Raw genomic sequence first — 72,089 nt, forward strand, 5'->3', positions numbered from 1 at the left:
TCCCCTCTTCTTTCATTTAACCTCAGCACTGTGTATCTGTCTCTTATGTCACTGCATACAAACAACTGGTTCCAAACCCTGCTGGTACTGAATTCATGCTGGGAATTTCTCACTATTTGAAGTTACTGAAGAGCTTCCAAAAAGACATGGCCCCTATGGAATTATAGAATTCCAGAGCTGTAAGGATCTTAAAAATCATGCAGGCAAAATATTCCCAACATTTTTTGCGCCCTGAAGATCTTTGGCATTCTGGTGAAGACTATAGATCTCTTTTCAGAATAATACTTTTCATTTCATAAAATATATAAAATCACATTATTTCAAATTATATTGAAATATAGTTTTATAAACTATGAATTTATCTTAAGTTAAGAAACCTTGCTACTTTAACCCTTGCTTGTATGATTTTTGTTGTTCAATTGTTTTTCAGTCACATCTGACTATTGGTGAGCCTTTTTGGAGTTTTCTTGAGATGTTGAAGTGGTTTTCTATTTCTTTTTTCAGTTCATATTACAATGAGGAAACTGAGGCAAGCAGGATTAAGGTACTTGCCCAGGATCACAAAGACAGTAAGATCAGATTTCAATTTGGGTCTTCCTGTCTCCAGATCCAGTGCTCTAACTACTGCACAACCTAGTTACCTGTACTTTATATAGCTCAGAAAGATTTTCAAAATATGAACTAGAGATACCCTTTCAGAGGGTCTATGAGATCAAAATCATTTTTATAAGTATGATAACTTAATTTTAATGTATTAAACATTTCTAGATATAGCTCAGATAAAACTTCTTGGTAAAGGTTTCAATAATTGTTTAAGGGGTCTTGAAGGTAAAAATGTTTGAGAAGCACTGGTATATTGATTGAATAAAATTGAGGCCCACGCAGGTTACATGATTTGTCCAAGGACATACAGCTAAGCTAACAATAGTACAGGTAGAACAAGAATCAACAGGTCTTACTCTTAAGACTTTTTTTTGGCTGGACACAAAAAGGATAATTAATTTTTAAACATAGGTTTCACTGAAGGATATGTGAACATAGAGAGAAATAAATTGCTTCTACATATCCCAAAATATTCATATCTTCTTTCAAGTAATTGTTCTTTCCCAACCCGTATCTAACTCAGAGAGGTATGGAATAGACACTAGGAATATACCTAAATCTCTTTTCGTGACTTAAGATTAATAGAGACAAGGGCCTTAGCTAGGTTTGTGCCTTTATAAACAATCTTTAGGAAAGGGATAACATGTGAAAGACATTTGCTTCAAGTTCAGTGCAAATCATATATTGCTAATGCCACAGAATCTTTCCTCTTCTCTGGGATCAAATACTGACTGTATTCCCAGGTCCAGAAAATTTTAGTATTGCCATGTAGTCTTGTACCTAATATCCCATCATCTATTCCAAGGTCTTTTTCAGGAATTATTAATCTTTCTTGTCGTGGACCCCCTTGGCAGCCTGGTGAAGTGTATGGATCTCATTTTTTTTCTAAATTCATAATTGACATAAATTATATATTTCATTTAGAGGTTAATAAAATAAAGGTATAATTTTTTCCCAAATCTCATTCATGGAACCCCCACTTTGAAATCTAACCTCCACTCTCCATTTTAAAAAACTCCTGTCCTACAGCATTAATAGTCAGTTACCTGGTATCTGTAAAGTACCCACAAACTGCTGGGAGTAACTATTTACCACCTCTCCTCTACCCAGTGAATTTCCCTAAACTGGAAAAATAAGGAGAAAATCCTTTTTTTAATATGCCATTTCAAAGTTTATCGTCTCAAGCAAGGGAAAGTGTTGATTTCAGTGGGAGCAAGTCGGGCAGGGGTAGTAAGAACACATGAGTATTTTTTTTATTTGAGGGGTTTAAAAAAATCAGCCTCCTCAAAGAACAGGTCACCTGTATTTCTTTTCTGTTCCTGACCCAAAGGTGATGTAATTTCTTTGGAGTTTTCCATGACTATTTGGCCTGTGGCTCCTGCCCCAGGCACTGCCCAAGCAGTCAAGTGTGAAATTCACTTCGAAATCTCTTCCTTCTGGGCTCCCCCTTCCTCTTGGAAAGTGCCTAAGAGAGGCCCTCTCTATGAGACACTCTGAGATGAGATTGGGAGCTGAGTAGACTCCTTCTAATTGCTTTGAAAGCAATTTGTGAATGTCCAGCCGCTTTTCCTAGCCTCTCAAATGGTCTGTTCGTTTCGCGTCTGAGTTCACTCATCTCCTTGCAGTGCCTGCAGAAGGAATTGAGAGCAAGCAGCAATGTCAGACTCAGTGCCCCTTAAAGAAATTCACTGTTTCTTACCCTATTCACGGCTCTAGAAGCATTCAAGAATCATTAGTGTTTGATGATCTTGTGTTTCAAGACTTCAATCTCTTGTACTTTGAAATTGAAATTCCTTAGCCTGCAAGGGACCCAGCCTCTGACAGCTGACTTATCGAACTTTCTTAAGCTGCAACAGCAAAGAAAGGAAATCTATCAGCTTTACCTCTTGCAGCAACAGTATCTGTGAGGGAACCACTAAACGCCCGCCAAATCCTGCTGAAACATCACCACCCCCTGCAGAGGTACTTTATCTTTAGTGGGAGAGGTAGAGTGTGGGGTTGTCCCAGGAGACAAGGAGGGAAGGTGCTAAGTGAAAAGGAATTGTTTGGGGTGAATAGTCCTATATAGCCATAAGGATGTGTTAAAATAATGGTGAGTCAGTCCTACAGTCCATTCATCCATTCCAGGAAACTGTCTCTACGTGGGATTATGAACCTCAAGAATTTAGGAATGTTCTTAAAACATGACTAATTTCCCTTAATATTGCATTTTTTTACCATGAATGATACTATAATAATAATTGAATAATTATAATAATGATAACACTTTATATTCACATAGTGAGTAGGGTTAGAAAGTACTTTTATATATAGCTTTATCTTGTTGGCCCTTACAAAATATACTGAATCGTACAGTGCAAGTATTATTGGAATCCTGCCTCAGGTATTTATTAGTTGTGTGATCCTGGACATGTCAATTAACCTCCCTTGGTCTCATTTTCCTCATCTGTAAAATGAAAATAATACTAGTAGCTGCTTCACAAAGTTGCTGTAAAGATCAAATAAGATAACATGAAATGAATTTTGTAAACATTAAAGTTCTGTGTAATTAATTATCATTATCATTGTTCTTTTGCAAAAGAAAACACCAAAGATGAATGGATATGAAGTCACATGGATCGTGGCAGAAGAGGAATCTTAAAATTGCAATTTCAGGTTGGGTAGGAACTCAACTATAATTTTTAATATTGATGATTCTAATAACCAATATTTATACAGTATTTATTAAACTTACATAGCCATACATACATTTAGTGAGAAAGTTGAAGCTAAGATAGGATAAGTGAATTTCCCAGCACCATATACTTATTAAATATTTAAGGTGGGATTTTGATTGCCAGGCCTCTGTACTCCAAGTCCAGCCCCCTACATAATAGACTACCTTCTCCAATCCATAGATGAAGAATTCCCTTGATATCGCACTTGAGCAGAGGCCATCTGTGCCATTGCCTAAAGACCTACAATAAGAAACCTCCTCCCTTTTTATGTGGTTCAACACACTCATGCTTTGCTCTAATTGTTAGGAGGTTTTTCCTTACCTCATTATGCAGACTTTTTTTTTTTTTCTTCTGAAACTCTATTTCCTTCTTAGCATCACAGAAGTGGAAGAGGTGGGCAGAAAGTAGTTGGGAAAGTTTATAGGCATCATACTTCAGTTGAAACTTGTAGTAAGGGTCAAACTGGCAGAGTGCTCCCTGTAGGGAATACAATAGGTTACACTGGGAAGAAGTCAAGTGTCAAGTAGGGGTTTAGTAAGAATAATCTACAGTAAGTGTTCCTGATATTTTTTTGTGTCATGGAGTTTTTGGGTAGTCTGGAAAAGCCTATGTACTCTTCTCAGAATAATACTTTAAATGCACAAAATACAATACATCCAATTTAAAAAGGAAATGAAATATTTTGCGTTTATCTATCTGTCTGTCTATCTAAATTCATAGACTTTATATTAAGAACCCTTGATAAGGGAAGCTACTGAATTTGTCTGTTTATAACCCATTATTCCTGATTCTGTCCTCTGGGACTAAGCAAAACCAGTCTAATCACTTTTCTATAAGAAAAAAAAGCATAATACAAATGGCTTTGGACAGTCCTGCCAATATTTGAAGACAGCTACCTTTGTCATTATCCCTGCCCACTCTCTCTTCCCACCCTATTAGTTTCTCTTCTCCAGGCTAAACATCCCTACTTCCTTCATCTAATTTCTTTGTGACATGGACCTTGACCATTGTTATTGTCCTCCTCAGGAAGCCCAGGAAATGCTTTATCTTATCTTCTTCCTTTCTTTTTTAAGAATTGGGGTTGATTAAGTGAATCAATCAAATCACTCCATCCTATTTAAAGTATGGGGCAACTAAGTGGAATAGTGGATAGAGTACTGGGCTTAGATACAGAAAACTCATCTTCCTGAGTTTCAAATCTGACTTCAGACACTTACTGTGTGGCCCTGAGCAAATCACTTAAGCTTATTTGCCTCAGTTTCCTCATCTGTAAAATGAGTTTAGAAAAAAATGGCAAGCCACTTAATTACCTTTGCCAAGAAAACTCCAAATAGAGTCACAGAGAATCAGTCATGATTAAAATGACTCAACAATATTTAAGTCAAGATGCTAACACCTTAATAAGATGAGAATCAACCATAATGTTTTAGGTCAAGTTGATAAAGTCTTTGTTGAAAACTATATTACTTCCTCTAGCACCAAAAATATACTTCAATTCATTGAGGAGACTTGTTATGCCAGTGGGAGCTTTTCAGCTAAGTCCCTAAGAAAGAATTTGAGGGGGGCAAATATAGAGGAGGTTATACCAAAGGTCTTCTATTTGCATGACAAGTCTCCTCACCCATTTTGAACATACTTATTGTATTATATTAACTCTATAGTCATCCAATGACTTTTGGGGACTTTTTGACATCTATTCTAAAGCCTAAACTCAACAGATTCAACTGATAAGTGGGATGGGGTAATCTGATCAGTTGATTCATATATCCTACACCTTTATACTATACTGTGGTAGTCAGAATCAAACACAATACTTCAAATGTGATTTAATCCTATGCTGTTGTTATTTTTTGTTTTTAAAGGAGGGACAAATTAGACCCATGATTTCATTCATTCATATCTCAATGAAAAAACTCCCTCTATCAATACAGATAGAGTTCTGGTTCTATAAACATATATATATGACTATAGTCTTAGTGATTTTCCAGCAGTTTGAGGGCAGACCTTGAACCTTGATATTCCTATCTCTGAGGCAGGCATTCTGCCTACCATATTGCTTCTATGTAAAATTATCACCTCCTCATTCCTGAAAGTTGGGTCCCCATTAATAAAGCTTTTTTTGGGAAGGGGGCTGTCCTATTATACTGTTGATACAGATTGAGTTTAAGAATCTGCTAAAAACCCCACATCTCCTTTTCCTTTCTCCCCAGACATGCTTCCTCATATTGAATCTGAAGTCTCTTTTTTCTAGTTCCATTTTTTTGTACCTCCTGTCTCAATGCTAAAAAAAATAAAATAAAATTGTTTCAGCGTAATGAAAGGAATGCATAGCCCTTCTTTACAGAAGGTAATAAAAACAAAACAAAATAAATAAAACAAAACAAAAAGGAACTTGCTCATCTGAGATGTGGTAAGGCAATAATTAATAGTAATAATAAACAGGATCTAAAGGTGTTAAATTATTGGTCTGTAATGAAATATAGGAATTTGAGGATTTTCAGGTCTCGTCCCTAAATCTGTGAGATTGATGAGTGAGCACAAAATAATAAATATCTGTGTCCTTAGAATTAATGTTTCTTGAAGATTCATCTCTGCATACAAGACAGTCTCTATTTTGTATTTTATGGATATTCAGCATGGACAGATATGACTTGCACAGTGCCTATTTTGCCATTGTCTCTAAGGAAAGGAAGAAGGGAGCTGTGGAGGTGGGAGGTATCCTTTCTGGACCCATGGGTCATTTTTATAAGAATAAAAAGACTATTTCTAGATAGCACATTTCTAGACCTATGTGGGGCACAAATTAAAGAGGCAAAGATAATGGAGAAAGACAGCTGAGCTTTATGATTTTATCCTGAAAGTATTGCTGCCTTGAAGTGTCTTCTTTCTCTAACCTCTCTGTAGTCTTGATAAAATGATAAAAATGATGAACGGGAGCTGGCCTCTGTATTACTTTTCTTTAATACTTGAACTTTCTCAGAGCTGGTTGGAGAATGGAGTACCTGACTTGCCTCCCTATGTGCAAAGCTCATCAAAGCTCCTACATCTGCAGGCTTTCCTAGTACTCACTGGCTTCCTGAACTTAGTAACCCCAGGGGATGGCCATTTTGGCACCTAACATTTTCTCCAGAGAATTTGGGCTTGAAAACACACATATCCACACAGAGGAAAGAATGCAAAGCCTTAAAAGAATACCCTGAGGACAAGTCTTTTCATTTTTATACAAACATTGACAGATTTGCCTCCTGAAATAAAATGAAGTTAGGATATTCTACTTTGGCTTGGTTGTAGAGAGGTAATGAAAGTAAAGCAGAAGAAACAAATGGAAGGGAGAAAAAGGGAAAGACACAGAGAGAGAAGAAAAAAAAGGAAGAGTGAGAAAGGCAAAAAGCAAGAGAGAGGGAGATAATAGAGAAGAGAGACAAGAGACAGACAATCAGAGAAAGACAGAGAGAGAAGAGAAAAAGGAGAGAGAGAGGAAAATTGAGACACAGAGACAGAGAGACACACATAGAGGCAGAGACAGAAAGGAAGAGAGACAGAGAAACAGAGACAGACAGAGCAGCAGACAGAAAGATATAGGAGAAGAGGAAGGAAAATGTTTAAGTGGAAAGGAGAGAAAAACAAAGAGAAGGGGGAGGAAGGGAATCAGAAAGAGAAAAGAATAGAAAAGGGAAGAAGGAAAAAGGAAATAATCAGTTGTGTAGAGAGTATGGGAAAAATAAAGTCAGTCAATTAATAAGTTACTTGTAAATTTAATATAGTCCAAGAACTAATCTAGGTGCTAAACTTAGGGAGAGAAAGGGATAGGTATTCTTGATTATTTTTTACAAATAAAAGTAGCAATAGACAAAATATCTGTCCCACTCCAGTCATTAATTAGAAGTGCTGATACTTTTCAACCATTGTCTTTGTAACTAGTCCTCCATTAATCTTTCTCCTTTGCTAGCTCCTTCCAAAGTCAGCAGGGATCCTGTGTTCTTTCCTAGTCACCTTATTCCCCCTAACCTTCTCCCCCTTTTCTCTATTTCAGTACCCTCTAATGACCTATTCTTTTTAGTCCATCCTGGCCTGAGCTAGCCACCATCCTATTTTGTAAAATAGGTTACACTCACATACCAGATTGAGAAGTGCTGAAAAGAATGAGATTGTAGGAATGTTAAATTGTTAAATTTTAAAGTATTAATGTAAAATACAAATTTGGAGATGGGGTTGTTACACTAGGCCCATTGTTATGAACACTGATCCTGGAAGGACTTCCCTAACCTTGAGGGAAAATAGAAGAGGGAGTACTTTGGCTTTTGGGAGAATGTCTAATACAATACAAATATATGTGCCTCTCAAAAATCTCGTTGATAAATTGAGAATATAATTTTTAAGAGAAGTAATATAACTACATACCACCTTTATAATTAGGGTGGAATTAGATAATAAATAGGTATCTTTTTAGTAAATCACTAAACTTACTTGATAGAAAGTATCTCTTGCAGTACCAGAGAAACTGAAGCAAGCAAGAGATTGATTTTTAATCTTTAATGTGCACTTTAAGCTAGCTGACTGCATGGGACTCATCCAAAGCATTCAGGGCAGATAAACTGAGACAGGGAATTTATGTAGAGTTTTAGCTAAGTAGGGTTTGCAAATAGAATACATAACTTGGGTATACAATCTTATAGGGGAAACAAAGATAGCTAAAGGGGGCAAGGAAACTGGAAGGATGGACAAGCCATAATTCCAGGAAAGAATCATAACTTAATTCTGACAGAATAGGGGTCAAGATAAGAAGGTCAAGGGTAAGAGACAGAGAGGCGAGGGGCAATGCTCAAATGGAGGGGAAATTATCCTAGCAAGGATCAAGATAATGCACCTGGAGTTTATGACACAATGGTATGTAAAAGTGATCTGAGCTCCAAGGTTTTTCCTGGGCTCTTTTTTAAAACTCAGTTTTCCAGTCCTAATGGCAGGGCTCAGCAGTCTCAAATAGGAGTCCCTCTTGGACTCCATTGGGCTTATTTTCTATTCTAGTCTACCAGGACTAACCCCCAAATACAAGGAAGAAATTGAGTGGGAAGAGGGAAATTGGAGATGTAATTTTTCACATAATTCTCATCCATTATATGTAAATTCTGTATTCTAAATCCCGGCTTCTTAAATTGTGATTCACATGGGGTCTCATAACTGAATGTGAGGGTTGTGAAATTATGGTTTATTATCAGTAAACATTTGTTCTATATATATATCTATATGCTGGAGATCATGTAAAAAATTTCTTGGGTGAAAAGGAGTCACAAGAGGAAAAAAATTTAAGAAGCTCTGCTTTAGATCATACTGTAACTCCCAGAATCCATCTTTCCTTGACACCTAAATGGGAGAAACTTTGACACTGATGATTCAAATATGTTTAGAAATAATCTGATCTTGCATTTTTAAAATTATCACTCACATACTACTGGTATATCATTGGGCAGAAGAAATATTAGGACTCAGGTCACTGAATTCTCCCCATATGTGGTCTCTCTTAGAGGTCCAAAACATAGTTAAAACTGCACCTTTATATTTCTTATTGAGTAAACTAACTCACTATTTTCCTCATTTTCTTGAAAGTGTTGGGTGAAATCATCCTCACAGTGACCTCATTTCATAAACTCATTAGAATTCTCTTACTTCAACACCCACTCTGTCTTTCTCAGCTTTCTGGATCACCACTTCCAGGTCATTGCTCAGCTTCTGCAGGACCACATCAGCCATGTGCTTATATCTTGGCACTCTCAAATACTGCTACAAATCTGCAAGTAGCTGTATGTTTGGCTTCTTATTTTCTCATTTTTGGTCAAGTGTCTCAAGCATCAAAGATGGTCATTCCACTGATATGGCAGAAAAAGAACAAGATAAATACACGGACTACCCTAATCATTGAAACAGCAAAGGAAAGAATAAGTTGGCTGAGACTCAGAGAAAGCTGTGTTTAAAAATATTTCTCTGAAAGAGAAAAAGAAAAAAGATGTTGGTGAATTGTTAACCTGATGACCACACAAAAAAGAAGAGCAGGAGTTCTGTAGGTGCCTTCCAAATATTTTTCCCGTTCTTTCCTTTTTTTAAAAAAAATAATTACATGTGAATTTTAAAAATAAACTTGTATCTTATTTCAATGAAAGAATATTTATTTATCTCTCAGCTCACCTATGGAAATTTTTTAAAAAGAAAAGTTAAAACAAATATGCTCATTTGATAAAAGTCTATAATCTTTCTTTATCTTCATCTAGTTCTGAAGGCCAAATTGTACCTCTTGAATTCCCAGCTTTAGGAATAATTGCTGGAAGGGCCACCTTTTTGTAATGGGGACAGTAAAAATGTTTCACTGACTACAGTATACCCCATAGAGCTTAGGGTTATATCTATTTTATATACCTATATATTTGAGATCATGTAAAAATTTCTTAGGTGAAAAGAGGTCACAAGTGGAAAATGTTTAAGAAGCCCTGCTCTAGATCATCCTGTGACTCCATTCCTTCTACCAGAATCATCTCTTCTTGAGACCTAATTAGGAGAAGCTTTCATATTAATGATTCAAATGTTTAGGAAAATCTGATTTTGAAAATCTGATTTTGCATTTTTACCCACATATTTGGCCCTCTGAAAGTGGCCAAGGGAGCTAAGCTCCATGAATGACCCATCAGGACCGCTCCAGCCAAAGCAAATGGATGGAGGGAAAGAAATAATTACTTCCATTTCACCTTTTTAAGGAATGGGCCAGACGTGAATCAAAGAGATCCAACCATGTTAATAATAGAAAGCTATTTCAATTTAGTAAGACAGGACACTGCTGCTCTCTATTCCAAGACCTATTGTTCTGTACCAAATGAAATGGCAATTAGCAATTATGCTTTAAGAATATTCTTTACAATCTGACCCCTAAAAAAGGGTAATTCATCACTTTCTTAAATAATTACTAATTATCTAATGGATATTGAGCCTACAAAGGAATTAAATAATAAATATGAAAATGCAGATACCTGGAACACTTTAGAGAGAAAAGTACCTAGAATAGAACTTCTGGGTATATCCATGTATATATGATATCTATATATGATGATATAGTAAAAGAAACTGAGGTCATACAGGTAGGAGGGAAAGAGAAAAGAATGTTATGAAATCTCAGAGAGGAGAGAGTTTTCAAAAGGAGAAATATATGACTGTGCCAAATATTTAACAATTTAGGTGAAATGAAATACTCACAGAAATGTAACTGCCTAGATTATTACAGAGAGGTTGAAGAGGTTGGGGATTAATAATAATTCACATTTACGCAGCAATCATTTGCAAAGCACTATACATATATTTTAACTATGTATTTAATGTAAATGTAGTCTCATTTCATCCTCAAAACCTAGTGAGGTAGATGTTCTTGCTATTCCCATTTTATAGATGAGGAAACTAAATCTAAGAAAAGTTAAGTGAGTTATCCAACATCACACAGAACAGGGTATTTTACTGGGGAGGCAAAATACAGGAACATTGAGGCAGGATCAAAATGAATGGCATGCAGGATGCACTTAGCTGCTTATTAGCTGATTGCACGTTAGATGACAAGAAAACTGGAAAGGTCTTCAGCATCGTCGTCTTATTTTACAAATTAGGAAACCAGAACCCAGGCAGTTATTTATCGAAAATCACAGAGGTTTCAGAGCATCAGAGACAGGACTTGAAACCATCATCTTATATAAAAAAACACAAAAAACAATACATGTCCCACTGTTTTTTCCCTAATTAGAGGTAGTCTTAGCTGAGTTCTTAAGATTAGCTGTAGAATCAGAGCTATTGAGATAGTTATAAATCAGGCTACTTGCATTCCTCCTCCCCCATTTCCATTTACTTCCTATAGTCCCCAAGCCCCTCATCCTCACTGGCTTCTAAAAGCTCCCTACCGAGGTGACTAATCTAAGCCAACTCTACTTCTAAATTTATCCATCCAATATCCTATTCCCTCAGGGCTTGACTCTAAACCAGACTTAATCTGAAAGACTAATCATGCTAAGGTGTTAGTGGCAGATACCAATTTAATGTGTTACCTTTCTCTGGTTAGATGTATGCAATAACTCACATTTCCACAGTGCTTTAAGAATAACAGAACAATTGCCTCATCATAACACTCGTAGTAGGAGCCTTTCATTTTATCCTTTGCTTCAATTATCACCTAGCACTGTGCCTGGCACACCATAGGCACATAATGATTGCTTTCTGATTAATTGATGAAAAGTATTATCATCTTCATTTTGTAGACCACAGAATCAGAGATGGAAAAGACTTTTCAGCTTCATTTTATCTAATCCCCTCTTTTTACAGTTGATGAAAGTGAGACTATGAGAAATGAAGTGAGTGTTGCTCATAATTCCATTAACAGTGAGACTGAAATAGATGCACATCCAACTCTCATTTTTCCAGTTTCTTTCACTTATACCATGGCTTTTTGTATCTTAGCAAATGGCTTTGAATTACTCAAATCAAAAAATGGAGGAATGGAGAAATTTCCATCATAGAGAGATAATACTTGACACAGAGATTTAACAGTGGGCAGGACCTTTGGTATTGTCAAACAAATTGACTGTGTCAAGATAAACAGAAAAAAAAGAAAAATTTAGATACCACATAGAAAACGACATCAACTATATACCTTGAAAGTCAGCAGAGGGGCACATGGATGGCATAATAAAGAGTGCTAGACATGGAATCATGAGGACCTGAGTTAAAATACAGCCTCAGACATTTGACATGTTCTAACTGTGTGACTCCGGACAAGTTATTTAATCCCAATTTTCTCACTCTCCACCACAAAAATGTTAGCAGAATTGTCAGAGCTAAAGGAAGATGATGGGCAAGCTGGAGCTCTATTAAAGTTGCATTGACTTTCATTCATCAAAATTCTCCCATTCTGGAATGCCAACACACGGTTTTCAAAGTAAAGTTATTCAAAGTTTGAGAAGTAAGGGGAATGAGGTGGCTCAGTGGATCCAGTGCAGGCATGGAGTCAAAAAGATTCATTTGTGTTCAGATCTTACCTCAGATTCTTACTGCAACTTAAGTTAGTCACTTAAGCCTGTTTGTCTCCATTCCTCATCATCAAGTGAGCTGGAGAAGGCAAGTCCAATATCTTTGCCAGGAAAACCTCAAATTGGTTCATGAAGAGTCATGAAGAGTTTGAAACAACTAAACAATAAAAAAGAATGAGAACTGAAGGACCTCTCCTAACTACATTTATCTGGAAATTCTGTCCTTGTCTGTCCATTTGTATGAATAATCCATCTGCAATTTCTAGCTGTTTAAGCTATAGTTCCCAACCCCATAAAGGGTCTTATAACTGAATGTGAGAGTCATGAAATTATGTTTATCATCAGTAAATGTTTGATTTGTATACTTATTTAATGTACCTATATACTCAGGATAACATAAAAACTATTTGGGCAAAAAGGGGTTGTGAGTGGAAAAGGTTTTAAGAAGCCCTGCTATAATTGATAGTTTTAGAAAGTTGGAGGGCAGCTAGCTGCACCATGGACAGAGGATAACCCTGGAGTCAGGGGGACCTGAGTTCAAATGTGGCCTCAAACACTTACTAGGAAAGAAAAGAAAAGAAGAAAAAAAAGAAGAAAATCACTCAAATCTTAGAAAAATTAATGAAGGGATTTGAAACTATGTTTTCTTGACTCCAGATCTAGTATTCTATCCACTATATATGTGGCCTCTTATTCCAAATAAAAGAAAAAACAAAACAAAAAACAAAGCATGTACCTCATAAAATCCTAAATCCTTACTCTAGAACTCTTACTCCCAATCTACCTCATTAACTTTATGGCAAATGCTTATCTTTTAAAAAATGGCATTGATATATTTAGATTTTGTATCAGACATTTAACAGTATACCCCTTCCATCTATCCTTTCCAGAAAGCTACCATTTATAAGAAAGAATTTTTAAAAGTATATGTGTGTGTGTGTGTGTGTGTGTGTGTGTGTGTGTGTGTGTGTAATGTGTATGGAGGGGGGGAGTTTAGCATTACTAATCAATGTATCAATTAAGTTTGATATATTTTTTTGGTTTCATTTCCATAATTTCCCACTTCTGTAAAGTAGGGAGGGAAATTCATTCTCAAATTTCTTTACTAGAGGCAAACAAGTCATACTGTTCCCTAAAAGTCTTAGTGCAATTTTAAGTTTTAATAACTTAAAGCTTCACTTAGACTTTGGGAACACCTTCTATAATGTTACAGAATTCAGTTTTGATTGCTTTGTTTCCTTATTGTCTTTGTTTTTTCTATATACCATATAGCCATGATTGTGCATATTGTTTTTCTGGTTTTACTCCTTTACTTTACACCAGTTCATATGAGTCTTCCGATGTTCCTCAGTATGCTTCATATTCAGTTTTTCTTATAGCTCAGTAATATTTCTTTACATTCATGCATTATAATTTGTTTATTCTCCAACTTATGGACAAACACATGCCATTCTTTTTAAAGTAAATTTTTAATGATATCTTTTGTTTTTTACATCGATTAGATTTCCCCTTCTCTTTTTTTCTCTACGGACTTATCCCTTATGATAAATTCTTTTAAAAAAGAGGATGAGCATGTATGAGACTGCCTGCCATCAAGGGGACGGGGTAGAGGGAGGAAAGGGAAAAGTTGGAACAAAAGTGAGTGCAAGAGACAATGTTGAAAAATTACCCATGCATATGTTCTGTCAATAAAAAAAACTATAAGAAAAAAAGAGGATGAGAAAAATATTCAGCATAAGCTATTAATGTATTGAAAAAAAAATCTGACATTTTGCCCAACATTCCATACTTGAAGATCCTATTTATCCAAAGAAATAGGTGGAGTTGTCTTCTCAACTTTGTTTCTCCTTCTTTGGGGACAAACCTTTTCTTTATAATTTCTATTGTTTTGTGGTTCTTTTCACTTACATTATTATGACGTTTTAGATAGTATGTAATCTTCCATACTTCTCCATATTCATCATTTTCATTATTTCTTACAGCATGATAATATGCCATGATATTCATAAAGCAAAATATTGTAGTCATTTCTCAATCATTTGGGTACCAAATACCTTTCTAAATAACATCACTGTATGTTTGTACTAGCCTATATGTTTATTGAACTGAACTGAAGCAACTCACAAAGAAATTTATCGATCACTTGCCAAAACAGTTTGATGAATATTGGTTTGGGATGTTCCTGGCTTCCTCAAAATTAATTCAAGACAAGTTGAAGATCTTTAACATTTTACATTCTCTTCAACACCAAAACCTGGAATGAGAATTTAAGTAGTGGTTAAAGATTCCAAATAAACTGATATCTTGTCCAGCAAAGGAAGAGTGAGGATTAATCAAAGTCCAGAGCATCATAAGGGAAGGTGATAGAATCTTTTTCACTGGAGACATATCAGAACACAGAAAATTCTAAGATGGGCCAAAGTGGTGGTAGTAAAAAGAGTGTTGGATGGGGTACAGGGAGCCCTATATTCTATTCTCACTTTCACTGCTAATCAGTTCTATGACGTTGGCCCTTTGCCATCAGCTGCTCTGCTTGATTTCAAACCATCATCTTCTTCATGTTCCCATCCCTACTCTAATTGGTACCCTCAGACCTCTCCTCTCACCTTTGCTGCCTTTTCAGTTTCTTTTCCCCATAGATTGTAAATTTTTGGAGAGCAGTGATTGTCTTTCCTCAGCCATCAGTGCAAAGCCTTAGTAACCCCTAAGCAATTGTGCATTGGCACATAGTAACCCCTGAGCAATTGTTTTTTTTTTTGTCCATTCTACAAAATGAGATAATTGGATAAGTTCCTGATTATAAATGAAGAGGTAACTTGCTTTACCAAGGTTTTTTATAAGTAGTTTAGCTATTTTATCAAGGTTTTTTCTAAGCTTTTGGAATAGTATCTACCATAGTAAATAGCTTCTTTTCCTGAACAATCTCACAGTTTCAATGTGAAGTATCATATAAGGGGGGAAATCATCAGAATCCTCAAGCCATTAAACTCAGACACAAATTCAATTTCTTCAAGGACTTATTATAGATCTATCTCCCAAATTCCTTACCCACTAATATGAAAGAAAAAAATTACTTCCACTGCTTACCTAATAAAATGGATAATATATTTGTAGTCTTTTATCAACAATGACTTGAAGGGAAGTATAGTTTTTCCCAGCTGGAAGGAAGAACTAAAAAATCATGGGAAGTAGAAGCTGTTCATTAAATAAGATATCAGGAAACTTTGGAGACTTAGAAGTCAATAAGTGCAAGACTGCTTTTGTTGTTGCTGCTGCTAAGTTGTTTAAGTTGTCTGACTCTTCATGATCCCATTTTGGGTTTTCTTGACAAAGATACTAGAGTGCTTTGCCTTTTCTTTTCCAGATCATTTTACAGATGAAGAAACTGAGGCAAATTGGATAAGTGACTTGCCCAGAATCACAAAGCTTAAGTGTCTAAGGCCAGATTTGAATTCATGAAAATGAGTCTTCCCCACTCCAGGTCCAGAATTCTATCCACTGCTTCATGTAATTGTCCATCTTGGTGGGAAAAGTATTGCTGCTCTCAAGTGAATGTCATCATGAGCAACTGAATGGTCTATCTAGTTAGAATTTTCTGTCATACTGCAACCAGGTAAATTTATCTCTTCTATACTTCCTCCCCTTACTCTGGTTTATCCCAGACCTAGCAAACTGACAACTTCTACCCTTAAGTCTTGTTGATCTGCTATCTGTATTGTTATAATAGGTTTTGTCTATACATAAAGATAACTTGATTTTCATTGCACTCTGAGATAGCATTTGCCATCAAGAAGCTGACCATAAAATTGGAGAACACAGGAAACCTGTGGCCGATTGCATTAGATCTAACAACCAACCTATATTGAAACTCTCTGTGATTATGTAAAGTAAATGTGTGTTGGGGTGTGGAGTGGCTTAGAAAGGATGATTCACATTTAATATTCAGAACTACAACTTCCACAAAATGAATTGTTTTCTGCTTCTTTCTTCTGACCTTTCTTTAGAAGTTTGAACAACAGGATTGTTTTGTTCTGTTGCTTTAGATAATGATTACTCCTGCCTCTAGCTTAAAATACCCATTTCCCATCAGAATATACTGATGTGGAGGCTTGATTCTTTTTCCCTATTGTGAATGTCTTCCTGAATCCATAGTCAATTTCTCTGAATTGGTTACCTTCATAGCACATATTCATAAGTGATCACAATACTGTTAACTTCTATATGAGTATTTCATTGAAAGACCATTCCCAACTTTATTCATTATAGTTCTTCTTGCCTGCTTCTTCTGAGTACTCACATTTTGCATTTTGTTACTGCTTTACTAATGGAGAGATTCATTCATAACCTTCTACAATGGCCAAAAACCTCCAACCAAACAAATTAACAAAAAACCTTCAGTCTGCAAGGAAGCACTCCCACTCACTTTCTCCAAGTTGCCAAAAGTCTTCCTGCCTCAAATGCTAATTTCTTTGAGAAATTGTTATTTAGAAGGAGAATGACCATTGGTGGAGATGTTTTAGGGGGACTTTTCATTTATAAGTTGACTGAATGGTCACTGAGGTTCCTTTGAATTCTAAAATTATGGGATTCTGTGATTATGATATAGTCTAATTTCACTGAACTGTTACCTCACAGAGAATGCTTGGAACTCAAAACAGAGGACTGAAATAGATAACAGTATTTGACAAGCTTATCCTTATTCAACAGGAGCTCGGGGAATTTATCCATTTTTCAGATCATTTCAAACCAGCTCTTTCCCTACTGAACTCCCTCTGCATAGAATATGTAAGTTTTTAGCTTTCTAAAACCAGAGTAGATAGACACTCTCTTATAATGCATCTCAGGGTTGAGCCTGACCCTCTATTGCAAGTGCTTGGATATTTCTCCCAGAATATAGCATTCTTCTGTGATGGCAGCTATTTACAATGCATGAGATAATTGGTTATTGATGAACAAATCATCTGGCAGTGGCCACTGGTGAATTAATGGCCAGTCATCAGACTGCCTTATTTAAGAAGTTATTGACAGATATCCTATGAGCAGACTGAATCTCATAGAAGCATATTTTAATGCCTGGCAGCTCTAAGTTTTCTTTTTTCCCCCTTCTCTCAAGGCCTATAATCTCTGCCTTAAAACATCACTATATAAGACTCTTGATATGGAAGGGTGCTTTGGGATGGGAGAAATGGCAATTTATTTAGTTCATAATCATTTGAGGACCCATCTATGGATACTTTTGCTTGCATATTTTTCTAGGGATTTTTATCAGTTCAATCAATTAAAATTTTAGGATCATAAAAAAGAAGGGAAAAAGAAAGAGAGAACGAGAGAGAGAGAGAGAGAGAGAGAGAGAGAGAGAGAGAGAAAGAGAGAGAAGAGAATATTTATATATCACTTTAAGGTTTGGGAAATTAATGGCAAAAATTATCTTATTTACCCTCAAAATAATTGCATCTACACTCTTTATAGGCTACAAAACTGAAAACTGTAAAAATTAAATGATTTAATGTTTTAAGTGGGAAAATCAAGATTTGAATTCATGTTCATTTCTTTTAAATCTGTGTAACATGCTAGTCTAGAGTTTATGGAGGATATAAAGATTTATTTACCAAGATATTCACTATCTTCAATTCCTACATAACCTGCAGGAATAGGCATTTTTGAAAAAAGCAACTAACAGGATAGGGGTTACCATACCAAATGACTGAAAGTGAATGCTGTAAATTAAAAGACAAAGTAGTCACTGTGAGCTAGAATGGTATGAGAGGACTTCTTCTTAAAGGAGGTGGAGTTTGATCTAGCCTTTGAAAAGTAGTAGATAGGTTTTCTGAGCAAAAGTTTAGAGCTGATTTGTGTGGAGAAATGCTTAAGCAACCCTGCCTCCTTTTGGAGGATTAAATATCCTGAAGGGTTTATCAGGAAATGTTTCTTTCCCTGTTCCTGTCCCATTCACAGTATAATCTGGCAAATTATAGAATTTAATATCAGATCTGGAGGAAGCTTTAAAGGTAATATTAGTTCTCTGAGGAAATAAGGTGAACTCTAAAGAGAGAAATAACTTTACTCAAGCTCCAACAGTTTCTGCCCCAGGTCTTCCAACATTGTGTGCCTTCCAACTTTACAGGCTCACATTACTTGCTTACCAGAGGAGAAGAAAGACTTTATATAGGACACAGGGCAAACAATGCAGAGGTAGAGAGTTGGAAAAACAGCAGCTATTGGAAAAATGAGAGCATTTTAGAAACTGGAGGTTGAGTGGGTTGAAGAAAAAAATTTCACTAAGTTGCCAATTTTGCCCAGGTCAGCAGCCAGGATGGTATTTGTCCAAAAGACTGTTTCCTAGGCTGTCAGCCATTGATGCAATGGTGACACGTTGCCTCCTTGGTGTTTCCAGATTTATTTCCTGGGGAGTAGGGGATGGCAGAGACACTTTGTTGGAGGAGTTATCATCTTGTCTCCCTGCAGGAATGCATTGCTGCCTCAGCCACAAGTCATGGGATGCATTTCAAGGTTGAGAATTTGACAGACCTGGAGCTAAAAACTCAAGGTTTCCTACAGACTATCAGCAAAAGTATGGCATGGGCTTCGTGCTTAGAATTGATAGATGGGAGTGGCTGAAATCTGAACACTAAATTCTTATGATTTTTTTCTACAATTGCACAGATATCAGGCATATATAAATAAGCTGTTCTCTCTGTACTTCATCAGACCAAGAAATTTGATTCTCATCTTTCTTAAAATCTTTTCTTGTTTTCTAAAAGACTGTTGTCTTCAGACTATGAGGACTAGCATTCAGGAGTGACTTGGTTTACAAAATAGAAAATGAATAACCATATTCCCTTTCATTTCTAGAGTGATTTATAGTTTACAAAGCATTTTCTTCCTCTCTCATATCTTATTTAAGTTGCACCACATTTTTGCATAACCAACAGGGCAGCAATGATCATGCTCATTTTACAGATGAAAAGATGAAGGATCAGAGAAATGATTTGCCCAGAGTCACATAGCTTATCACAGAATTGTGATCAAATCCGGGGCTTTTCACACAAGTCAGCTGAGCTATTGACTAAATTACACTGCATGAAATGGTGTGGGTCCTTTTGACACTGGAGAAACTAATTTAACAGTAATGGGATAATTACAAGACTTTATACTTAACCCATTTGAATTTTATCCTATTAGATACAGTCCAGTTCTCTGTCCTGTTTATATATTTTAGGATTCTGGTTCTATCATAGATTGTTTTTAAATTCCTCTTGGTTCCATAAGACTTTGTAAGCAACTAGGTAGCATAGTGGATAGTTTTAGGGCTAAAGTCAGGAAGACTTGAGTTCAAACGCAGCCTTGGATGGTTATTAGCTGTATGACTCTGGGTAAATCATTTAAATTTTACTTGCCTTAGTTTCCTAAATTGCAGAATGGGAGAATAACAATATCTATCTCACATTTCCTCAATTGTGAAATGAGAATAATGGTATCTATCTCATGTGGGTGTTGTGAGGATCAAATGAGACAATCTTTGTAAAATGCTTAACATAGTGCTTTTCATGATGTATGCTATGTAAATGCTTATTCCCTCCCTCTCTCCTTTACCTAAATTTTTTAACAAAGATGTGAAACAGTATAGGACAAAATATATGTGGTGTTTCGGAGCGGACCTCACACCATACTGACAATGAACCATTAACAACTGTTCTATGATTGCTGTTATCTGAGGTCTAAATCTGACTATATTATCATTAAATCCTATTTCTTCACCTTCCAACAAGAATAGAATGATGTACTTTAACTAAAGCATTCAACTAATTTCAAAAATATAGGTAAACTACACCAAGAACATTCTCTACATCTCCTACTTTAGTAATCCTATCTAAAAAGGAAATGAGGTTAGTCTGGCATGACCTGTTCTTGATGGAGTCATGCTGTCTCTTTGTAATTACTGCTTCCCTTTCTAGATGTTCACCATCTATTTAAGGAATTAAAGTGAAGGTTCACCCAAAGGGCAATGAAGAGGTAGACTCATGATAGGTATAAGCAGGCTACATCTTATTAACCAAAAAAAAAGAAAAAAAGTGGATGAGACAAGTGGTGTGAAGTATGTGATTGAAAAAGATATATGAAAAAGAGCAGATGGTGATCATCAGAAATAACTGATGTACTACTTTGGATTTTACTCCATTTTAAGAAATTTAAAGAAAAGCCCTTAACATATTGGTTTGACAGGAATAGCTAGGTGGCACAGTAGAGATAAACCAGTCCTGGAGTCACAAGGACTTGAGTTCAAATCTAGCGTTGATGTTTAATAACTGTGTAACCTTGGAAAAGTCATTTAATTCTAATTGCCTCAAAAAAAAAAAAACTAACATACTGGGTAATCTCTCTTTAGAGGGTTTATAAGAAGATATTGGTTTAAATAATAAAGGAAGAGAAGTGATAGCCAAGTTGTAATATACTACATTGGAAAGAGGAGCCACATAAATAAAATCACATCTTCATCAAAGAATGAAATTATTAGATTCTGGGAACATGAATGATAAACATCATGTACTTCCGATTTTTTTCTAAAGCTCTTCCCAATGTTCTCATCAATAGGATGTAAAATTGGAATTGTCTCCCTAGAACTGAGATTGTATTTATAGAATTCTATCCACACTCTTTATGATGGTGCTCTCTAATAAGTCACCTACACTTATTGGACTTGTGGCTGAAGTTAGGGTGCTATAACAAAGAAACAGATGAAAGATAACTGGCCTCTCTATCTCTGACATTGGCTCAGTAAGAGATGTGTTTTCTTCCACCAATCCAGAACATACATACAATTGGTCAACAAGCATTCATGAGGTACTTACTATATATTAAGCAATATGGAAATTTTGTTGCTTTAATCATTTCATACATGTCTGATTTTTCATGACCCCCTTTGGGGGTTTTCTTGGCAAAAATACTGGAATGGTTTGCTATTTTCTTCTCAAACTTATTTTACATATGAGGAAACTGAGGCAAACATTAAATACACAGGATCACACAACTAGGAAGTATCTGAGGTTGGATTTGCATTCAAGTCTTGATTCCAGCCCAGCACTCTAACCACTGAAACATCTAAAGTTGGAGATTTTTTAAAAAGGGAAAAATACTTTTCCCTCAAACAACTTCTATTCTAATAAGAGAGACATCATGTGAATTTTCACTTATATAAGAGCTATATATGTGTATATATATGCATATACACATGTGTATGTATTAGATTAAAGCAATCTGAAAGAGAGAGTGGGGAAAAGACCAGGAAAAGGGAGAAGGGAAAAAAGAACTTTCCAAGCTTGGAGGGACAGTTAGTATAGAGCCATGAAGACAAGTGATAGAGTGTCATGTTTGAGAAACTAGATGTTAAGCATTGTAGACAGATCATAAGATATGTGGAAAGAAACCCATACACAAATACATATACCCATACATCTACACCTATACTCACAGATAACACCTCCCTTATATACCACATACACACACACACACACACATACACACACACACAGAGTCTGGATGCCATTACAGGAAGTAAAAGAAGTTTTTGGAAGGAGTTAGGATACATAACATCTGCAGCATGTCCAAGGGCAAAAATGCTTATTCTTCATAAAAACCCAGCAGGCTGCATAATTTCATGGAGGAAAAAAAAACCAATAATATAATTATACACAATATGTAACCACAGGAAATAATGACTTTGTTGTGTTCATCCACTCATATAGATGGAAATGGAAATTGCTCTAACTAATCTTTCCCAGGCTTCCATAGCTCATACTTATACTACAGGGGATCTGATGCAGCAAAGTGTGAATATAATGGATGGGTCTCCTTGAAAGGTATGCTGGCTGTGTCATCATGTCTAAGTGTTCCAACGTGAAGGAGCAGCCAATCCTCTGACAACTTGCTAAACTGACCAGAAGGAAAAATGGAGAACTCACCATTCTGATAGTTACTTTACCACCTAATCTAATGCTCTCCCCCTTTAAATTGACAAATATTTATTAAGTTTCTACTATGTGCTAGTCACTGTGGAACATACTGGGATGAAAGAAAGAAAACATCAAGGAACTCACATTCTAACATGCCTCAGTTTCCCCATTTGTAAACTCAAGACCAATTCTCATCCTTCTTTTGGATTGGTCAGTGAGGATAAACTGAGAATCCACATAATTCAGGATTTTATCTAAGTATATACAAAGAAAATGCTATATAGCATTTTAATAAAGAATGTGACAGAGACCCTAGCAGGAGCAAAAAATGTTCAAGTAACTGCAGTATTAGTTTATATTAACAACCAACAGCAATAAAACAGAGATATATACTCAGGAATATTAGCTAATTATTGAGAGAAAAGGAGATAGTGTGGCCTGCTGCAAAGAGAATTGGGCTAGAAATTAAGAGACCTGGCTTCTCATCTCAGTTCTCTACTAAGTTGCCACCTTGGCACCATCTCTTTGTAAAATGAGGAAACTGGACCTAGTGATCTTTACAATCCCAAATCAAAAATATTATAAAATCTGTTGATACTAGTGGGGAAAGTTGAATAAAGGTAGATGTAACTTTAATCCAGAAAATCGTTGTGGAAGGGATTAATTTGGTATAAGGCATTCCTTAATTTGTAGAAATAAACCTAGCATGAGGGGGAATAAGTATGAGTATCTGTGATGGCTTAGCATAGGTTAAGTGTATGATGTCACTGAGGTGTCAATAGTCTGGTTCAGTATCTTTATGAAGCAATTACAATCATTATTTCTTCCATTCATTCTTCCTTCTCTCATTCCTTAACCATAACAAACTCTTTTGGAAATTTACCATAAAGGAAACCAACTAAGAAAATATAGATGGCTCAGAATAAATCTATTCCTACTATAAACACTTCAAAATATATGCCCAATTTGTAATAAGTCAATAAAGTCTTCTTGATAAAAGATAGACAAAAAATTAGTATCTGTTCTTATTATATATGCCTTCTCATGACTCAATTTTTTTTTAAGTTGGCAACATCCAGACATGAGCCATGATTCATGGCACCGCAAATAGCAAAGCATGAGAAGAGCTTCAGATATATTCAAAAGAAAGAAAAGCCACCTTAGTCTTTAGAAAGCAAACTAATTCCAGGAAGAATAGTGTACCACTCAAGAGTTCATTCTCTCTCCTGAGAGTCCCTTCACAATATTTTAACACAATGAATAGAAGCTCCTCTGGATTTCCAGGGAATCATTGCATAAGCAATGGAAGCAACTGACAAGTTGTTTCAATGGGACTCATTTCATATTTATATGGATTTCTCTTATCTCACATGATTACTCTGAGCCACTGATCTGCAGCTGAGTGAGTTCCAGAAACCTCTTTCTTAAAAAAGTTTTTTTTTTTTTAATAAAAATTGGGATTTAGGCCAGCTAACACTCAGAGGCTCTCTTGTAATTCAGTATTTTGCTCGCCCGGTACCATGTAGTCATTACCTTTTTACTTTTCTTACCCTTCAGATTCTGTGGAAATATCTGTGTCCTGGGGTTTTGCTAAAAGGATAGTAATTAAACCAAGTGGGATTCCTTTTCCCCTAAATCATTAGTTTAGATAAACATGAGAACAATGACTAAATGCTGCTTTTATATTTTGAACAGCATGTAACTCATACCAGCATACATAAAAACAAGCACAAGATGCTGTCTAAATTATAGTGCATAACGGTACTCAAACTCACAGTAAATCAATGAAAATACACAATGGAAAACAATGGAAGAACTTGAAATCCTACGGAAGACTTACCTGTGTTTTGGAGAGAAGGATCTTAATACTATAATAAGATGATTTTATGGTCCTATAACCTATTTATTTTAGACTTCTTCTGGATAGAGTAGAACAAAAGCCATTTCTTTCTGGCAGAACCATAACTAGAAAGGGCATGCACAACAAAATAGGCCTGGGTTCAACAGTGTGAAAGGCATATTTAACTAAGCTTTTAATGATAAATTCCAATGACAGAGTAGGGAAAGACTTCAGGGACTTCTAGACACAAGGCTCTGTGGATTTCTCCCCTCATTCAGATCACCATAAATCTCTTATGATATAGACTATCATGGCAGAAGGGAACTGAGCCCTGAGTCAGGGAGGAGCTCAATCTTAGTGCAGCCACAAAGAAGAAGTGCACCATTTGTAATTTCCAAGTTTAACTAATTACTCTAATTCACCAAGAGCTGAGTTTAATTGCATCTTATAAGCTGCAGAACAGGAAATGCTTACAGTGCTTTAATATTTATCTCAACATCCTGGGGCAATGCCCCAGTTAACCTTACCCTAGTTATTGTTCTGCTTAATAAAACAGTCTAGTTTGTGTATCAGGTTACATCATGGTCTAATGGAAAGAAGAGATATCTGGGTGACTGGAGAACCAGAATCTATTCTAGACTATAACTGGCTAGCCAAGTGACTTTGGGCAAGTCTCCTTAATAGGGCTGAGTTTTTCTACACTCTTAAAAAAAAAGAGGGTATTTAGATGCTAATGGATTCATCTTTAGAACTAAAGCTCTTTTATTTGATTACTTCCACAATAATATGTTGCTGAGTTGTAGCCATGACCAGAAACACAAACTCCATCATTTGAGATGACATACCCTACTGGAAACCAATTTGTCTTTTCATCATCATTCAGCTGATGAGTCCAGGCTCCCTGTTTACCTTGGCTAGCTCCCCAGCAATGTCCAAGAACACAGTCTCTTTGGCAACAACTAGTTAGGCTTCTGAATTTTCATTTTCTGTTTAACTGAGTAAGGACTTTGCTGATGGGGGCAGAGTTGAACAAAAAGTTAATACCTCAAAGAAGTCATCCTTGATCCCCCCTGAATGGACTGCCATTTGGCAGACTCTCAAAGCAAAAAAATGTGGACACAGTTATGATCCCTTACTCAGAGAGCATCTAATGACACAATCATGGACTCTCTACAGTCAATTATTGCAATTACCGGAAGCCACTGTCTTGTCATATTTCATTTAGCACAAAATGACAGCAGGGGAGGGGAGAACCACACAGGGGGCTCAGCTTATCATCTCTGTCCCTGAAATCAGGCATGTTTATAAAGAGGAGTCTGCCAGCCCCAATAAACTGCTCCTGGGTAAGTCATTAAACTTCGTGACATGTTAATTTAGGGTGATATATGTTGATGATGTAAAACACTGTAACTGTATAATATGATTAAATAAACTCAACAGGGTCCAAAGCAGACCAGTTGAACCAATGTGCATGTCTCCAACTGTGAGAGATAGGGCAAGAAAAAAAATATGTCAGCAGCTTTAATAGTTGATGCCTCAACAGAATATCCCAAATATTAGGGGGCTAATATTGGTGTAGTCTATTTGGAGGTATGCTTTCATTGCAGGTGAATTAGAATCTATCATTCTCAATTAAAAACAAAAAGAAAAAAGGCTTTCTGATTCTTTGATATTCTTGACCAATGAAAAGTACAAAGCAGTTTTAAAATATATTAATATCTTTAATTTTTTTATCACCTACATCTCCCAAAACATTCTTCCTCCTCCACGTTCCAGAAAGCCATTCATTATAACAAATAAAAAGGGGGGGGGGAATATGATCTGAGTTGCATTGTACCATACCCATAGAACCCTACTATTACAAAAAGTTAGAAATGGGGTAGTCTGACATTTTTTTCTTTAGGATGAAACTTGGTCATTATAATTTTGCAGTATTTAGGTTTCTTCATTTTTTAATTTTAAGAAAAATGGAAAAGGAATACAAAACAGAATAAAACAAAACAAAAGAGAACAGTGTCATGTGACCAGCAGAACACTAAGAGGAATGTAAAATCTATAATAACAAATTACCAGATCAAGAAAGTGTATGTGTGTATTAGTAGAAGAAATTATTCATGAATGTCCATTTTTCTTTATTTCCTTGTAAATTGTTCTTTTGTTCTCTGCTGCATACCTTACTTATTTTATACTTTTCCCTCTTTTATCCCCATCCTCAAGCAAGTTATGTTTAAGAAAAAATATATTTATATATAATATGTACATATATAGATACATACACATACACACACACATACCTCACACACAGAGAGACATATCTTTCATATCCTGCTAACTTTGCTTTAATTCTGCTCCTTAACTTTCTTTGCTATTATTTAACTTCTCCTCATTCATGGATCTTTGTCTTTTTTCCATACCTTTTCCCCATGCACCTATCCCTCTCCACTTATTTCTTTATAGATTTTGGAAAATCCTATACCCTTCATGGTATATATGTAGTGTTGCCTATTAAATCCATTCCTGATGAGGATAGGTTTTTTTAGAACATTGTCTTCTTTCTCCTTCTAATGCCTGTGTGTCTATTCTTCCTCTACACCTCATTTGTATAACATGATTAGTATTTTTACCTTAACTCTGCCAATCTTCCTTTTGAGCTATCCTATTGTGATATGAATCTTAAACATATAGTGTACATTTTCCATATAAAAAGAAAAACATAAACCATTTGTCCATGTTGAGTTCCTTGAAAGTGATTGTTGAAGTTGGTTCATATATTAAATTTTCTATTAAATTCAGGTTTGATTGATAAATAGTCCTGGAAATCTGTAAGTTCATTTAATGTCCATTTTTTCTCATTCAATAATATGGATAATTTTGCTGGATATCATATTTTTGGTCATAAGCCTAGTTCTTTTGATTGTTAATAGGTGTGATTCTAAGAACTTTGGTCTTTTATTGTAGCTGCTGCTAAGTCCTGTATTGTAGCTCCAAGATATCTGAACTGTTTTGTTCTTGTTTCTTGTAAAATTTTCTCTTGATTTGGCAATTCAGAAATTTGGCAATAATATTCCTGTGTGTTTTCCACAAAAATATCATTGAGGTGGTGATTAGTGGATTTTTTCTATTTCTACTTTCCCCTCGTGGTATAATATTCCAGGACAATTTTCTTGGATTGTTTCCATTGTGTCAAGATTCTTTCAGGCAGTTCAATTATTCTTATATTTTCTCTTCTTGATCTGTTTTCCAAATTTGTTATTTTTTATAAGACATTTCAAATTCTGTTCTAATTTCTCATTCTTTATAATCTGTTTTGTTATTTCTTGGTCTCTCATAACTTTGCTGGCTTCCCCTTGCCCAATTCTAATTTTCCAAGAATTGTTTTCATTGTTGAACCTGTATCTCCTTTTCTAGTTGGTTAACTTTTTTTTTTCACAATCTTCTTGTTTTTCTTGGATCACTTTTTTTATTTTATTTTAGTTTTTCCTCAATGTTTCTCATTTGATTTTTAAATTTTTTTTGAGTTCTTCTATAAATTCTCTCTGGGCAGAAAGCTATTTTATGGTATTCTTTTTTTTTTTTTTTTTTTTTTTTTTTGGTGGGGGGTAGCGGGTTACTGCAGTGTTTTCCTCTGAAGATGCATGCTGCTGTTCCCTGTTCTCACAGTATATTTCTATGATGTGGTTCTTTCCAATTCACTTTTTTTTAAAAAAAAATATGAGGTATTAAGTTAAGCACCTCTAATCCCGGGGTAGGACCAAGACAGACACAAGCTTCCTTGCTCTGCTATTTCTACACTCACCAGGCCCTGTTTCCTTCTCACCCAAGGCAACTTCCCTGTAGCTCAACTGGGCCTAGAATTCCTAATAAATCCAGATTCCCTCAATCTTCTGGGCCTCAAAAATAATCCACAAATTCCACAAACAGTGCAGGAAATGAAAAGTCTCTGTGGTTTTGCTGAGACTCCAATCACACCTAACTAGCCTGAGTGGTCCTTACTTGGTGTTTCAGTGGAGCTAGCTCAGAGGTATTTTCATTTCATTTGGGTTAATCTCACCTAAATTCTCCTCCCCTTCTCCTTCCTCCCCCTTTTCCCTCTTCCCACCCCCGTCTCCTTGAGTTGCACTGGAAGGACCCAGGGTAAAGCCCCAAATCTTGATTTTTTTCAACAGTCTATATTTGTCTTGAGGCACGAATTTTTTCTTTTCATGGGAGAAATCTAGAGAGCTCGAAATTTGCCAGCTTACTCCACCATCTTCCCAGAATACTTCCACAATATTTAGTTTTAATCATTTGAATTTTGTTCTTTCTAATTACTGTTGTACTTTCTGGGTATATTGTCTTCCTACTTCTACTTCCCTCACTCTGTATCAGTTCATATGAGTCCTCCTTCACTTCTCTATATTCATATTTATTTAAACATTCCCCAATCAATGGATATCAATTTTGTGTCCAGTTCTTTGCTACTACAACAAAAAAAAGTGCTGTTATAATTATCTTTTATATAAAATGGTGTAATCTGAGTCTAACTCATGCTAGTCATCTGGTAATTCTGGATGTAGTATTAGAGTAAAATGTGACAATGATAGATTAGTTAATAAAAGGAGATTTACTTAAACATAGCATAGAAAGGATATTCAACAAGATATAGAATCCAGGTCAGTAGACTTGTCCACCATCTTCTTTTTACTACATGAAAAATTTCTAGTCAGTAGAAAAGAGTATTGTGCCTCATGAGGCTTTGGGACAACCAACAAGTTTGAAGGATCTTATGGGGGCCTTTTACGTCCTTATGTGACTAGAAAGCTAGGTCAACATTGCCTATGGCCAAGAGAAAAAAAAAAGAAAAAAAGAAAAAGAAAAGAAAAGAAAAAAAAAACTAGCCTAATCCTAATACAATGGAATTTTTTTTCCTTCACTTATTTTCACTGGATATATGAATCACAGTGAGATTACTAACTTAGAGTGTATGGACAGTTTAGTCATCTTAAAGTAATTTCAAGCTGCTTTTGAAAATGGTTGAAGCAGTTCATTACTGAATTAGGAGTTCTTTGGCTCCAAACTTTTTGAGCTGTCCCTATAAAATCAGTTAATTGGGCTAAAGGTTATTTTAGGTCCCCTTTAGCTATTAGAGAATCTGTAATCAGTCACCTTCCTATTAGCATTAGTGAGAATGTGGTTCTTCAGTCATTGTATTACCCAATCAATCTCCTAATTAATTTAAGAGTTTGGGCAAATAAATTGACTTTTTTGGTTCTGAGTTTTCTCATCAGCAAAATGATGGATTTGGACTACAGAATCTTTAAAGTTCCTCCCAATTCTATGTGCTAGATTTCTATTTTCATTTTTTCTGGACCAAGAGGAATAATGAGTAAATAAAACATTTCCCATCATCTCTGTGCTATGTCTTTTTCTTCCTCTACTACTTTACTTGAAAATGTAAGAATTGAATTCTATGCAGATAATTTCCAGATCTATATTTTCAGTCCTAATTTTCTCTTAAGTTCTAGTCTCACATCACCAACTGCCCTTTAGACATTTCAAACTCCATGTCTCATAGATAAACTCAATATGTTCAAACTCATAACTCATCATCATAACTCATAACTTAAAACTCATCTTTCTGTTTTTTCTGGTCCTACTTTCCTGATGTTGAGAGCATCAGCATCCTTCTAATTATCCAGGCTTGCAAACTCTTGTCATCCTGGACTCCTTACTTGTATTCACTCCATATATCCTATCTTTTGTCAATTCTTGCTTCAGAAACTCTCTCCTTTATCTCTCTTCTGTTCATTTAACAATCACGACTCCATGAAAGGCTTCATTATCTCATACCTATTGCAATAACCTTGTAGCTGGTTTCTCTTCCTCAGGTCTTTGTCCTCAACAATCCACTTTTCACCTTCATTTAGCTGCCAAAATAATTTCCTAAAACAGACATCTGTGTCACCTCACTACTTAATAAACTCCATCTTTTGCTCACTGTTTAAAGCCCCTCACAACCTTCTGTTTACTACCTTTTTGGTCTTCTTAAACTTTGCTACTCTCTTCATATTTCAGAAATACAAGCTTTCTTGATGTTTCTCAGATGCATCATTCGGTCTCTCTGCTCCATAGCTTTTATTGACTAATTTTCCCCTGCTTGGAACTCTCTATTTCTCATGATCTCTTTCTCTTGTTTCCTTTAACACTCTGCTCAAATTCTATTACCTGTAGGGAGTCTTTCCTGTCTCCTTCATGCTTTCTTTCTGAGATTACATTTGAATATATTTGCACACATGCATATATACATATGCACACACATGTATGTATATCACATGTGCATATACACCACATGTTATTACTGTTATATATAAAAACATATATACAAATATTTCTATATGAAAATAGATTTACATACATGGACATGTTTTTTCATGTTCTATTGCATTAGAATGTGAACTCCCTGATGCCAAAGTCCATGTTTTGACTTTTTTTTATAAATGGTATTTAATAATTGCTTGTTTAATGATCATTTTGTTTTAAAAATAATCTAATGTTACACATATTATTCCCCTTAAAAAGTCACAAAAGACATTTCCTTATTAACATCTACTCTACAAACCTTTTGTTATTGACCTTGATCTTGGACTCCTACTATTAGATGGCAAGTTTCCTTTGAGTATCTTAAAGGGTGATTATTTTGCATGGCCTCTGCTAATATCCTTTCCATTGGCTTCAAATAATGGTGACTTTACTGGAATGGTGAGGTTCACTTTCAGATACTTAAGGGCAATCTATTTTTGATGGAGTCAAACCTATCACTGAGTCTTGTCTGCCTCCCAATGGCAATTTAATATATTACCGCCCCTTCCCCACTCCCCACCACTACCACCACATATGCACACCTGTGTGACAGGTTATCTCTTCCAGGAAACAATTACAAAAGAATATAAGGTCATGAGCCATACAGACATCTCAAATATTAATTCAGAATTCTTTTCCAATACCCAAAATCAGCATGCAGTCACCAAACAGTTGAATTTAAGCTTGATTATTTTTGGAGAGTCCAAGCAAGAATTTTCAGTATTTATATTCCCTGCTCAAATTTCATTGATCCAAAGAATCCTAGAACTAGACAGGACAGGACTTTGAAAAATCACTGAATCTATAGCCCTCTTTTCAGGTAAGTATACAAAAGCATCTTGCAGAAAAAGTTATTTGGCTACATTTTCAAATCAGCAAGGAGGAACTTTGAACTCTAAGTCATGTGTAGTTCATGAGAGATGTGCCACTATAATGTTACAGACTAGGGATAGAGATTCTAGAAAATTTATATATTCAGAGCTAGGAAACATCTTAGAGATCATGTAGCCCACTCTTCTAATTTTTGAGAGGAAGAAATTAAGGTTCATCGAAATTAATGGTCTAGCCCAAGAGCCCATAGGTAATAAGTGGCAGAGTTAGGATGAAAATTTAGGTCCTCTGAAAAGTACTGGCAGTACTTTTCCACTGAACCACACTGTATCCCCATGTGACATCACAAATGCAATTTCTCACACCAAGGCACACTTTCTTTCATTCTGCCTCCCAAGCAGATGGGACTTTCCAGTATCTCATTTTTTTTTGTTTGTTTGAGTTAAAACTCAAACATTTCAGTCATGTCTGAGCCTCTGTGGTTTCATTTGGGAGTTTTTCGGCAAGATACTGTAATGGTTTGCCATTTCTTTCTCCACCTCATTTTATAGATGAAGAAATTTAGGCAAACAGGGTTAAATGACTTGTCCAGGGTCTCACAGCTAGTTAATATCTGAGGCCAGATTTGAACTCACAGAGATAAGTCTTTCTGACTCCCAGAACTCTAATCTACTAAACCACCTATCTGCCCTATGTCCCCACACTCATCCCAAAGAGCTGAACTATGAAATACATTGCACATATTATTTTTTCCTAGTGCTTCTAATTACTCCTCATTGACATTCAAGGGCCTCCCCAACTCTGCTCCTGAGACATAGTTGAAACTCTGTGAGGATCTTACACATTAAGACCTTTTATGATCACCATTATGCAATAAAGAGCATCTGGAGCATGAGAAATGATTGCAAGCTTTTATATTTTTTAATGAGAACTACTATTTCCCCTTCTACCCCCCTTTTGATTAATAAAACAGTTGCAAACTCCCCTCACACTCTAAAGCTGGTGGAAACTAGCTTTGGAGGAGGGTATAAGTAGTAGTTGTCAATTTCCTGATCCCAAATGGTCACTGAAATTTCAAATGTGTACGTATCTTAAGAGTAATTTTTTTCTCCAGATTTCACAAAATGGGGTAAGGGCAGTGTTTTATGGATGTGAGATCCATTCTTTGATTATAGCTACTGATTTGATTTTATAAGATTTATAAATCTTCAATTTAGAATAGGTTCTAAAGTCATCTAGTCCAACTGTGTACCCAGTGAAAACATCCTGTCCTGAATGTCTATAAGCAATGACCATCCAATTTGCTTGAATACTTTCAGTAATGGGAGATGGGGCAGCTGCAACACATTACCAATAAAGGGTTATAAAAGAGAAGCAATATAAATGATGTTTTCAGAGAGATATATGACATGAAAAGATGATAGAATGAGCAAAAGTGAGATAAGATCAGTAGAAGTGTTCGGCAAACCATTGTTATCTATATAAAGTCCAGATCCTTAAAGGAAAGCTCCAAACAAGTTAGGTGAATGCCAAAGATTTACAAAAAGATGTAAAAAAGAATAATATGGGAAAAACAATAGATTCATAGATTTGGAACTAAAAGCAAGCCTAGAAAACATTTAGTTCAACTGTCTTCATTTAATGATAAGGAAACTGATGTTCAGAAAGATTAAGTGACCTGCTCAAAACCACAGAGGCATTAAATGGCAGAGCTGGGATTAAACCTAATCTCTGACTCCAAATTTAACATTTCCCCCCTCCATTCCAAGATGCCTCAAATCACAAACAGGTAGTGTTCTTTATCACTGGAAGGTGCATCAGTGAGATCACAGGGCTCTCAAAGTATTAAAGTACATGCATACCTTGTTTCTTTGCATCCTTCATAACACCTGGTACAACACTAGACTTAGTTTAGGATTTTTAAAGATCGGGTCAGTTGCTACAATGGCGCTGTCCTGGTACTGAAACCATCCATAGGATACTTCAGTGGGGACATGCCTTGTGAATGCTGAAATTTTTGAAATCTCTATCTTGCCTGGCTAATATGAATCCCTTCACACCTCCGAACCTCTTACTAGATTTCAAAACAATGTACAGTAGCTACAACCAAATCCTCAGTATGATTTTCCTCTGTTCTTATTCTTATTTTTTTTTTATTTTGTAATATTTGCTATAAAACCAACCCCCCAGTGCAAATGTCTGATATGAATAAGGCAAAGAAAGGACAGGTTAATGAGAAGATATGCCACAAAGCATAGCATCCTATAAAAAAGTTGGGTGCTTTAATATGCTGCAAAAGGATACAAATAGCCTCTCTGATGCATAAATCATAAACTGTAAATCAACCATTATTCTCCCTGCTCACATCTCCCATTAAAATACAGAAATAAGAAAGGTCAGAGAAGTGCTTCTGAATATTAAGGCATGGGATGGAACTTACAATAGGCAAAAAATTGCATCCTTATGTGACATTAGGCAAGTCATTTGACCTCCATGAACCTTAGGTTTCTCACCTACCAAATTAGGAGTTGAACTAGATGACCACTGACTTCCTTTCCAGTTATTTGTATTCAATCTTCTCACCTCATGAATTCAGTATCCCTGTAGTTCCTTGAACTGTTCATTGAGAACTCCTACTTCTCATCCCTTTGGGGTCTTATTTCAACTCAATTTCAACATTTTGAATGGTCCACTAGTATGTTTAAAAGGAGTTTGGGATCATTGTAGGGACTGTATTTTTAATATAAAAATCAAACATACACTGAACTAGATCTAAAGAACAAGTGAACTACTTATAGTCAGAGAGCAAGTATACCTAGTTAGCTGTGAAACTTACATTTCATAGATTTATACTCATAAAATGACTTTTTAAATTCTCTTCTATGCCTGAATCACTTCTGAGCATATTTGGAAGAATTACACCTTTTTCATGTATGTTTTCAGTAAAATACTAACATGTGCCTTAATGGTCTTAAGATTTAACATCATTCAACACCATTCTTAATGGAGATTAAATTTTTTCTAGAAAACATTTATTAATTCTTTATTGCATTTCAAGCACTATGCTAGATTCTAGAAAAGAAAGAGTAACAAGATAGTTAACTCTACTTAAAGAATTTCTATTCTACATGGAAGAATAGAGATGGGGATAAGACAGGTACATTGATTAGCATAATGCAAAATAGGTTATAATAGAGGCAAAGGAGAAAATCAAGATATTCCAGGAAAATATGAGAGGTAAAGGACAACTCTCAATTGGGGTTATCAGGAAAGATGGAAGTCACAGAAGAGAGATAGGATCAGAAGACAAACTACAAAGAAATAATTAATAGGGTGTTGATCAAATAGCAATTGATAATAGACTTTTCTTCTCAGAAGGTAGTTTACCTAGAGAGCTTCTAACAGAGACGGTTTGATTTAATCCTTCTCAGATTATTTGATTTAATCCTTCTCAGTCTCTTCTCAAATACCTTAGATAAACCCAATAATGTAATTCACATGCCAGTTAGTAAAAATTGGAAATCAGGCTCTCCTGTAGAAAGATCAGGGTCTACTATCTACCTGAATATGATTATCATGATGATCAAATTAAAAAAAATATTTGAAATTACTATGTAAATCGCAAAGTATAATAAAAATGTGAAGTATTTTCATATCATTTTAGTTTCCTTCCAATATGTCTGCACAACTTATGATTGTAGGAGTGTCAGAGGTTGGATTTGAATGCAAATCTTCCTGACTCCAAATCATTAAGCTATCTACTATGACATGGTCTCTCAAAATCATATGAGTCTTATTCCCCAAAGGGAACCCATTTGTGCTGGTGATTAAAGAATTGGTAGGCCTGTGGGGAGATTACTTCTGAAGAGAGAAGGGTAGGTTCCAAAGTATAAGCATAAATCATTTGTTGGTCAGAAAACCATTTTTCCATTTCTTCAAAACCAGTGGATTGAGATGGGAATGTAAGGGTTTCAAACTTAGAAGGTGTGCATGTGGCTCAGCAAGCAGTCAGATACTAGAAACAATAGTGAAACAATCTGCCTTCTTTCATACAGTGGTGAGGAGTTTACCATTTCCACCTTACTTGTATATGTGTGCCCAAAATATCACTAAAATTTTGGAGACAGAAAACACTATCTGAATAAAGTCACCAAATATAATGAATTTGTATCTCAATATCTTTGCCACCAAGAATGAGATAAATAAACAATACTTGAGATAGCTAGACCAGGTTTAGGAGGATAAAATGAAATAGAAAATTGAGGCAAAGCATATAAATCCAAAGAAGATCTTGGTTCTCTTTCATTGTCCAAATATTTTGGCATGAACTGATTCATGCATTCAGTGACTTTCATTCACCAATTTTAAAAAAACTTTTCTGTTTTGTTCTTTCTTCCTTCACAATATGACTAATATGGAAATATGTATCCCTAATATTGCACATGTACAACCTATGTTAGATTGATGTTAGATTGTTTGCTTTCTTGAGAGAGGTGAGGGAACAGAGGAAAGAAGAAAAATCTGGAATTCAAAATCTTATAAAAAAGAATGTTGAAAAATATCTCTACATGAAATTGAAAAAAATACTATTTACAAAAAAAGAAAGTCAATTTACTCTGCTAGTTTCACTTTGTCCTCTCTACCGTTTAAAAAAATTCATCTTTCCACCCTATTTCTTAACTTTGCACTTTCAGTGGGCCAAACTAAAAAGAAAGCCATTGGTGAATTAGCATCAATATTTAAATATGTTGAAGTTACAGGGTCATAAGCAGGTTAAGGGCCAGGCTGGTTTTATTTTCAATTAAAAACTCAGGCATGCTAGGATTTCATAAACCTCAAAGTTAGTTTTCTACTTCTTCTTTCACTATGGCTGATTTGTTTCATTAGACAAAGTGTTGCAGAAATTGCTTTGCATTAAATAGTTATGAAGGAAAGGACTGGAAGAGTAATTTTTTTTTTCAAAATAGGTGAAATGTCAAAATAACTCCTTGATTTTTTTTAAGTGGAGAGAAACATGTGATTACTTTTTTTGAGTAACGCATAAATTTCCCTGCTTAATAGCTTTTCCATGGTGACTCATTGCCACAATAATATTGTGTCTCTATAATAGAGGTAGTCAAAAAATTCTAATTATTTGACAGTATTTCCATCTTATGAGTATAATCTCATATTAGGATACATAGAATATTACTGAGTTGGAAGGTAGCCATAGTTAGAAAATGAAGCTGATGAAAATGAAAGCAATTCCATGTCCCCTATTTCCATCTCACTTCAGAATATCAATACTACTTTTTCTCTCCTTTTACAACACACCTCCACAAAATGCCACCACTACCACCACCCTTATTGTCCTCCTAAGTAGGAAGATCTTCATAGATATTTTCTGGAACTTATGGAATCTTGTCATTCCTAGACAACTCCAACATCACATTTATAAATTATTGACACTTTTAGTTTTTATGTCACATTCTTTAAAAAGAAATAATACATCCACCTTCCTTTCCCTTTTAAAAAAAAAAAACAGTCCCTTATAATAAACAATAAAAATGAAAGAGGAAAAAAAAAACTAATTTCAGCAAAATTAACCAACAAATCAATCAATTCCAGCAATACATAGAATTCCAATCCCAATGTCCCTCACTTCTAAAAAGAAGAAACTAAGGAAGGTACATTCTTGTAATTCTCATATCTTTTCAGGGCTGAGTTTGGTCAATGTAATTGTATAGCTTTTGGTTTTAATGTTTTGTTGGTTTCTTTAAATTCTTTTTATATACACTTATATTCATTATGCATATTTTAAAAATTTTACTTAACTTTGCATCAGTTTATATGTATCTTCCAATGCTTCTTTGTATTCTTCATTTCTGTATACATTATTTCCCACAATGTAAAAATATTCTATCATATTCATGTGCCACTATTTGTTTATCTATTCCTTAATCAATGGACATTTATTATTGTAGAGGGCCAAGTGTACTTGAAACAAGTAATCTTACAACAAGGTGTCAACTAAGTACTAAGTACATGTAAACTAGAGAATCATTATCTCAATTCCACCGAGTTAACACCTTGTAAGATTACTTGTTTCAAGTACACTTTGCTCTCTACATATTATGTTTTCAATTCTTTGGTACTCAATAAAAAAAGACATATTTTATTGTTCATGGGGGCCTTTCTTTTTATCTTTGTTTTCCTTGGGATACATTCAGTAAAATTTCTGCATCAAAGAAAATAGACATTTATACCACTTTCTTAGCATAATTACAAAATCCTTTATAGACTGTATGGACCAGTTCAGAGATCTTTTGGCAGTGAACGGTGCTGAACCATTTTGTCTGGATTATAAATAAAGATGTTTACATGCTTGCTTCTGGAAAGTAATAAATTGTCTTTCTGTTCAAGAGATTCAGCTATCAGCTTTTAGGCTTCTAAGCCTTTTCTATTTCTAGGAGATAGAGTCTTAAACTGGGGTCTATGAACATTTAAAAATATTTTGATAACTACTTTCAATATAATTGGTTCTTGTATGACACTATGTATTTTATTTTATGAATTAAAAAAATGTTATTCTGAGAAAGACTGCCAAAGACTGTCCATGACACATAAGAAAGTTAAGCAAACCTGCTCTAAAAGATGTTATCCCTTGCCGATAGATTAGGTTATTATTAGAACCTTTAACATATACCTATATCTGTCTAAAGAAATGATCTGTTCCTAGAATGTCTCCTCTCTGTCTTTTTGAATTAGTCATTTCATAGTAATAGTATATTGCATACCTTCCAGGTCCAGAAAGATGAGAATCCAAACAAGAGTGGTCTCATTGCCATATGTTCTCTCCCCTATAAACAAACTTCATTTATTCTCTGAAGCTTATGGGCTTATTCTAATATGCATTGTGCATTATGGATTGTACCTAGCAAAAAAATAGGTATGGACCTGGGTATAAAACAGAGCTGTAAAACAATCTTAGGAAAAATTTCTCATCCATCAGACATACAACTTTATTTCCAAAATAGAAAGATGGGCTCAGGGAATTGTCTGAATTTATAAACACAACATAAAATTGTCCAGTCTTCTGAAGTCTACCCATCACCAATCTCTAAGGACACTGCCAGCTGGCATGTCATTCACTGCCCAATTACAGAAACACACCAAATTCTTCTGAACAAAATTCAGGTTCTCTGCCACTTCCCACTCAGCCTTCCTTCTCCCCTTTCTGTGCTAAATTGATGTTGAAGCCATTGAGGCTTTCTAAGGAAGCACTGAGCTAAGAGAGAGTGCAATCTTCTGAAGAGCTGGCAAAGCACTGATGGCCTCTCCACACCTGTGGCTTCATCTGCATTGCAGCTAGGGAGTGCCAGTCACAACCATGACAAGACCTGCCAATCAGGCAGAGCACAAACACAGAGCCCAGAATGGGGAGGGGAGAAGCACCTTCTTATTAAATGCCAGCTCCACTTTGGAGGGAAGGAGGTGATACATTTAATCTTCCAATCCTTTACCAAAGGCGACCGCCAGGTTGTCACCATTTATAGCATATGCACAGAAGCTATGGTCATAAAGGGGACATTTTATGAGGACATATGCTGCATGCCCAAGAGCGCTGAAGGTGCTGAATGTCATTCTTGGGCTACATCGTGATTATATCTCCATTGAGTCAGGAGAAGCCTAGAGGTCCTACAAGTCTGCCATCTCTAAGCAGATTCACAGCTGTGAAATATCAGATGACCTAATTCGTCTTTTCCATCGCTATGTCCTCACTTCTATAACTATGGAAATCTGCATCCATTTCACTGCAATGGATTTCATAAAATATGCAACAGGATTTGCGATTTATTTTTCAGAGTAGCAAAATCATCAGGGAAAGAGCCAGTTTGAACCCGGGGGAGGACAGAAGAGAGAAGAGGGTTGGCAGTCACAGAGAAGATTCTGAATATATATTTATTTGCTCTCTTAGGACCCCAGCATCACAAAACAGACCCCCTTTTCCAAACAACATACTGCAGAGAAATCCAAAACTCTTTAGGCAAGGGAGGATGCAAATGCCCCAGTTGTATTTTCTTAGGAACCCGGGGCTAACCATCCTACAAGGAATATCCCAGATGGTAAACGGAACTGAAGTTTGCACATAAATTCTCCCTGGGGAATTGGTGGTTGGTGATAGCAGGTCTAATGAAATTTTTTATTGTGGTTATTACATACAATTTGTACAGTATATCATGTACTGAAATTTCTTCTATTCCTATAAATCTGGAATTGCCATAGTAAATGCCCATGCTTAAGAACTGCTGTCGAACACAATTACCTCTGTAGACAAACTCTCTTTAGGACATAAAAACAGTTGCTACTGAGAAGGCTGAATTGCACCAGCAATTTTGTAAATATTTGAGTGATATATTTCTTTTTTGATAAGTTTTCATAGCCCTGGAAAGCTGTCTCATCCCCTAATGTATTTGCTTTTTTCCTTTTTGTTACAGTCTTAAAGATATTGTAGTTTTCAACCACAAAGTTGTAAATCAGACTATTGGACAATTGTCACTTATAATAGGCTAGGAACTATAAGGTAATTCACTGGCACTAAGAGAATTTTCTTCCTACGGTGTCTATTAAATACACAAATGAAACTAAAAAATTCCAGGAAGGCTTGGATTTTCTTTTCAGGTCAATTGTTTAAGGTGTGCTTGCAGATGAGACTCCCATTTCTAATGAGGTCTCTCCAAAAGAGCATTTTACATTGCAATCAATTCTAAGAATTATTCCTGAATATACAGTGCTGATTTTCACCCCAGCCAACTATACTAGACAGAAAGGAATTCTGAACATTTTTGAGTTACATGTTTTACCAAGTATGATGATGAAGGATGTGAGACCCTGATATTGATTTCCTACAAGTTCCAATATTAGAGATAGCAAGAACTTCTTCAGCTACTAGCAAATAGGATCCATGTACAGTTGGAATTCCTAATAATGGTTTGTAAAGGAAGACAAGATTGATGAATCATAGAAAATTCTGGAAGTGGGAAAATATGTTAATTGAATCAACAGGGAGAGTTCCGATAACAAGAGGACTAAAAATAGCATGTTGCCTTAAAAGAACTAGTCCTTTCCTCTGAAGGACACAGTGCTTTAGATCAAGTATTTAAGAAATAAAATAAACAACAAGAGAACTGTCAATAAGATGGTCACATGCTTTTTTTTAGTGAATTCAGTGCAAGGAATCTAACAATTTATCTAAAATAACCAGGGAAAGAAGGAATAAACCTAGCTCAACCTTACAGTCACATAACTGAGGAGGAAATTCTACTCCAATGTTGGTATTTATTTGTATAAGTTCATTCACACACATGCATACACACACACACACACACTCACACACACATTTCAGTAGTATTTGTCATGAAGATATCACTTTGATTGACTCGTCCTTGACTCTTACATTCCATATTAAATTAGTCCTTTTGTGTACATATTAGAGATATTGTAGTTTTCATCCACAAAGTTGTAAATCAGAGTATTGGACAATTGTCTCCATTTCTCCCCATTCAATGATAAGTACCATAAAGATAAGGATTGTATAATTTTTCATCCTTTTCTCTCCAAAGTCCAATAAATGCTTCATGCATAAGCACTCTTAGCTTATGTTTATAGAAAACATCTTTGTATTCCTTTGAAATATAGTGTATATAATTATAGATGCAACTGTTAAGTCAACAAGCATTTATTAAGACAGGAGCTGTCCCTGCCTTCAAGGAATTCACATTCTAATGGGAATGCATAACAGGTAAAATCTATGTACATAGATGCATGTATGTGGTAAATTAGAAGTAATCTCAGAGGGAAGGCACTTGCTTTAAGGGAATATTATGAAAATAATGTGTCTCTCATTAGAATGTAAGCTGCTTAAGAGAAGAGACTATTTTGTTTTATCTTCTTATTTTCAGTCCTTAGTGCAGTACCTGATACAGAGTGAATGCTTAATAAAATACTTATTCCTTATTTTTCTGAAAAATGAAAGTTTCTGTTTATGTTGAAATGCTAAAGAGCCCGTTTAAGTCTTTGGTCTGTGGCCAGTCCAAGCCTTTCTGTTCCATTTTTCTATGGAGCCTGAAAAATAGGGTCAGATATATTTACAATATGATGATGATGAAAGATGTGAGAAAATAAGCAACCTTTCCTCCAAAAAAGTAAACGAAAATCAGAAGACTAACCAAAAAAAGGGAAAACACTTATACAAGAAATATATATATATATATATATATATATATATACACACATATATATCATGCTTAGCTTTTTCTATTTCCTTACTATTCTTTATTCAGATTCATCATTTCTTTATAATGATATTATATATATATTATACATAATACATAATATGTATACATATATACATAATCATATATATATACATATATGAGCAAGAAGATTAAGGATAATGATAATAATTCATAAGAATTCTTCAAGATGTTCTTGACATTCTATTAGGGGTAGATGGATTGCATGATACATGGTTATGTGTATGTGTGTCTGTATATTTGTATACATGCTAATGCACATAGCATAAACTAGAAAAACCAGCAGAGCAGGCCTAAATGTTGGTGGAATAGATGTCTATATTTGTGAGAAGGCTGAAAGACCCTTCTCTTCCTCTGCTCTCAACAGTAACTAATTCCTTTTTAAAATTATTATTATAGCTTTTTATTTACAAGATATATGCATAGGTAATTTTTCAGCACTGATAGTTGCAAATCTTTTTGTTCCAACTTTTTCTCTCCTTCCCCCCACCCTTTCCCTCAGATGACAGGTTGACCAATGCATCGTTAACTAATTCCTTGTATTTTTGTTGCATTCCCACTACCAAAGTACATAAAACTCTAAACATTTGTTCTTGCTTAGCTTTTTCTATTTCCTTACTATTCCTTATTCAGATTCATCATTTCTTTATAATGATATTATAGCATTTGGGGGCCAACAAGAATGGGAAATTTATAGGAATGCAGATTTACTATTACTAGAAAGATCCATCTTCTCCCAGCAGTGACCAAAAAAAAAAATTGTACTCTGCCTGGTAACATATTTACAATTTAGTTTGGGGGACAGGCTGCAAGTGCTCTGTAGAGCACTTTCTTCCTAAAGAACATATCCCAGCCAGCAACGACTTTGTATGAATCCATTTATCAGACTGACTATCCAATCTGGGGAAATGTAGGAAGGTGGGGAGATGTTAAAAGAATGCAGAATGTGAGTTACCATGGTGGGGTAGGAAAGAAGGTTAAAAAACAAACTTCACCCTTTACAGAAATTCATTTGAATTTCATTCAAACCTTGAGACTAATGTAGAATACACAGATAATGTTTATATTCTTGTTCTTTCTCCTTCCTCCTTCTCTTCCTCCCTCTCTCTCCCTCTGTCTCTGTCTCTGTCTTCTGTCTCTTTCATTCTCTCTCTCTCTCTCTCTCTCTCTCTCTCTCTCTCTCTCTCTCTCTCTCTCTCTCTCTCTTTCTCCCCTTTTCTTTAATCCTTTCTTCCCCTGCTCGCCTTCCTTCCTCCTTATAAAAAACTGAATTGACAGCTTATATGTGAGGGAGGTTGTGTGGGTGGGCATTAGCGTTATGTTTAAAGATAAAGAAAAGAGGGCTTTTTACTCCCACCAGAGTGCTATTTTTATTTTTGAATTTGACATTTTTTTCTCAGTATACATCAAAACTCAAATCCCCTTGAGCCCCCCTCACAGGCAATGGTAGGCTATAGTTATTGCAATGCTAATTATGAAAACGGACTTCTAGTTCTTATTGATGATTCAGCAGAATGTTAAGAATGTCCAGAAAGGAATGTTCACCTCACCAGGTCACCCTCACCAGGGTTCCAGTTAGACCATCCAGACACTCTATTTCAACTAGTGGGTGTAGTTTCAAGGAGGATCTGAGGCAATGCACCAGGGTCTGCCCAGTTACAGGCTCCCTCAGCCAAAAAACAAAAAAAACAAAAAAAACAAAAAAAACAGGCCTCTCATTGAGGCAAAGAAGCAAGCACATACTTCCAACCACCATCACCAGAGGCTAGTTTTCATCCTTGCACAGCCCATTTCCGAAAGTGCCAGGCTGAGCTGCCCTTGCTTTCCATTTTTCATGCTCTCTCGTCTCTTGCTTAAGATTTTATTTCTCTCATCTTCCACTGAGATGGGGTTTAAAACATGCTTGGTGCTGAAAATTTAATATGCACAATAAAATTTAGCACGTAGCTCAAGAAAAAAAAAAGTCTATGCACCAAAAAATGGTCCAGTCCGGCAGTTTTCTAAATGATGTAGGAGAAAAATAATGGGGCAGAGTAGCAGAAGCCTGACCCTATTCCCATAAGACTGTAAGATTTATCACCTACATAAGCAGAATGCTACAGAAAAGAGATCTATTGACCACAGCAATAACTCACAAGCCAGTAACACGAGCTGAGATACTAGCCTGGTATTTGCTGATAGTACCTTTATTATGTGGGACTTCGAATCTTTTTAAACAGCCTTGCTCCACAAGCTACATTTTTTTTTAATATTGCAACCACCTAGTCTTTTTCAGACTTACCATTTATTTACAATAGTATTATTGCATGTTGAGTACCAGCAAGGAAGGGAAGTTTATAGGAATGCAGATTTACTATGGGTAGAAAGCCACATCTCACAGCAGAGGACTCCCTCTCCATTTCCCCTCTGAAGAAGAAGAAGAAGAAGAAGAAGAAGAAGAAGAAGAAGAAGAAGAAGAAGAAGAAGAAGAAGAAGAAGAAGAAGAAGAAGAAGAAGAAGAAGACGAGGAGGAGGAGGAGGAGAAAGAGGAGGAGGAGGAGGAGAGGAGGAGGAGGAGGAGGAGAAGAAGGAAGAGGAAGAGGAGGAGGAAGAGAAGGAGGAGGAGGAGAAGAAGAAGAAGAAGAAAGAAGAAGAAGAAGAAAAGAAGAAGAAGAAGAAGAAGAAGAAGAAGAGGAGGAGGAGGAGGAGGAGGAAGAGGAAGAAGAAGAAAAGAAGAATAAAGAAGAAGAAGGAGGAGGAGGAGAAAAAGGAGAAGAAGAAGAAGAAGAAGAAGAAAAAGAAGAAGAAGAAGAAGAAGAAGAAGAAGAAGAAGAGGAGGAGGAGGAGGAGGAGGAAGGAGGAGGAGGAGGAGGAGGAAGAAAGAAGGAGGAAGCTAGTCATGCTTATGGTAAAAGATCTTATTCTCCTAGAGAAAGAAATATTCTCCTAACTAAATGTTTAATAATGGAAAAAAGCTATCCCACCACCTGTGATTCTTAAAACTTTAATCCAATCACTATCACACCACCTATTTGGCAATATCTCCCCCAATCCACCCACTCTTACTCCCACAGGCCTTCAGGCAGGACACTTAGGAAAAATAATGCTGCCAACCAAAGATTTCAGGAATGAAGCTAAGATGAATCAGCTGTAAATTGCCAGCAGAATCCATCCCTCTGGGACAAAAAGATTAAATTATAATTTAGTAGTTAATCCAAGAAGAATGAGGTGGGGATGGGATCTGGAGAGGTTACTGGGGGAGAATCAGAAATTTCTCATGGGAAGAATCTGCAGGAAATAGCTTATACTTTTGCTTATGGCTCTTTGAAGATGCTGAATGGCCTGCTAAAGCCAAGAATGGCATTATTACAGACTCTGGCCAGCCTCATGGGCATCACAAAATCACACAATCTCAGTTGGAATGAAACAGAGGCCATTGAGCTCAACCTGGAGGTGAACACAAATCCTCTAAGATAGTCCCAGCAATAGGTCATTCAGTCTCTGCTGGAAAACCTCCAAAGATGAAGGTCTTATCCCCCATGACAGCTCCTTTCACTTGGAGATAGTATTAATTATAGGATTTCTTTCTTATATCAAGCCCAAATCTGCTTTCATCCAGCTTTTATTTATTATTTCTACTCTGAGGTCAAGCTAAATTAGTGTTACGGCCCTTTTGGATAGCTGAAGACCTTTCTATTCACTTTATTCTTTTCTTTTTCAGTTTAACATCCCTGTTTCAATCAATACTCAAATGCTATGATTTTCAATAAATCAATAAACATTTATTAAACATTTATTATATTCCAGGCATTATACTAAGTACTGGAGATAAAAAGAGGCAGAAGACAATCTTTACAATCTAATCAGGAGACAACAAATGCATATGGATGAATTATATCTGTGTCTATATATAGGGTAAATAGGAAATGATTAACAGAGGAAGAGCAGGAGAATTAAGAGGAGTCCAGAAAGGCTTCCTGTAAAAGATGAGATTTTTGGTTGGAACTTAAAACCAGGAAGGTTAGTAGATAGAGTGAAGGAGGGAGAACATCCAGATATAGGTACCAATCAGAGCAAATATCCTGGAACTGAGAGATGTGTCTTATTTATAGAACCAACAGGAGGCTAGGTTATAGAAGGTTTTGAATGACAAATAGATCATTTTGAATTTGATCCTGGAGGCAATCTTGAGTAGGGGAAGGTGATATGATCAGACCTTCACTGTAGGAAAATCGGTTTGGGGGCTGAATGGAAGATAAATTAGAATAGAGAGATACTTGAGGCAGAGTGACCTTCTACAGACTATTGGGATAATTCAAAAATGATGACAGTATCAGAAAAGAGAAGTGGGGATATTTGAGAGATTTTTTTTGACAATGAAATTAACAATTTTTAGCAACATAGTGGATATGGAGGGTGAGAGATAGTGAAAAGTCCAGGATGATAAGTACCCATGGCATCTTGGTTGCCCTTTTGTGAGTGGGCTCTAGGTTGTTAGTTGATAAAGCAAAAATGCAATATGACTAGGGCATAAAACAATGAGACCCCTATTTTCCATTATGCACATACACACAAAAAATACACAAACACACGCAAACCTTGCTCTGAATACTATAATTCTATTAATGCAGTTTAAGATACATTTGCCTTTTGGGCTTATAAAATCACAATGGTTATTTGTTAAGCATGCAATCCACTGCAATCTTCAAGATTTTTTTGATTTTTGTTAATTGGAAAATATGTATTATGCCATATCTATCCAATTTTGTTGTCCAACAGCTGACTTTGTTGAATTTAAAATTTCTCCTTAAAGGTGTAGCTAGGTGGTGCAGTGAATAGAGCACTAGCCCTGAAGTCAGGAGGACCTGAGTTCAAATCTTATCTCAGACACTTAACAGTTCCTAGTTGTGTGAGCCTGGGAAAGTCACTTAACCCCAATTGCTTCGTCAAAATAAATAACTAAATAAATTTATCCCTAAAAATGTTATTTTATTTATTTATTTGGACACTGGTTCTCTCACTCTTACGCAGGATAGTAATACACTGGCTACTCATGGATCCACTAACAATACTGATCAGTTCTGTTTTCTCAATAACCTTAGCAAACAGAGGGTTATTGAGCTCTATTGTTTTTGCTTCTCCTTTGTCTAGTATTCCATTGATCCATTTCTGCTTTTAAAACAATATCAGATGCTTTATTTTGAAGACCATTAACCAATGGTACTATCTTATAATATAGATTGAGGTCTAGAAGTGCTATTGTCCCTTCTTCCTTATTTTCATTATTTCATTGGTGATCTAGACTTATTTTTCTAAAGGAATTTTGTTATTATTTTATCAAGGTCTAGAACATATCCCCTTGATAACTTGTCTGTTACAGAATTAAAAATGTATTATTTTTTTCGTTTGTTTTTTTGCTGAGACAATTGGGGTTAAGTGACTTGTCCAGGGTCACACAGTTAGGAAGTGTTAAAAATGTATTAGTTTTGATAGCATTGTCATTTTTATTATATTAGCACAGACATGAGCGCATGAGCCTAAATATTTCTCCATATATTTAAATTGTTTATTTTTTAAGGAGTACTTTTTAATTGAATTTATATAAATGTTTTTGGGTACATGTTTGTGTGTATGAGTGTATCTTTAGTAGATTTATTACCATGTATTTTATGCATTTTGTAGATATTTGAAATAAGATTTACCTTACTATTATTGTTTTGGGGGAGGTATTATTATATAGAAATGCAGTTGATTTTTGAAGATTTATCTTGTAGTCTGTAACTTTATTGAAGACTAATTGTCTCAATTATTTTCATTAATTTCTTGAATTTTTCAAGTAAACTACTATATCATCAATAAATAGAGATGAGTATCTTTTCTTTATCTGCCTTTAATTTCTTTTTCTTGTCTTTTTTATTTTTGCAAGCATTCCCAGAACTATTTCAAATATTAGTAGAGAGAGTGAGCATTCTTGCTTCACTCTGTTTTTCTTGGAAAATGTCCTAGTATATCTCTAGTGCATATGATACTTTCTTTTGGTTTAAATTTCATTTTTTCATAATATTTTAAAAGGTCCTTCTGTGCCTACACTTTTTAGGATTTTAAACTCATTTTAAGGTAGCTTTCAAGAGCTCATCATGTTGGTGTTGGACTTAGTATGGCTACCCAATTGGTTTTAGCTCCTCTGTAGCACAGAATTCCTGAATTCAAGCAATTTACCAGATTCAACTTTCCCAGCAGCAGAAACTACAGATGAGAGCTACAATATCTATCACATCTTGTTTACTTTGATTCATTATACTAGCCTATTGGGATATTTTTAATCCTCATTTTGCCATCTATTACACATTTCCCTTTTCCATTGTACCTTATTCTTATATTAATGCCAGTTTTTCTGTCAAGAGATGACTCCTCATCTTGATTATGCAGCTCATCATCCATGATCTATGTCCTTCCTCATTTTGGTACCTTTCCCCCAACATTTACTACCAACTCTCTTCCCTGTGTCCATGCACTCCTTCTCTTCAAGGTATCCATTGCCTCAGACAGTTCCAACTTTATCTTTCCCAACCTCTCTAGGTAGGTAGGACAATTGGACTTTTAAGCATCAAATCCCTCAGACTCCAACCTTTTACTTTTCACATCCTTCACAGAACATTTCTTTTCAGCCATAAGAATATTCACAGCAGAACTCCTTCTATCACGGAAAAAAACAAGCCTTTTTCATACCTTCCTTCTGCTCCCAGCTCTTTTCAATTTTTTCATCCTCCTCATTGTCTTGTCAGTTCTTGTCTTATTAAGACCACCGAGATCATTACCCCTTCACTGCTAGTTCTCAACTAAATCTGGGCACATAACACAATCCTCTCCATATCCCTTGTTCCCTCCCCCTTTTCACATGCCCTCCTAGAGCTAAACCAAACCGGAACAAAACAAAACTTTGATTCACTTGTAGGCAGCATGTTGCCAGATTCAGTTCAAAATGTTCCTCTTCAGGGATACTCCACCAGATTTCTGCCTTTACTTCTGTCTCCTTGTATACATTTAAAAAGAAGTTTCTTGTCTCTTGGCTGTCATTCTGTTGCTGTTACTGTCCTTGTCTGCTACATTTATTTGTTCCTCCTTGAATTTGTTATATTAGGTATTTGAAAAGGAACAATATTTGCAGTTCTAGTTTTCTTTCTAAAAATGTTTCAAATCCCTATTTATTATTGAATGTTGGGTTCTTGTCCCTCTGATCACCTGTACTCCTTTTCTAGTCAGTGTAATAAGTTTGTAAGTAACTGATATAAAATAATAGAAGGAAGTAAGGTTGCAAAGGGGAACCTAGAATTCATGTATAAACCATTGCAAAGATCAAAAGAACATAATTTACAAATCACATAATTTATTAACCAAAAAATCACTTCCTGGTAATATGTGCTGTATCAGGGAAGCAATCTAGGCTTTGCTCTCAGGGATTTTTGGTTTTATAATATGCAAATGCTAGATGAGTTCCAGACATCCGCAGTAAGATGTTACTGATAATTTTGAGATGAGATGAATGTGTTGACTTTAAGATTTTACTGACAAGTTTCAGATGATCTATCCATGTAAATGAACTATTTGCGGTCAGACAAGAATTTGTCCCCCAAAACCTAAAAAAAGTGAGACTTTAAACTTTTATACCCACTCCCTTACCCAGCATTCTTTCATCTCCATTGTATCCATGCTGCCAAATTCTCCCAACTGGAATTCATGATTACATGAGTGATAATCTGTGGCTCTCTTTCTCTTCACTGTCCCATCCCCTGTCCCCACACCATCTGCCTCTGCATCCCATTTTACTGTTTGTATTTCCAGGGACACTTGCCACAATACCCTCTGTGCCTTATTAAAGTGTGATTGTAGTTTCACCTCCCACTGTCATCATGGTCTTTCTCAGTGAGTATCCAAAGAACCATATGTGCCTGCCCCATTTGGTTGACTTTTTTATATACTTAAGTTCATATTCACAGGTTAGATAATCCTGGGCTTCATCCTTAGTTTCATTGGTCTTCAAAATACATCATACCATTTTTTCTACATTTTCTGTTGGATACAGAATAGTTGTGTAAATTTCCTTTCCTTTGTATTTGAATGTCTTTTTCTTGGTTGATTGCAGAACTTATTTCTGTCTTGAATGATTAAATTTAACCACTATGTATCTTGGAGTTTGCAGCCTTTTTGAAGTTGTTTGTATGTTTCTTTGTTTTTCTTGGAGGAGACCATGAATTCTTTTGACTGTCATTTCATCTTCTATGTTCAGAACTTCTGGGCAATTCCCTTCTATTAATATTCTGATGTCAAGGTTTTCCATTTTGTCATGTACTTCTGGGAAAGCTATGACATGATCCTTAGGTTGTATTTATACATTTTTATTTTCAAAAAATCAGAATGTTTTGCCTACACACTGAGCATATTTAGTGTTATTGTTGTTTTTCTTCTAAATTGTCTTTCAATTCTGCATATTTGCTTTCCCAAATTTGCTTTCTGTTTCTTTGGTGAGATTTGCCATTGCAGATTCCAATTTTTCTATTCTCCCCCCTTTTTTTCTTTCTTTCTTTCTTTTTTTTTTTTTTTGTTCTTCAGCCATCTGATATTTGTACTTTCATTACTCTTCTGAATTGCTTAAGAATGTTATTCATTTTCTTCTATTATTAATATTTTCCCTCTTGAATCATCTGTGTTCAAAGTCTTTGAGTATTCTTTCTGAAATCTTTGGTAATTTTAGTCTCCCTCACCCCCATTTCCTATATTGATCAGTTTCTGACTTGCTTTTCTTTGGTGGTGATTTTCTTAGAGCTTGCATCTCAATGTTCTCTCATATTGGGCAATTCATTCATGATTCATCAGCCAAGATATCTGTTTCAAATGAATTTTGAGTAGATAGGACTGACCTATGGTGGGTGGTGAGCTCTTTCACTCAGGTTTGATAAAGTGCTGCAAGCCTCCCACTCCTGTCTATTCTCACAGCTTTTATCCTAAAGTCCTTTCTGTTCCTTAATTCTCTGATTTGATACTAGTGCTAAGGGATTGTCTGCTGTAGTATTGACTATCTGTTCTAGTTAGGAACAGACTTCTGCAACCTGGAGCAAGGCTCTTCATCACACCTGAAAGAAGGAGGGAGGCCTGGACTTTGGAATTCAATTTTGTTGCAAGTCCATGTATTGGGTCTGCTAGTCCAGCTTCTCTGCAGGTAGCGTGGAAGGTTGAGGAAGAATACTTAGGGAGAATCTCAGTAGATGTCAGTTTCATATTTTGACTTTGTTTGTTATGTTTTTACCTTCTTCTGGATTCTGCTTTTCCTAGACCAAAAAGACAGATGACACTGGTTTATCTTTGGTGCATAATTTCTGTTTTGTGGAGTTTAGAATGGCTGTGGGGATTAATTGCTCACATGTAATTATCATCCCCTAATACATTCTAAATTTTCAAAGGTAATTAACTATGCAATCATCCAGTCCATATCTCTCCATTTTTTCATAAGAATACAATGAAAAACTGTGTAAAATGACTATGCACATTTTTTTTAAAAAAAATCAATGTAATAGGCAGAATTAGTGATTTTCTTGTTTGGTATCATTTTAAAAGATAACAGGAAAGTATATTTGCATGAAAATATTTTTTGTAACTGCCTGAAATTCCATCTTTTAAAGTCACTTGGATTGAATATTACCATTCTCTAAAATATTTCCTTAAAATATAAATACTCTTGGATTTTCATACCTAGTCAGACTTAGGCACATAACACTGATCCATAAGGCAAAACCTCCTCTCCAGAAATAATAGAAAGCAGGAAAGTGTGCTTCAGGAAAGAGAAAAAAGACACTGAAAGAAATGGTGGGAGAGTAAAGACAAACTTCACTGACATCAACATTTTGTAGAGTGAATGCTGGTCTCATTCGACTGTCTGCAGTGCTCTCAGAAGTCGTTTTACACCTGCTATTTGAAGGCCCTAGGGGCTACTGAGTAGCCACCAGAGGTTGAATTCTGAAGGTAGGAGGAATAGTGTCATGGTGACACTGGGATGCATGGCCAGGAATGAATCTTTTGGGGATAGTCAGAATAAACCAAGCGGGACTGCAAATTGAACTCTGTACTCTTTTGGGAGATGTTCATTGGAAGTTAGTTTAGTCTCAGCAGCTCAAGATTTGGGGAAAAGGACAATTTGGCTATGGTTTCTAATCATGAAGAGCTGCTGGAAAAATTTATAAGGTGGTTAAATTTGTTATCCAGACTTCCTGTGTCCTCTTTCATCATCTACCTCCTTCTTCTTGGTGTTCTGGTCCTTCTAGTCTCCTGTTCTTTGTCTTTCCCCTTCATATCTTTACTCTCAGAGAACTTTATCTGCTGAAAATTAATTTTGTAAACTAATGCCACTAAGCAAATATTAGCTAATGATAGGCATAAGGTGTCAGTCCTCCAAGAAGTATCTGTGTTTTAACTGGGAATTCTAAATGACTGAAAATATCATAATATGCTCCTTTAAAAATAATAATACTCGGCATTTGTAAAACATTCTATATTTTATGTACATTTCATATGTTATTTCTTTGTTCTTCAGAACAACCCAGTGACTTGGGTACCATGTTTATTCCTATTTTATAAACAAGAAAACTGAGGGAAATATATTACCAAGGATCACACAGTTATTATCTAATTGACTTGAACTCAGATTTTAATAATTCCAAGTCCAGCACTCTTAAGTGCCTGGGAATAGATGAGATTAATCAAGACAAGTTCATATCCTTCAAAAGATAGTTGTTTTTTGAGGGCAGATATCAATTATCATTGGTCATTCCTCCATTGCTGTCTGATTTTGTACAAATAGTGACCTATTCCTTTTTCTTCTTTGAGTTGAGTTGAGGCATTGATGATTAGGAACCCTTGCTTCATCTTAAAATTTGATTTTCCTATTCTGAAGATACCTTTGACAAGTATATTTCATTTGGTCTGCCTAAAATTAGACTGTAATATTTTTCTCTTATAAAATAATGTTGTGACAGATAGCAAAAACAGTAATGCATAGTGTTTTATAGTTGATAGAGTACACATTTAGTTATTTTGTCCCCAGAACAACCCCATAAAATACAGGGAATGTTATCTCCATTTTAAAGATGAGAAAACTGAGAGTCAGAGAAGCTAAGTGACTTGCTCTGTGTCATACGTATACCAGGTACTATTTGTAGGATTCAAAACCTAGCCTTGTTTTATCTGAACCATCCATTGTTGAGAATCATTTTTTTTTCTTGGATAGTGCTCCTAGTTTAAGAATTCACTAGCATCAGATTTCACATTCAATATTTGAGAAAATTTAAAGTTGACTTATTCTCCCCAGCATTTAAGAATATAATAGCATAGCTTCCCTTCTATGAATGTATTATATTTCCCTAGAGTTGGCAGCAACTCTACTTAGTACTTGCCTATACCTTTAAAAATACCCATGAGGTACAGAGTTGCAAACAGAAACAAAATCAAACTAGGTCAATATTCTCTTGTTGCCTCAATTTTTCATAAGTTCCCCTTAATACCATCGCTGATGCTAGGTCCCAGGATGAGTTGCATTTAAAACTGAACAATCAAGGAATTTAATTTTTTGCTTCACCATATTGTAAATTGTAGTTATACTTTCTAAAAAGGGCCGCCTGTACACAAAGCATCCGCAGCATCATTGTTTATGAAATTATAATTGCCTCAGGTAGAAGCAAGTTACATAATTAGCACAACAAAGAAATAAAGCCTCACACATAACTGTACATCTGTTGCCACATGCAGAAAGGCTGCTCGATTTGCCAAAGTAATTTATCCACATAGAACACTCATCCAGACTGGCCAATACCTGGTACTGAACAAAAAGGAAATTTAAAGAAAGGCCCATCATTTATCATTACCGACAGCTCAGCCATACTGTGAACAGAGAACACCCTTTTTTGGGGGGAAAAAAACTCTGAAGATTGGAAATGCTTGCTCAGCTCCAACCTTCTTCCTAACAACCAGCTCCCACTAGCACATCTCTCTGGCTCCTGCTTAGCTACAGGCAAGGAAAGGAAGCTGTAACATGGCCACCTGCTTTCTTTTGACAAGAGCTGAGAGGCCAAAACTGGTCCCTGGCTTTGGTGACTTGGAATGTAAAGAGTTCTAAATTGACTTCTGAAAGGGAATACCAAAAGGTGCAAATCTTCTCTCTCCTCCAGATACTGAAGCTGGAATGGGAAAAGATATAATACCTAAAACCCTTGTTAACTGTTCCAACAATCTGCAAGCCTTTAGTTTCTTGTCTGAAATGGGAATCAGTGAGGTATCTGTCTATATCAGTCACCTGGGAAATTATAGGCTTTCTTACTCCTATCCCCTGATTTAAGTATAGGACCAGAGTCCAATAGAAGAAGATCTCAGAAAAACTCAGTCATGATCAGCCTGACCTGGCTCTTCTAATGTATGTTCCTCATCAACAAGATAGTTTAAAGTTCTTAGTACACTGCCTAGAAGAAAGTAGGTGCTTAATAAATGCTTATGCCTTTCCTCTTCTCTTCACCATTTTCTAAATATTTTTTTTTCAATTACATGTAAAATGTTCATTTTTCAAGCTCTGAATTCTAAATTCTCTCCCTCTCTCCTCTTTAATTGAAAAGGTAAGCAATTAGCTATAGGTTATAGCGTACAGCAGCTCCAAACATATTTTCATATTAGTCACATTGTGGAAAAAAACACAGGACCCTATATCTTCCCATGTCCCCCCTAATTTTAAAAAGTATGCTTTATCTGTATTCAGATTTGGTCAGTACTTTTTTTGGTGATAGATGGCATTTTTCATTATAAATCCTTTGGGATTATCTTAAATCATCATATTACTGAGAATAAATAAGTAATTCAATACTGATCATCAAACAGTATTGCTTCTTCTGTGTATAGTGTTTTCTGGGTTCTAAAATGATACAAAATGAAGTATCAATTCATGGAAATTTTCCCCAGCTTTTTCTGAAAGCATCTTGCTCATTGTTTCTTATACCACAATAGTATTCTATCACTATAATAAACCATAATTTTTTCAGCCATTCCCCAATTGATGAGTCTCCTTTCAATTTCCAACTCTTGATTATCACAAAAAGAGCTATTATAATTTCTTTTAACATATAGGTTCTTTTCCTTTAAAAAAATCTTTTTGGGATGCAAACATAGTGGTGTTTTTTGCAGGGTCAAAGGAAATACACAGTTTTTTACTCTTGAGAGAACCTCATTCCAAATTGCTCTCCAGAATGGTTGGATCAGTTCACAATCCTACCATCAATGTAGGACTCAATTTTCTAACATCCCCTTCAACATTTGTCATTTTCTTTTTCTGTCATATTAACCAATTTGACAAGTATGAGGTGATACTTCAGAATTGTTTTTATCTATATTTTCTAATAAATAATGATTTAGATAATATTTTTAAAAATATGATTAAAAATTGATTTTTTGGTCCCAATGCCTATTTTATCTCCTTTGACCATTTATCAATTGGGGAATGATTTGAATTCTTATAAATTTAATTCATTTCTCTATATAGTTGAGAAATGAAATTTTAATCAAAGAAACTTAATGTAAATTCCCCCTCCCCAGTTTTCTGCCTTCCTTCTAATCGTGATTTCATTAGTTTTAATTTAATCAAAATTATTCATTTATATCCTTTTAAAAAAGATTTCTTGTGGAGCAATACTTTTTTCCCTTCTCTATAGATGTGACAGATAAAATATTGCATGCTCATCTACTTTGCTTATAAAACTATTATTTATGCCTAAATCATTTAACCATTTTATCTTGTTATCAGTATGAGGTACTAGTCTATTCCTAGTTTCTACCAAACTGTTTTCTAGTTTTCCCAAGCAGTTTTTGTCAAATTGTTAATTTGATCTTTCAGTTTATCAAACATTAGAATACTAAGGTCATTTACTACTGAAGATTGTGTATATAATCTATTCCATTGATCCACCACATTATTTCTTAGCCAGTACCAGATTGTTTTTGGTGATTACTATTTTATAACATAGTTTGAAATATGGTACAATGGCTGTGAATGTAGGAGAATGAGTGGTGGATTTATATTTTTTTAAATGAACATCCAAACTTGCACCTTAAATTAATGAGTGTTGTTTCCTTCGAAGTAGTCATCTATAAAATTTTATTGCTTATTCAAATATGATGGCTCAAAATATTTTGGAGAATTTCCCTACTGGAATTATCTTCAAATTTTGCAATGCATTATTCTGTTTATGCTCAATGGTAGCATGCCTCCATCTTTAGAAATTAATTTTGATTTTTGGAATCAGCCCAAAAGTCATTCTGAAATAAGACTGGTGAATGAGATGGTGACCAACATGGTACAATACTGTTCGGAAGGAGGAAGAAGAAATATTATCATTAATAACACATTTTCTTACATAGCTTATAATCTATCTCTGACAGCAATTTCTAAATGACAAGACATATTTGGATATATAATTCTGGATATTTATTCCAGTCAGGCGGTTACTAAACATCTTTGAAGCACTACTGTATGACATATACTGGGCTTAGTGCTGAGGATACAAAAAGAGTCAAAAGAGAGTCCACACTCTCCAGGAGCTCATAATTTAATTGGACAGATAAACAAATATGTACAAACAAGCTATATGTAAAATAAATAGGAAATAAGAGAAGGAAAATAGTAAAACTGAGGGATTAAGGAAGACTTACATTAGAAGATGAAATTAACAATTAAGAGAAGTGAAGAAAGATAATAAGTTGAGATGAGGAGGGAGAGTATTCCAGGTATGGGAAACAAAGATAAGTTTTCTTATTCACTGAACAACAAATTCATTGTCAATAAAGAGTATATGTTCTAGAGCAAGGTGAAGGAAGACTGGAAAGGTAGCAGAGGGATAGTTTATTTGTTGTACAACAAACTGAGCATTTTACATTTAATTCTAAAGATGATGCGGAGTCACTGAAGTGTGTTGAGTAGGAGACATGAGATACTCAAACCTGCACTTTAGGGAAACTGTTTTGGGTAGCTATGGATAGATCAGAGTTTGGAGAGACTTGAAGTTGGCAAACCTAATAGCAAACTATACAGATTATTCATTAAATGATAAGGTCCTATAACAGAATAGTAGCAATGTAAGAAGAAACAAGTGAGTATATTTAGGAAATATTAGAGTTGAAATTGAAAAGTCTTGGCAATGGATGGGATATGGGGCAAAGAGGAAGAGATATTGAAAAAGAGAATAGGGAATGATGTGATCCTGAGGGACTGAGAGGATAATGTTTCTCTTATAGTAAAAGGGAAATTTGGAGAGAAGAGTGAATCTACAATAAAAGATAATAAGTTAGGTTTGGGGCATACTGAGTTTAACATATCTACTGGACATTCAATTCAAAATGTCTGAAAGTAATTGGAGATGTGAAATTGGAGGTTAGTTGAGAGGTTAGAGAAGAATAGGCAGATTGAAGAATCATTAGCATAGAAATAGTAATTAATTACATGAGAACTCATTAGGTCATCCAGTGAAATAGAGAAAGAAGAAAAGAGAGTCCATGATAGAATCTTGTGTATTACTTATGATTAGGGATGTAGTCTGAATTATAATCCAGTAAAAGAGATTCAGGAGTACTCAGCTAAGCAAAAGTATCAAGATTGAGTGGTATCCTGAACACAAAGAAAGGAGAGAATATCAAGAAGGAGAGGGTGATCAGTAGTGGCAAAGGCTACAGAAAAGTCAAGGAGAATGATGATTGGAAAAAGACCATTTGTCAATTAGATTACTGGTAATGTTGGAGAGAACAGTTTTGGTAAAATGAAAAGATTAGAAGCAAGATTGGAAAGGGTTAAGAAGAGAGTTTGAGAAGAAAAAGTGGAAACCCCTATATTGTAGATGTCCTTTTTAAGGACTTTAGCCACAAAGGACAAAAGAGATGTAGTACAATAATAATGAAGAAAGGATAGAGTGAGGGTTGATTTTTTTGTTTGTTTGTTTTATTTTGTTTTTTGGATTGGGGGATTTCAGCATGTTTATAGGCAGTAGGGAATGAGTAGATATGGAGAGACTGATAATAAAGTGATACGGTGGACATGAAAGAGGGAACTATCAGTTGGAAAAGAAGAGATAGAATAGGTCCTAATCAAGTAGAGGATTTAGCTTTGATAAGACCATTCCATCATGTGAGAAAGGATTGAAAGAAAAAGGATATGAGTAACATAAAATGAAGAAGAGGGGAGCTCATGGAAAAATTCTCATTTTTTTTTTCTGTAAAACATGAGGCAAGGTTCTCAACTGAGAGGATAAAGGGAGGAAGAACCTTGGTAGGTTTAAGGAGGGATAAAAAGGTTTAGAGGAGTCACTGTGGAAACTGGGATAGTAAGTTGATAAGGGAGAGATATAGTAGATTGCCTAGCAGCACTGAGGTCCCATTTGAAGTTATATAACATAACTTTTTGGTAGGTTGAATAAAAATGATTGTGTGATTTTCTCTGCCTTCATTCAGGAGTTTATATATAGTGCAAAAGCAATAGATAGTGAGAGTGATTCAAAGCTTAGGCTTGGCAAGGCAAAATTTGCAAAATCATAAGGGGCTTAAAACTCAAGAGAAAAGATTGGTATGGAATTGAATTGATTTATTAAGGACTCAAGAAGGGGAAAAAAGAGAGTACAAGAGAGATGGATTGAAAGATGATTGAGGCATCATGGGACTGGAAATCCCCCTATTGATGAAATGAAGAATTTGGTAAGGGAAGACAAAAGGAAGATCAATAGATTATGGTTAGATGAGGTGGTTTTGGAGTTCTTCAACTTGGAGATGGTATTACATTTGGAAGTGATGGCAAGATCAAGTGTAACAACCTCTCTGTGTGTGGCTAAGATAGATTAGAAGATTAGGTCATGGGAAGTGATTAGATTGAAGAATTGAGTACTTAAGGTATTTGATATATAAAATCAGTATATAAGTTTAAGTTCCCTAGTTTGGGCGAAGAGCTCATTGGTGAAGAAAGAACTCCATGAGAAAGGAAGACAGACTTGAAAGTCTGTAGACAAGAACTACCAGGATTTTGATGGGTGATATAGAGAAGTTGTGTTAATCGCAAAGGAACAGAAGTTACTGAGTGATAAAGTTATCCTGAAATGGGGAGTAAGGAATATTCCAATCTCTCTGACTTAGCAATTATATTTTAAGAAAATAATATTCCTGCCTTGTAATGACACCTTGTTGTCATTAATTTAATAAATATTTGTAGATCTGAAGTTGATATATATATATTGTCTCACTTATGGTGGTATTATTCTCTATTCTTATCAAACTGTTACATTTCTGTGTTGTTTTTCTTCCATTAAAATTTCATATATATATATACCCAAACAGAAGGACTAACTTCTACATCCTTAATATCTTCTCTCCCTAGTGCTTTGTGGGGATATATACTGAATCCTGCAGATATATCAGGCTAATGCTTCTATGCTCATATATGTAAATTGCCTGGTAACCTTAATCAATAAAGTTTCATTTCATGTCTCACATCAGTGCTTTAAGGTTTGCAAGGCAATTTATGTATATAAGTATCAGATGTATTTGCTTGCTATAGTTTCTTATTCACCATCTCCTTTAACCTAGAGTAGAGAGGGCTCAATTAGGGAAAGGCATGTACCAAGAGGACGGGAGCTGTCCTCATGTGTTATCAGAAACATCTTCCTAACAATTTGAGATGTTCAACAGTATAATGAGCTTCCTCAGGAGGTAAAGGCTTCTCTTTCTTTCAAAGCAGAAACTGAGCAACTATTTGTCCAATATATTATGGTAGGGATGCCTTTCATGCCTGATTATCATGGATTGAATCTGAAATCTTTCTAATAAAATTCTATAATTCTGGAACTCTTTTAGGTAGTCCTGTTATTTTCTCATTAGAAATACAAGTATAATTTGGACAACTTTATTTCCTGATAATGTCCTATTTTTCCATTTTTTTCTACCACGTACTTTGGTTTAAAAAAAAAATATATATATATATATATATATATATATATATTGCATACCTCATTAACTTGAAGTAGATCTCTGATGATGGACACATACCAAAAAAATAGCCATATTCCAATAGCTTGCTTGTAGTTGGATTCCCCTCCTCCCCCCCACACCAGATTTTTAGATAATGGCATTGCAACTAAATTAATTGGCTATATTTAGGGAAAGAATTTTTCTAACAGCCATATAAAGAATCAGGACTTGGTATCTAAATCTGAAAATTTGTTAACAGGGCTTCCATGATCTTTATGTCAACAAAATAGGGAAGATAAGATTTTTCAAAATGAAAAAGAATGCAAATAATTTCTTATGCAGAATGTGGGAGTTTCCCCCAAGATACTCTTCCCAGACCATATTTATAGAAAATAGCTATTTTAAGTTAGGAGGAAAGAAAAGTTTTTTCATAAAATGTTCAATTAAAAAAATCATAGTCATCATCGAATCAGAGATAATGAGCTACTATGGTCACCAAAAGAAAAGTTGGATATTTTATTTCTCATTATCCAGATACTCATTAAACATATAGTAACTTACATAGAATTAGAGAATATTGTACCAGCATGTCTACCAGCAATTGAAGCTAGCCAGGAGACTTATGCTCCTCAAGGCGAGTGATTGAAGTAAGTACGATATTGATCAGGCCAATCTATTTGTTATAGTAAATGTCACGTGAGATTTTTTTTTCCTCTTGTCCTTCTTTGGCATAATTGTAATCAATGTTCCAAATTTCATCTAAAGAATGTGAACCATAGTGGAAAAGATCAATAAAAGTGGTATTATTATGAAGACCTGAGTTTAGATCCTACCCCAATATTTATTATCTATGAGATGTTGGATAAATCTCTTAGTCTCAGTTTTCCCATTTCTAAAATGGGTGTGATATTGATAAGACTTACTTTACAGGAATGTGCAAAAGATCAAATAAGAAAATTTTTCTATAAAGTACTTCATTTTTTGGAAAGCAGTTTACATATGCATCTTATTTAATCCTCACAAGAACTTTGCAAGGTAGAAGCTATTATCCTCATTTTATACTGAAGGAAACTGTATGCAGCTACCTAACTGCTTGTATATAAAATGCTTTTCCAACCTTAAAAATGAAAATATCAATACTAACATTTGACATTTAGTTAGGTCTGTTATTTATTTTGTTTGGACTTGAGGCTTTATTTACATAGGCAGGGGTGTTCTAGAGCCTCTTTAAAGGTCTGCAGAAAGAGCTAATTGCTAAATTTTTAGAGCGAACATTTATATAGCAGAAGTGACAATGCTATTCATTAGGGCTTGGTCTAATTTTTTGATGATTGTCTAACCTTAAGAAAATGATGGAGCTATACATCAATTGGGGAATGGTTGAACAAAGTGTAGCATATAATTGTGATGGAACACTATTGTGCTATGAGAAATGATGGACAGGATGATTTCAGAAAAATCTGGAAATATTTACATGAACTGATGCAAAGGAAATGAAAACATTGTAGATAGCAACAATATCTTACAGTGAAGAATTGTGAATGACTTAGCTATTCTCAGCAATACAATGATCCAAGACAATCCCAAAGGTCTCATAATGAAACATGCTATCCACCTCTCAAGAAAGAATTGATACTGTCTGAATATAGAATGAGCATGTTATTTTCACTTCTTTTTTGCTGTTATTCAAATTTTCTTATATAAAATGAATAATATGAAAATGTTTAATATGATTGCTCATCTATAACCTATATTGGATTGCTTAGCATCTCAGGTAGGGATAAAATTTGAAACTCAAAAACTTTTCAAAACATGTTTTAAATTGTTTTAATGCATAATTGAGGAAAATAAAATATTTAAAGAAGAAAAGCAAGTGATGGAGAAAACAACTTAAAAGTGTATCTATGTGTGTACACACATGTACATATTTGAAGAGTAAGTGTTAAACATTTACCAACACATAAACTTCCAATAAGACTGTTACCAGTACAGATTAGCAATTGTGAAAGTCTCCATAGTCATGACAAAGTTAAGTGAATTGTCAAAAGACACAAAACTAGTATGTATCAGGCGGGCTTGGGAATTAAACTCAAATCTTCTTGACTCCTAGGCTGACTTTCCTTAGTCACGTCCTATTTTTTTTTCTGATATTTTAAAGTACTTTAAAGCTAGAAAAGTATCTTACAGATATTATCATAACTCAAAAACATTTTTAAAGTCTACTATTATATTATATATATATATATATATATATACACACATACATATAGGGCCCTCTAGCTGCTTAAAGAAGCTCAGGTAAGAGATACACACACACACACACACACACACACACACACCTTCTCTGGGCTTCTTTAGGCATCTAGAGGGCCCTAGAGAAGAGGTGGCCAGTGTTAACCTCTCATAATGACAGCCTTTCTACTTTCATATGATATGAATTAATGAGAAACTTTTGGGGTAGCATCTAGATGCTGTTTCGAATTGTCCTCTGTAGCCTAAGCATTATAAGCCAGTTCCATTTTGAAGTTAGCTGCATTACATAGGCACAGAATTGGATACATAGTTAATGAAGCACAAGCAAATTTATAGGAATCCACTTGACCTGCAAGAGATCAACTTGACTATATGATTAAAGGCTTAGTCTTTACTAGTCTGGCTTTGATTTCATTTTCAGAGCTAAATCTCCAAAGCTGATAAATCCTGACATTTCACAGCCTAGCATAAGGAAAGGTAAACTCTAGTTTCTATTATAGTAACAGAGAAGATATCTTCCGGCCCCTGCCCACAACCCTAACTAGATGAGTTAAGTTTTCTTCTCTAGTTTTCAGTTTTCTTCACTGCAAACCGAGAAAGTTGTGCTCACTGATTTCTAAAGTTTCCTTCCAGACATAACATTCTGTAATCCTACATCACCATGCATATGCTGACCAATGAGACACCAAATACCTATCCTCTTCTTTGATAAATATGGTAGAATTAGAGGTGCATATCTGAGCTATGATTTTGGCATTTAAAAAAAATCATGATTATTTTTTGCATTTCTTTTTATAATATGGATATACTAGTTTGTTTTAGAAAGACAATAACTCATATTTACATGTTTAAATACATGTGATATCACTTATACAGATCATAATTCATCTATACCTACCTTCCTGGTGGAATTCTTGTCAACCTGTCCCAGAAATTTGCCATATATTGGACACTTTTATTAACATCACCTTACATTTCAAGGAATTCTTTCACCAGTGAAATAAAGGATTGGCCATCCATTATTCCTTGTTCTCACTATTTGGACATGCTATCTTCTTTCTTACTAATATATATGCTTTTTAAACAAACATTTAATTCAATGATAACCTTTACTTCTCCTTCACAATTCCTTGTTTATGATGTGTTGCAATATGGTTGTGGATATATATACCCACTGTGAACCTTGTTATTGCCTTGTGAGTGACATGCCTTTTCTATTATATACACACACATACATGTAAATGTTTATATATTTTATATTTTAAGGTACTTCAAACTTTAAAAAAAATAGCTTTTTATTTCCAAAATATATGCAAAGATACTTTTAAACATTCACTCTTGCAAAAATTTTGTATTTCAGATTTTTCTTCCATCCTTCCCCTTTTCCTCTTCCCCTAGATAGCAAGAAATCCAATATATGTTAAACGTGCAATTCTTCTACATATATTTCTACGATTATCATGCTATACAAGAAAAATCAGGTCAAAAAAGATTTTAAAATGAGAAAAAAAAAGCAAAAACAACAAAATAGGGGAAGAAACTATGTTGTGATACATATTTAGTCCCGACAATCCTCTTTCTGTATGCAGTGGGCTCTCTCCATCACAAGTCTATTCGAATTTGCCTGAATCACATTGTTGAAAAGAGCCATTTTATCTGTTGCTGTGTACAATATTCTCTTGGTTCTGCTCATTTCACTTTGCATCAGTTCATGTAAGTCTCCCCAGATCTTTCTGAAATCATCGTTTCTTATAGAACAATAATATTCCATTACATTCATATACCATAATATATTCAGCCATTCTCCAACTGATGGGCATTCACTCAATTTCCAATTCCTTGCCACTACAAAAAGGGCTGCTGCAAATATTTTTACACATGTGGATGCTTTCCACTTTTTAATGATCTCTTTGGGATAAAGGCCCTGTTGAAACACTGCAGGATTAAAGAGTATGCATACTTTGATAACCCTTTGGGTATATTTCTGAATTGCTCTCTAGAATGGTTGGATCAGTTCACAAATCCACCAGCACTGGATTAGTGTGTCCCAGTTTTTCCATGTCCCCTCTAACATTTATCTTTATCCTTTTCTGTCATCTTAGCCAATATAAGACATATATAGCGATAGCTCAGAGTTGTCTTAATTTGCATTTTTCTGTGCAATTTGTGATTTAGAGGATTTTTTTTTCATATGATTAGAAAGGTTTAATTTCTTCATCTGAAAATTATCTATTCTTGTCCTTTGATCATTTATCTATTGGAGAATAATTTGTATTCTTATAAATTTGAGTCAATTCTCTATATATTTTAGAAATGAGGCCTTTATCAGAGCCCTTGGATGTAAACATTTTTTCCCCATTTTTCTGCTTCCCTTCTAATCTTGTCTGCAGTGGCTTTGCTTGTACAAAACCTTTTTAATTTAACATAATCAAAATTACCCATTTTACATTTTATACCATATTCCAGTTCTTGTTTAGCTATAAATTCCTTTCTTCTCCATAGATCTGAGAGGTAGACTAACTTTTGTTCTCCTAATTTGCTTATATCATCATTCTTTATATCTAAATTATTAACCCATTTTGCATTATATTTATGTATGCAAGGATATAGATTTAAAATACCATGTATGAATGTGCAGGTATATAGTCCAGATTCTCTAGTAATTTCCCTAGATAAATTAAAAGATTGAAAGTTACAAATATTTGTGTTCATATCATATTTTTGCTCCTGTATAAACCATTCTTTCACTACTGTTTTAAGAAATAAGTCATCAGTGTGGATAAAAGTAGATAGTGTAATGGGCTGAGGCTTGAGTTGATGCACTGAGGTCCCAAGCACATGAGGCTAAATAGTAATTGGACCATACTCTATTAATATGTAAGCTTGGAGAAAGAATGGCCCCCACCCACTCTTTGTGCAAGTCCTGATGTGTTGTATAGGAAATGACGATTTTGGTGGGTGGAGGCAGGGGAGTGGAAAAGGAAGGGGAGGAGAGGCTTTTGGGATTGCCATTGCCACGGTTGGCTCGGCTCTCGTCGCTCTCTGTTTTGCTGCTTTCAACAACTTTTTCTGTTTGTTAAGTGTCTGAGGCTGGATTTGAACTCAGGTCCTCTTGACTTCAAGGCTGGTGCTCTATCCACTGAGCCATCTCCTCCCCTTCCTCACCACTGGCATACCCTTTAATCCTCAAGGACAGGCAATAGTAGAGAGGAGAAACAGAGATATTAAGACGCTGCTCCAAAAACAAAAGAAAGGGGGAGCCACGGGTAACCCTAGAGAGCTTCTAAATCTAGCACTTTATACTATTAACTTCTTGATTTTTGACAAAGATGCACTGGCTCCGGCAGACAGGTTTTATAACCCACTGGAAGGGCAGTGTCCAGTGCGAGCAGCTCCACTATCTTTGATAATCGCCAGGTGATGTGGAGAGACCCAGAAAGTGGTGAATGGAAGGGACCAGATAGGCTAACTGCTTGGGGGAGAGGGTTTGCTTGTATCTCTACAGGTGGAGAAGGAATCAGATGGGTGCCAACGAGCCATATTCGCCTTGTCCACCGCAGAGAGACAGAGCAGACCCTTGAAACGAAGGAGAAGACCCAAGAAACATCGAGTGGTTCTGTTGCTGATTGTGCTCACCATTGAAAGAGTGTGGCAGTTATGGCGTTTGACTCATGAACATAGAAAATCATTGGACTTCAAAACCCTCAGAAATCATTGGATTCTCTGAGACATAAGATTGTTGTAGGACTTTAAATCCCTCAGGAATCATTGGATTCTTTGAGACATAAGACTTGAAAGCCCTCAGGAATCATTGGATTTTCTGAGAAATGGTAAGACTGTTACAAGATAGGAAATGTTATTCTTGATTGTTAGTGCAATGGTCAGTAGATGTCAAACTGAAAACCTTGTCATAGCCATTACATGAGATATTACATGAGACAAGCCTTATGCAGGGGTTCAATAAATTACTTTATTCTCCTCTATTTGGGGATCCCTTAGCTGAGTATTATTGATAATAAAAATTTCATGAGGATTTATTTTTAGTTTGTGCAGAACCATCCACAAAACAGACCAGTAGGTAACTCAAACACAGCTAAAGCAATACTGAATTTAGATATTTGACTTGAATCTTATTTAGTCCCAGAAAATGCAGGGAATGCAAGAGAAATGATTGGTTTTGTGTTCTAAGAGTGCAGTTACCCATCATAAAGTTGGACCACAGCAGTGATCTTATCCAGTTTTGGCAGAATTTGAACAGACCAGATGTCCATATAGCACTGGGTTATTTAATGTATCTGTGAGCAGTTTACAAAATGGGAATGCCTCTATTTTTGCAAATACCAAATGGGCAAATGCCAAGTGCTTTCACCATTAACATGGAAGCATACATGGGTACCAAGTGTACATAAAGAATCTTTTCAATTCTATCAAGTACAAATCATCCCATTCTACATTGCATTTATATCCACTTAATCCTATTTCCACATTCCAAAACCAAGCTTGTTTACTATGTTAAATCATCCCACCAAAGTGCTCTGAGGCAAGCAGCGACTATTGTCTGTTTCCTAGGAACAGTAGTTTCAATGTCTTCCAGTCCCCAGTATATTCTGGCAGAGCAATAGATCCCACAAAACAGGTTGCCAAAGTACTGTCCTTATCCATAAAACACACACACACACACACACACACACACACACACACACACGCCTCATATCTAAATATTCTGTTCAGTTTTGGGAACCATAATTTAGAAAGGATATGGGTAAACTAGAAAGGGGACAACATGGATGGTGAATGACTTTGAGTTTATACAATATAAAAAGTAGCTGAAAAAATCTGTGATGTTAGCCTAGAGAAGGAGAGAAAGATGTGTGTGAGAGGAATATGGGAGTAGGAGTAGGGTAGGGTAGGCATGTGAAAGCAATCATCATATATTTGAAGGGCTTTGTGATGTGAAAGATCTACTAAATTAGCTCTCTTTGACCAGAGAAGAAAGAATAAGGAAGTAAGGGAAAGTTAAAAAGTTCATTGAAGCATGATAGTAGGAAAAATATCCTAAGTATTAGTAGAATTATCCCAAAATGCAATGGACTTACATGGGTGGTAGTGGTCCCCCTCATTAAAGGTACTTAAGAAAAGGATGGATGACAATTCAGGAAGTTCACTTTAAGTTATGAAATTATGTTATTTGGTAAAATTAGAGAAAATCATTAATTTTAATGAGATGATTATAAACTTCAGAAGTAAATAATTCATTCAACTTATTAATATAGACATTTATTATCCTAAAATAATAATCTCAGTGCTATTACATATTTTGCAATCCTGGTTCAAAAAAGAAAATTTTAAAATAGTGTATACATTCTCATTACAAAACTCACCTTGTATTTTTTGACATATCATATTGAACCACAAATTGAATACAAGTTTCATCATTATACTATTAAATATTGTACCAAGATCAATCAGCCATCAACTATCTGCTTTGAAAGTTCTCATAAAAAGACCCATACATAAATAAAATGGTTTAATAGATCAAATACAATAGACTTTACTTCAATCATAATATACACACAAGTATGCAATATTCTTTAAAGAAGTCAGATGGAAACAAAGCATAGAAAATAACTAATTCAAGCATTCATTTCAGTGGCTGAGAAGTATAAACAAAATGGGTGTCATTTTCAGCCATTAAGATAATGGCTGAAAAAAATGTTATAAAATATAATAGAATATTATTATCCAGTAAAAATTATGGATATGAGGAATTCAGAGAAAATGGATATGAACTGATACAGATTGAAATATACAAAGCAAACATAACATGTAGTCAGCATGGCTACATCAATTCAAGTTGGGGAGGAGGGAAAGAGAAATGTCAAATTTTGAATAATGGAAAAACTTGTGAAAGTCTTCAAGATTTTTTAAATGTATATTTTTCCCCCTTATGGAAGAAACTTGTATTTTCTGGATTATTTCTGGCACTGTTTAGAAAAGAATATTATATATTTTGTCCAATAAAGTTTCCATGTCACTTGTTTTTACTTAATTGACTTTCTTATCATAAGAAAGAATTCAGTTTAGAGAGTGAGAATAATGGCATAAATAATCAATAAAATATTTTAGAAAAGAACTGGTGTGTTATATATTGGGGCTAATCTTCCTAGTTAGAGCTATCTTCTTAGGGATTCTAAAGGACATCATGGATTTCAAATTTCCTTTGTGCGATACCACTAAGAATATCATGTATATTTGATTCTATTCTCCTGATATAAAATTCAAAATCCAGCTTTTTGTTGTGAGACATACAACAAGATAGACTCATCTTTCTCATCTCCAAACATTCTTCACAGTCTATAAAATAGTTGCTTATTTCAAGATCTTTCTCAAGTCATCATCCTTAATTAAATTTTCTTTATATAGCACATACAATATGGAGCTCTTTGAATACCTTTTGTGAGAGTACTCAAAAGTTCTTCTTAGGAAAGATAGTTTTTTTTTTTGTTACTGTTATTGTTTGTTTTTCTAGGAGGCTTTGATGTTGCTTTGATGCCAATGAGAAATCCAAATTCTTGAATCCTCCAGAGTTCACAAGGTTATGCTCTTCCAGTGAAGGTGAATGATAAAGAAGCTTTCTCCTATCACTCTACACATCTCCTTCCTCAACCAAGAGATTTTTTTTCAGACTTTTTTCTTCTTCCAAAATGAAGTCGGGGATGAAGCCAAGATGGCAGAGAGGATACACTTTTCATTCTCACCTTATCCCACTATGCTCACACTAATTACAAAATTCAACCTTTGAATTAGCTTTTGGACTGGCAGAATCCACAAATATTGGGAGAGCAACAAATTACCAGCAGAAGATAATTTCAAATATTGCCAGAAAATCTCTGTTTTGGTTGGGTGCATAGGGAGGTGGCTAGGCAGAGGCAGGCAGGCAGAGTATGGAGGCCAGCGCAAGCTGTACAGACCCGGGGGTGGGTTGAGGTCTCTGTGGGATGGAACGGTACAGACTCCACACTGCAGAGAATCTACAAGGAGGAATCTACACCAGTGTTGGCCACTCTGCCCTGGTTGCAAGTCAGTAGATCAGCAGAGAAGTTACAAAACATTCAACACAAACACAAAAGATCAATAGTGAACCCCAAAATGCCAGAATCTTATGGGACTTGGCCATGCCCACTCAGCACCAAGAGTGAGTCAGTACTGACCCAGCACAGCTGCAGCTGCTTTGCTGCTGCCTCTAGAGAAAGCTTGGAAAACATTTCCTGCCCTAAAAGCAAATCCTTCTTTTCAGATCACAATGCAACAAAAACTACTTTCAACAAAAAGCTAGGGGTAAAAAGATCAAAAAGTAATTGGAAATTAAATAATCTCATCCTAAAGAATGATTGGGTGCAACAGCAAATTATAGATACAATTAATAATTTCACCCAAGAGAATGACAACATACCAAAATGTGTGGGATGTAGCCAAAGCAGTAATAAGGGGAAATTTTATATCTTTAGAGGCTTACTTGAATAAAATAAAGAAAAGATCAATAAATTTGGCTTGCAACTTAAGAAGCTAGAAAAAGAGCAAATTAAAAACCCCCAATCAAATGCTAAACATGAAATTCTAAAATTAAAAGGAGAAATTGATAAAACTGAAAGTAAAAAAAAAAAAAACTATTGAATTAATAAATAAAACTAAGAGTTGGTTTTATGAAAAAAAAAACAGAATAGATAAACCTTTGTTAAATCTGATTAGAAAAAGAAAAGAGGAAAATCAAATTGTTAGTTTAAAAATGAAAAGGGAGAACTTTCCGCAAATGAAGAGAAAATTAGAGTAGTAATTAGGAGTTACTTTGCCCAACTTTATGCCAATAAATTTGATAACCTAAGTGAAATGGAGGAATACCCACAAAATATAGGTTGTCCAGATTAACAAATGAGGAAGTAAATTGCTTAAATAGCCCAATTTTAGAAAAAGAAATCGAAGCTATTAATCAACTCTCTAAGAAAAAATCCCCTAGGATCAGATGGATTTACATGTGAATTCTACCAAACATTTAAAGAACAATTAACTCCAATACTACATAAATTATTTGAAAAAATGGGGAATTAAGGACTTCCACCAAATTCCTTTTATGACACAGACATAGTATTGATACCTAAACCAGGTAGGATGAAAACAGAGAAAGAAAATTATAAACCAAAATTTTTAGCGAATATTGATGCAAAAATCTTAAATAAAATATTAGCAAAGAGATTACAGAAAATCATCCCCTGGATAATATAACATGACCAAGTAGGATTAAATAAGGAATACAGGGCTAGTTCAATATTACGAAAACTATTAGCATAATTGAGTATATCAATAACCAACTTATTATATGATTATCTCAATAGATGCAGAAAAAAAGCATTTGATAAAATCCAACACCCAATACTATTAAAAACACTGGAAAGTATAGGAATAAATGTACTTTTCCTTAAAATAATCAGTAGCATCTATTTAAAATCATCAGTAAGCATCATATGTAATGGAATAAATTGGAACCATTCCCAATAAGATCAGGAGTGAAACAAGGTTGCCCACTATCACCATTACTATTCAATATTGTATTAGAAATGCTAGTTTTGGCAATAAGAGATGAAAAAGAGATTAAAGGAATTGGAGTAGGTAATGAGGAAACCAAATTATCACTCTTTGCAGATGATATAATGGTATACTTAGAGAAACCCAGAGAATCAACTAAAAAGCTATTAGAAATAATCCACAACTTTAGCAAAGTTGCAGGATAAAAGAATAAATCCACATAAATCATCAGCATTTTTATACATCATTAATGAAATCCAACATCAAGAGATACAAAGAGAAATTCCATTTAAAATAACTATTGATAGTATAAAATATTTGGGAATGTAACTATCAAGGGAAAGTTAGGAACTATATGAACAATACTACAAAACACTTTCCATACAAATAAAGTCAGATAAAAGCAATTGGAAAAGTATCAAGTACTCCTGGATAGGTTGAGAGAATATAATAAAGATGACAATACTACCTAAACTAATCTATTTATTTAGTGCTATTCCAATCAAACTCCTAAGAAACGATTTTACTGACCTAGGAAAAAATAACAACAAAATTCATGTGGAAGAACAAAAGGTCAAGAATATCAAGGGAACTAATGAAAAAAAATCAAATGAACATGGCCTAGCTATACCAGATATAAAACTATATTATAAATCAGCAGTCATCAAAACCGTTTGGTACTGACTAAGAAAAAGAGTAGTTGATAAGTAGAACAGCTTATGTTCACAGGACAAAATAGTCAATAACTATAGCAATCCAGTGTTTGACAAAGCCAAAGACCCCAGCTTTTGGGATAAGAATTCACTATTTAACAAAAATTGCTGGGAAAATTGGAAACCAGTATGGCAGAAACTAGGCATTGACATACACTTAACACATACATACAATATGTTACATACAGTTACAGTTACATACAGTAACACCATATACCAAGATAAGGTCAAAATAGGTTCATGATCTAGCCATAAAGAATGATATTATAAATGAAATAGAGGAACATAGGATAGTTTACCTTGCAGACCTGTGGAGGAGGAAGGGATTTGTGAGCAAAGAAGAACTAGAAATCATTACTGATCACAAAATAGATAATTTTGATTATTTTAAGTTAAAAAGTTTTTGTAAAAACAATACTAATGAAGACAACATTAGAAGGGAAGCAACAAATTGAGCAAACATTTTTACATTCAAAGATTCTGATAAAGGTCTCATTTCCAAAATATAGAGAATTGATTCAAATTTATAAGAAATCAAGCCATTCTCCAATTGATAAATGGTTAGGGTTTATGATCATACAATTTTCAGATGAATCACATGAAAAGGTGCTCTAATTAAGACAACTCTGAGATAACACTATATACCTCTCAGATTGACAAAGATGATAGGAAAAGATAATGACAAATGTTGGAGAGTACGAGGGAAAACTGGGACACTGAGACACTGGGACACCAACTGGATATAGTTGTGGAACTGTAAACAAATTGAATCATTCTGGAGAGCAATTTGGAACTATGCTCAAAAAGTTATCAAACTGTGCATACCCTTTGACCTAATAGTGTTACTGCTGGCTTATATCCCAAAGAGATCTTAAAGGAGGGAAAGGGATCCACATGTGCAAAAATGTTTGTGGC

At 35.1% G+C, this 72,089-nt stretch overlaps 1 long non-coding RNA gene across 1 annotated transcript; it reads right to left on the reverse strand.

Moving 5' to 3' along the window:
* Positions 1-1,768: 1,768 nt before the first annotated feature.
* On the reverse strand, positions 1,769-48,441 carry LOC127539553 (uncharacterized). Its single transcript, XR_007947985.1, has 3 exons — positions 48,331-48,441; positions 3,642-3,797; positions 1,769-2,231 (listed from the first exon to the last, which is right to left on the reverse strand). It is a non-coding gene; the product is annotated as an uncharacterized LOC127539553 (long non-coding RNA).
* Between the last annotated feature and the right edge of the window lie 23,648 nt (positions 48,442-72,089).

Source organism: Antechinus flavipes, chromosome 1 (genome assembly GCF_016432865.1).
Source record: "Antechinus flavipes isolate AdamAnt ecotype Samford, QLD, Australia chromosome 1, AdamAnt_v2, whole genome shotgun sequence".
NCBI lineage: Eukaryota > Metazoa > Chordata > Mammalia > Dasyuromorphia > Dasyuridae > Antechinus > Antechinus flavipes.